Source organism: Helianthus annuus, chromosome 9 (genome assembly GCF_002127325.2).
Source record: "Helianthus annuus cultivar XRQ/B chromosome 9, HanXRQr2.0-SUNRISE, whole genome shotgun sequence".
Classification (NCBI taxonomy): Eukaryota; Viridiplantae; Streptophyta; class Magnoliopsida; order Asterales; family Asteraceae; genus Helianthus; species Helianthus annuus.
The window spans coordinates 112,694,261-112,764,309 of NC_035441.2; the positions used below are offsets into that span (position 1 = coordinate 112,694,261).

Here is a 70,049-nt window from a genome sequence, read left to right on the forward strand (position 1 = left end):
GTGGGTTGTTGAATAATTTGGTGAAGGGTATGTCATTGTGTATGAAGAAGTAGGTGTGTTGATTTCTGAAGAGCCGTTCGAATAGGGTAGAGAGAGATACGTATTGAACAATACCCCAGAGAAGAAAAGAAACAAGAACGAAGAGATCAAAATATTTTGATACAATAAACATTTATGTATTTAAGTATCTGATGAAACAATGGTTAACCGGGCAGGGTTAACACACTGGTCTCGTCAAGAAGGGTTAATCCCTTCCTCTCGAGGATCGCTGGCTGGATCACCGGTGGTTGATCTCCTGCACAAGGAAACAAGCCGTGACTCGTAACAAGGAGGATGGGGTGGGGGGTGCTCCTTGTTACCACTCTCCGGTGTGAGAATCAGTAGTTTGCTTGGTTTGGGGTTGGTATTTATAGCCGAGGAGTGAAGGAGGATGATGACGGATGGACTGACGACGTGCTGCACCTTTGCAGGTGTGTCAGGCTTGTCGGTTGTGGAGGTTACGCCACGTCAGTCCATTGCTTACGTAGCTCTGACAGGTAACTGCCATTGGTGCCACTTGCACTGTGGTGTCAGTCCCACTTGTTGAGTGCATAGGATGCGGTGCGAGCCGCATCGCTACGTGCGGTAACATCTGAAGTTACCGCGTCTCCTACTTGTGATCGAGGAATACGCGAGATGCGGTGCTAGCCGCATCGTCGTCCGCGGAGACTATTTGCCTGCATCCCTTGTCGTGACGAAAATGCCCATATGGTGCGGTGTCAGCCGCACCGTTACGTTCATCTTCTCCTATGCCTAAGGTAAGGCTTTCTTGTATTGATAGAAGTGTTCACTGGATGCGGTGCGATGCCGCATCGCTGTGAATACTTCCGTTTTCATACACCAGATGTGATGCTATGTCGCATCACTCTACCGTTCTCATGTTCCATGTAAGTCCTCCTTCGTTACTAGATAGATTGGATTCAAGTAGGTTGTTAGCTAGTGGTGGTTTTGATAAGGGTAATGGTCACTCGCGGTCGATGCTGACGCGAGATCTGGGACCATACCCCTTCAAGTCCCCCCAGTCTAGTGTTGCTGCCACATACAAGTTGTATGTGGGAGGAGTACTGGACTATGGTGTTTGGAAGGTAGTTTGGAGTCTGGAGAAGATCCTAGACCATGTGTGGTCTTTTCTGTATGTAAATCAAGCTGGAGGTCTGGAAGGGTCATCTGACGCCTCTTCCGTATCGGTGAAGGAATCTCGTCTGATGCGAAATTCTCAGCCGATTTATGTCACCAGATGGCTTGCCACCTGTTGTTGTGCCGAAGGTCTCTTGGAGACTTTGTTAGTAATGCTGCACAAACTTCGAACCAACCTCTGAGATGGTGGTTTGAAGGTATGCAGAGGTTTCCCACCTCTGAAAGGTGGTCTTTTCTTCAAACCAATTGTTGAATTGGTGCATGAAGAAGAAAAGAAATTTTTTGATCAATCTCTGAGATCTGGATCAAAAGTAGTTGATGCTTGTAAGTGCTTTGCTCGAGCTCTATGTTCAGCATCTAGTCGTGAGATGACGATCCCTTTTTTGTTGGGTTTTCGTGTTTGTCGTCATAGCTCTCTAGTAACCGCACGTCCTTTGCGGTTACCTCGTTGCGTCATTGTTGGCCATGTTTGGTCGAACAATGTAGATTTGTACTATGGGTAAATAAACATGGTCATAGGCAAGGGTATGCCCACCATTGTTTATTCTATGCGGCCCATAGGCGGGCAAACAAAGTCATAAGCAGACTTGTTACCGCTGTTCGGACGCTTGCTGTTCGACAAGGGCTCGTTTAAATCGCGTATCTGCGTTCGTTTTGGAGCCACTTACCTTCCCGCTCCAATACCGAGTTTGCCTTGAAGTAGCTTCGCTCGGTGATGTGGAGTTACGTTGGCTCTTCCGTAGCAACCAGTCTGCGGAAGCTATGGTTATGTCCGCAGCTACTCATAAGTGTCTGCGGTGTTGCATTCCCATATTCGCTCGAAGCGGGTGTGTTGCTTGGATGTAGCTCTTGAAGGTTCAGGAGACAGGGTTGCTGATGTGCGTTCGCGTACATTCCCTTCCTTCCTTTTGTTAAAGAAGGTGTTCGTGTACCCTCTGTGGTTGTGAACCGGACAGGAGGGATTTGAAGCTTGAAGAGAATGAAGGCAATGCGGTTTACCTGTGTCTGAGATGCGGTTCAGTCCAACGGACAACGCTGGTTCTGAGCATCTGACACACCTGAACGGGCTCGTGTGTGTCATGTCCGCATATTCCACGTGTGCTCGTGGGTAGTGCGGATAGGTATTATACCCCCTTATAGTGTAGAGATATATATTTTTACCTATTTTCAGGGGTATGTTAAAAAACGACATGCGGTATGGGTTATGGTGCGGTATACCAGAGAAACCGCATGCCGCTTATAATCGGATAATGTAGTCGCTTTTTGTTGCATACGTGGCTGATCTCACGTGTGAGTTGGTAGAAGTTGGTGAGATCTTCCTGGCATGTGCTGAAATGAAAGGACGTTTGCACTGCCCGAGGCATTAAATGCACTGTAGCAAAGAGTGTAAACGTCTCTTTTGTCAGGCGCGTGGGCGGCCACGCGCGCGTGATAACCGTCAGCGAAAACGGCGCTTGACACGTGGTGTCATACGATTCGCTCTTTTTGAACGTGATGATTTGTTTTCTCCCTCCGCATTAATTGCGATGGGTATATAAGGGGAAACCGTTCGTGGTTTCCCCTCACTTGTTCGAAATTTCAAAAATTTGCCGGTGAGAGAAAACTGTTTCTTTGTCTTCTCCGACGATATTTCTTGAAGTTCCGGTGAGGTTTTTGGTTGTTCCACTTACTGTCTTCTGTTTCTTCGATATTTTCTGATGGCTGAACCATCAAATCCACACAATGTGGAGGGTGAAAACCCAGAGCCATCCTCGCCGGTGGCGGCGGAGGAAGAGGAAGGAGGGGCCGCCGGTGGTGGTTTACCGGCGTTAAAATGGACTAGGAAAAGCTTTGATCGTCTAATGCTTGACGTTCAAATGCCCTCTGAATATGGGGCAGTCTACCCATCTGAAGGCGACACCGGTGCCGATGCTCCGGCCGGTTACGTGACCATGTGGTCGGACTTTTTTGGTGACTGCAATCTCCGGTTACCTCTGACCGTTTTTGTTGTCGAGGTTTTGGAGTGGTACAAGGTCCATATCTCTCAAATGAGTCCGTTTGGTATGATTCGGATTCGAAATTTCGAGTTCACCTTTCGTGCTCTTGGCATAGAGCCCACCGTTGGAGATTTCCGACGGTTTTATCAAATGACGGTGTCCTTGGGGTTCTTTTCTTTCCGTCAGCGGGATGGTACTCCCAAGCTGATGACTCCTCCCAAGGGGATGACGATGTGGAAGAAGAAGTTCTTTTACATCAAGGCTGCTGCCATTGTTGCGAGGATGACGTTCCGGAATGTGACCGAGACGATCATCGCAGAGACCATTGCGGTCCCAAGTGTGAAGACGGTGGAGTGGTTTCCGCGGTTGCAGACCATTGAGTCTGTGAAGTTGACCAACACCCAGTTGTGGGTGTTACGCATGATGTTGATGCGGAGGAACAAGAAATCGAAGCCCGTGGTGCGGGAGAAAAGTGGTGGTACGCACTTTTCATTTCTTTAACTTTCTTATCCTTGTATGCGTAACTGACTTTTGCATTTGTTATCAGAGGACGCTCCCGTATGGAGGATGTTTGCCCCGGATTTCCAGGGTCAGGTGGAAAAAGTTGTTTGTGCGGATGGCAAGGAGGAGTTTAATGTTATCATTCGAGATAACTTCCGGGTGCCTACTGAAGCCGCATTAGCAGTTGAGTTGCCGCGGGGCAAAGGTATGTTTAGGAATCCTTTATTTTTGTGATAATAAGGGTTGCACGGACTCACGTCTTGCATGGTTTTCATGCAGGTGATCTTGGGGCCTTAGGGGACCCTGATGCGAAGGGTGTGCCTAAGAGGCAGGCGGTGAAAAGTGTGCGCTTTCGCCAAAGGAAAATATCAGAGGTCCCTGTTGTGCCTCATTTGGTACCGCAGGCGGCAGGTATCTCTCACTCTTCTTTTCTTAGAAACTTGGATTATGTGATAGTATCTGATACCCTTGAGGGTTTGGGTACAGCTGCGGGGAAAAGGCAAGTAGAAGAGACGGTTGCTGGTGCCGGTGGACCGAAACGTCGGAGGCTGCAGTCTAAGAGGACTGTTCCGACATTGAAGAAACCTGCGGTTACTGTTGGTAAGTGTTGCGTAGCTTGTCTGAAATGTTATGTATAACTTGTTTTGACCGCTATTTGACTTTGTTTTTTGCAGAGCCTCAAGATGAAGGTTTTTCTATCTTTGATGCTCCGGAGTCACCCCCGCGTGCCACGGGTGCGGGTGCAACGAAGGTGCCGTCGACACCTCCTGTGAAGGTGGTGCCTGAGTCAACCGTGCGGAAGGAGGGTACCGCAGAGAATGTTGCGACCCAGATTTTTGATACCGTTGACTCGTCCAACAATCTGATCTCTCCCAATGAGGGAAATAATTTGAGTGTGCGGTTTGCTAATACTGGGAAACAACAGTCTGATGCCGAACCGCAAAAAACTGGTGCTGAAGCGCGGCAGCATGATGCTGGGCCGCAGAAGTCTCCTGCTGGTGAGAAGGGTACCGGCTCGTCTGCTGGTGGTGCGGGTTATGATGGGCCTCCAATTCAGCCTGGGGAGTCTGAATTGGAGTATTACTACCGTACTTACACGCAGGGTCGTAGTACTGTGTATCACCGACCCCCCTGGACTGTTATGCAGGGGGATGATATTTCTAATGACCCTTCTGCATGCAAGGAGATTTTGGGTGGTCTGGGCACCCCTTTTGAAGTGGAACGTGCCCGTGCTGCACCCCGGGAGCTGCGCATAAACCAGCTCTCAACAATGTTGATAGGATCTTCCATTGTGGCGAATGCCATTTTGGAAGATTACAAGGTGTTGGGCCGCCGCGAGGAAGAGGCTGCTCGTATGCGGGCTGAAGCGGAGAAGTTGGTCAAGGCTGCCCATGCGGGTGCGGAGCAGCTTGAGAAGGATAGAGCTGCTTTTGAGAAGCAGAAACAGACCGCGGAGTGGGCTGCCGCTGCTCAGCTTAAACAGGTTCGTATTCTTGCCAAACTCCTTTCTGATGAACGCAAGACTTGGACTGAAAAGTTGTTCAATGAGCGTAAGAAGTGGAACGAATCCTGGGCTAAGCAGAATGACACTCTGTTTTATGCTCGGCAGGAGTTGACGAACGCCAAGGCAGCGAACGTTGCCTTGGGTAAAGAAAAAGCTGCAGCAGAGGCCATTGCTGTGAAAGCGCAGCAGGCGAAGGCCGAAGCCCTAAAGGCGCTTGAAGAGGCCAAGGAAGCCGGGGCGCGTGCGGCAAAGGCCCTTGAAGAGGCCGCAGAGAAGGAGAGACGTTCTTCTAAGGCTCTTGAAGAGGCGAATGCGGAGCGCATTCGTTTGGATAAGGTTGTTGCCAGCTTACAGGTATGTGTCGTTACCTCTGTTGTATATTTCCTTCAATGTTTTGAAGATGCCTATTGGGTGAACTATTTGCTGTTTTTTGATAGGCTGAGGTTCAGGCCCGGGAGGTCGCGGTTACAGACCTTACTGCCCGCGTGTCTGTTGCGGAGGAGCGGGCTGATGCCGCTATTGAGGCCAAGGATGCCTTGGTGTCCTCTTTTGACCAGCTGAAGGCTGACCGTGAGTGGTTGCGGACTAACGGTATCGCGCGTGTAAGTATCCGTTGCCTTTATATTTGCTTGGATTATCATCCTAGACTTATGATCTTTTTATTGCAGATTGTTGAGGCTATCATGGATGCCCCTGAGACCGCAGCTGGCTTGGACTTGGTCAAGCAGCGTGCTCGTGACGCTGGTTTTAAAGCTGGTTATAACCGCTGTATTTCCCATCTGAACGTCATGTCTATAGGCGGTGAGATCGAGGAGCGATCCGGTTTTAGGGACACGGATACCGAGTCGCTTCTTAAAGCGGCCGAAGTCTCCTTTTATGATACGTCCCTTGCCTGTGTAGAGGAACTGGACAATTGTTTGGAGGCTGCGGACTATGTTGATCGCTTGCGGATGCTTTATCCAGATGCCGAAGAGGAAGAACCCGCTGGTGGTGCCGGTGGAGATGCGGGAACCAGCGGTACAAAATAGGGTCTAGGTTGGCTAGTGTGCCTCCTTTTTGTGTTCCTCTTGTATAGAATAGGAACTTTATGTAAATTCATTGAGCATCGTGTGGGTGCTTTGAATTTTTTGAATAGAAAGTTTTTTGTTCAGTTTGTACAAGTGTTTTTAATTCTTACATGTCTGAACGTATGTATGCGTAACTTTACCCATTTGTGAATGGGGTCAAGTAGACTCCATACTTTTGTCGTATGAGGACGCGTCAATTCTGTTATTTACCGCGTTAGGGTTTTAGAATTGTGTAAGCTTTGTAAAAGCTTGTATACCCGGAACTCCATACCTTTGTTGTATGAGTACGCGTCAATTCTGTTATTTACCGCGTTAGGGTTTTAGAATTGCTTAAGCTTTGTAAAAACTTATATATCCGGAACTCTACCCATTTGTGAATGGGGTCAAGTGTACTCCATACCTTTGTCGTATGAGTACGCGTCAATTCCATTGTTTGCCTTTTTGGGCTCAGGAATTGTGTTAAGTGTTAAAAAAAACTTGTTTATCCGGCCGGATAAATATGTAAGTCTTTTTACCTTCTGCTGGCCTATTACAATATTTGTGTGTGGTTACCACTTTGTATGGGTATCGCGAATGAAGATTTTGCCAATCAGTTTTTGGGATACCGCAAAGTGGAACACGCATTTGTAATAGTAATAACAAACAATAATGTATAAAATTGCTTATTTATTTATTTGCAAATGGCCTGCGGCCCGATAGGTTACATAGAGAAATGTAAGAACATGGCTTACATATAACAGCGTCGAAGCTGTTGAGCATTCCATGTTCGTGCGATAGGTTCGCCTTCTAGCGTTTGTAATTTGTACGCGCCTTTCCCTAAGACCTCTTTGATGAGGTAGGGTCCTTCCCACTTGGGGGCGAGTTTGCCTGGGCGCTCGGCATTAGATGCCTCATTGTCGCGTAGGACGTAGTCTCCTGGGTTGAAAGTACAAATGCGGACGCGCGTGTTGTAGTACTTTTCAAGTTTGGATTTATATTTGGCCTCATTGATGGCAGCGTTTTCGCGCCTTTCTTCCAAGAGGTTCAAAACGATCCTGCGTTCCATGTTGTTGTCTAGTTTTTCAATAGCCAACATTCTAGGAGAGGGGAGACCTACTTCTGCGGGGATCACCGCTTCTGAACCGTAGACTAGGCTGAAGGGTGTTTCCCCATTGCTTGTTTTTGGGCTTGTACGGTGAGCCCATAAGATACTTGGGAGTTCATCGACCCAGCCACGCCTGGCCGTTCCCAACCGCGCCTTGATCCCTTCGACTAGGCTTTATTGACACTCTCAACTTGGCCGTTCCCTTGTGGGTGTGCGACTGATAAGAATATGTGCTCAATATGTAGTTCTTTTAGCCATTTTTGAAATTCCTCGGCAGCGAAGTTGGTGCCGTTATCGGTGACAATGCACATTGGTAATCCGAAACGACAGATGATGTGTTCCCAAATGAACTTTCTTGTTATCATAGCAGTGGTTGAGGCGAGCGGTTTTGCTTCTACCCATTTTGTGAAGTAATCGACCGCTACTATGATAAATTTGACCGCACCCGGAGCGTCAGGGAATGGTCCCACAACGTCAATTGCCCATTTCTGAAAGGGCCATGCGGTTGTGACGGGGACTAAGTTGTTCTTTGGCCGCAAGGTTTTTGGGGCATGACGTTGACAGTCAATGCACTTGCGCAACTCTTTGACGGCGTCCAGGTGCATGTCGGGCCAGTAATACCCGGCATTCATGATTTTGGCCACTACCATGCGTGGTCCAGCATGTATGCCACATATGCCCTCGTGTATCTCTCGGATGAGGTATGTGGCATCCTGGGGGTTGACGCATCGTAGTAGTGGCCCGAGGTATGATTTGCGGTACAAGATACCGTCTCCCATTTGATAATGGCACGCTTTGTATTGTAGCTTGCGTGCTTCTGATTTGCTTTCGGGAGTCACACCTGATTGTAGATATGCGATAATAGGTGTCATCCATGATGTTGAACCGTATTGAATGACGTTGACTTGGCGCAGGGGTACCGAAGGATTTTGCAGGATTTCGATGCGTATCTCCTTTGCCAAGTGTTGGAAGCTGGTAGATGCAAGTTTTGATAGTGCATCTGCGGACTTGTTTTCGCTTCGGTTAATATGGCGAATATTGAACGAAGCGAATTTGGATATTAGTTGCAGGGCTTGCTCGAGGTAGAGGATCATGATATCCCCTTTTGCGGCATAGTCGCCGCGTATTTGTCCTGCAACTAACAGGGAATCGACGTGTGCTTCCAGATGTTGCACGCCGATTTTGACTGCTAAACGTAGTCCCGCTAACAGGGCTTCATATTCTGCCTCGTTGTTTGTGCTTTTGAATTCGGGGCGGATTGCATATGTAAGCTCTTGGCCGTCAGGGCTGACGAGTCGCAGACCTGCACCCGCACCTTCCTCGTTGGAGGCACCATCTGTGAATAGTGCCCATGTCTCTGAGGAGGATGGCGTTGGTGCAGGAGTTTGTGCTTCTTCGCATTCTTGGATGCGATTCACCGGTACTTCGGCGGCGAAATCAGCTAAGATCTGGCCTTTAATCGCGGGGCGCGGTTTATAGTGTATCGTGTGCGCGCCCAGCTCGATTGCCCATTTTGCTAATCTCCCAGAAATGTCAGGTTTGGATAGGATCGGGCCGATCCTGTAATTGGTGAGCACTGTGATGACGTGGTTTACGAAGTAGCGTCGCAACCGTCTTGAAGCGTGCACTAATGCTAGCACCAATTTCTCCATTATGGAGTATCTCGTCTCTGGGTCGTTGAGCATCTTGCTGATGTAATAGATGGGTGTTTGAACCCCCTTTCGCTCCACTATCAATACCGCACCTACCGCGTTATCCGCGGCGGATAGGTATAATATGAGTGGCTCATCCTTGCGTGGTGCGGTTAGAGTTGGGAGTTGTATCAAACACTCCTTCATTTCCCGGAAGGCTTGTTCAGCCTCTGCGATCCACTGGAATTGTTCTTTCTTTGAACAGCTCCGCAGGGTCTTGATGAACGGATAAGACTTAGCTGCGTGGTTGGCTAAGAATCTGTTGAGTGCCGCTAGCCTGCCGGCTAGCCGTTGCATATCCTTCATCGATGAAGGTGATGGCATGCGCTCGATCGCCTGGACTTTCTCCGGGTTTACCTTGAATCCATCTTTAGTCACGATGAACCCAAGGAATTTGCCTTCTTCCATTCTAAACGAGCATTTCCCTGGATTGAGCTTTATGTTAACGCTTCGCAGAGTTTGGAATGTTCTTTCGATGTCTGTGAGCATGGTATCCTCTTCCATGCTCATGACGACCAGGTCGTCCATGTAGATTTCGACACTTTTGCTTATTTGCCCGCGGAAAGTGTCGTTCATCAACTTTTGGTAGGTTGAGCCCACGTTGCGCAACCCAAACGGCATCTTTGTATAACAGTAATTTCCGGTGGGAGTCCGGAATGCCGTTTTGTTTTCATCCTCGATTGCCATTTGTACTTGATGGTACCCTTTGTAGCAATCGAGGAAACACTTCCATCTGAATGGTGCGAGATTATCGACTTTTTCGTCGATTTCTGGAAGTGCGTAACAATCCTTGAGGCAGGCTTTGTTAAGGTCTTTGTAATCGACGCACATGCGCCAGCCCCCGGACGGTTTTTCTACCATGACTGGGTTGGATAACCACGTCTGGTATTTAACTTCCCGCAGGATGCCTGCGGAGAGCAGTTCTTCGATCTGCTCTTGCATCGCCTGATTTTTGGCTGACCCAAGGTGGCGTTGGCCTTGGATCCCTGGCTTAATACCTGGCAAGGTATTCAGGTGATGTTGCGCAATATCACGTGGGACCCCGGTCATGTCTGCGGGTGTCCACGCGAAGATGTCTTGGTTCCTGAAGAGAAGCTGCTTCAGTTGCGCTTTCGTGGTCGGGGATAAGGCGTGACCCAATGTGACCTTTTGTTCTGGGTATCTCGCGTTGAGAACCCATTTTTCTGGGTGGTCGTTGGGAGTGGGCCTTGCGACCTTGGTCGGACGTACTTCGTCCGACATCATGACGTCCCTGCGGGCATAGATTATCGCGACCCCCGATTCGGTTGGGAAACCAACCGCAGAGTGGGGGACGGATGTAATCATATTGAAATATCCTTGGGATTCTCTCCCGAGGAGTACGTCATATCTGGAGGTGTGAGGTAAAACCATGAAGTTTACCTCTTCTGTCCTTGTGCGGTTTCCGCTAGAAAGACGCACAGGGAAGGTGATCTGGCCCAGGGGAAAGACAGTTTCCCCTGCGAACCCGGTTAACGGGTAATCTACTGCTTGCAACCGATCTTTGTCCTCCTGGTCGAACTGGTTGAAGCATTGTTCGTAGATTATATCAGATGTACTGCCCGGGTCTATGAATAGACGCTCGGTGCAGTAATGTGCCAGTTGGCCTGAAATAACGACGGCGCGCCTATCGCGCGGTCCGCCTCGGACTTTTGGAAAGACGACTTGCTCGTCTTTCCAGTCACATTCCGGCCTTCTCGCCGCTTTGCGCGGCCTGCCCTTGCCTCCGTGTATCATGTGGGTGGAAGCCACGTGCATGGTTCTCTTCCCGGAGGAGGTACCTTCGCCATGAGGGGTAATGCGCTTGGTGGGTTTTTGCCCACCTGGCAAAAGGTGTTGCAGTTTTCCCTCCTTCAAGGCCCGCTCAATCTCCAGCCGGAGACTGATGCAGTTGTTGGTGGTGTGGCCCGAGTCCTTGTGGTACTCACAGTAGAGTGTGAGGTCCTGATTTTTCTTGGACTTCATTGGTTGTGCCGGTCGCAAGAATTGTGGGTCCGCAAGGAGGACCTCACTTGGCGACATGGTGATCTCGGTCCAGTTGCGGTCCCGAGAATCTTTCTTTGATGCCCGACTGTCTCGGGCGGGGTTGTAGTTCCTTGGGTTGAACGTGTTGGTTCGCGGGAAGTACGGTTTGGAAATATCACGATTTCCAGCGTCTCGGTTGCGTTTATTGTTACGCTTGGACCCTTGGTGGGACGTTTCAGCTTGGGGCTTTGCCTTTGCCACATGCGGTTCGAGTGACCGCTGTGTCTGGGCGTATGTCTTGACCGCGGTCATGACATCCTCCCATTTTTTGGGCAAGCCCTCCTTGCCAGAGATGGTCATGATCATCTCTCTGTCTTTGACGGCCCGGATGAAGTGGTTTCGTGCCATCTGATCTGCCACGTCACCTATCTCCAGGCATTCTTTATTGTAACGGACGACGAATGCCTCGAGGGATTCGTCGTCCCTTCGCCAGATGTTCATGACGTCCAACGAATCACGTTCGTGGCGTCGCTGCTGGCTAAAATGGGCGAGGAACTTGGTACGCAAGTACTCGAATGAATCCAGTGATCCCACTGGCAAAGAATCGAACCATGCCCTGGCCAGGCCCGTAAGGGTCTGGGGGAAGAAATTACACCAGGTGGGTTCATCCCACTGGCCGTTGATGCCCGCGCCCATGAAGATGTTCATGTGGTCGTCCGGGTCGGTCGAACCACTGTATTTCCCAACGTTGAATGGGAACTTTGTCGTGGTGACATTGGCGTTGGCAATCCGCGTGCCGAACTTGGAATTTTCGGCCGCTGCCTTTCGCCTGTATGGCTCGTTCGCAGGGCGCTTTGCCGCCCAGAGGTATGTGTTGCGGGGGTGACTGGGAGGAACATAGTTGCGTCCTCCCGGTCTGCTGCTGGTGTCATGTGAATCCCCGCGGTAGGTACAGTCGTAAGGGTCGGTATGACCGTACCCTTCGGTGTATGGTTGTGGGCCCAATCGGCTCTGAATGCCTGGGCCACGTCGGGAGGTTGACCGTCTCCTGTCCTCGCCATGGGGGCCAAGGCGCGTATGCACTGGTCCTCTGGTATGGGACCCGTATGAGGAATCGTCCTCGTTGAGGGTGTGGACCGAACAGTAAGACGATCCGCGGTCATCACGTCGGCTTCTTGAAGCCAGGCGTGAATGTATCCTGCCGTCGTATTGTAAAATACGCTCAGCATGGGTGTGCGGTGCTGGGGTAGGCCCAGCTTGTATATTCGCTTCCGTACAAGCGCGGTTGTATGCTGCGGTCAGCAGGGCTGCCTGCTGCTCGTACCAGGTATGAACGGTCATGCCTGGTGGGATCACAGATGCGAACTGTGATAAGTCATGTCCAAACATAAAGGAGGGACTCCTTTGTGTGGACGTGCCGATGTGTCCGGGTTGGGAGGTCGAGGCATTGACCCCTACCGGAGGTGGGAATGGAGGATTTTGGTTATCCGCAGTGTTGTTTTGGTGATCAGTCATGATCGTGAGAGAGGGAAAAGGATGGTTTAGAAAATGCTAAGAGTAGCGGTGGGCGCCAATGATGAAACAATGGTTAACCGGGCAGGGTTAACACACTGGTCTCGTCAAGAAGGGTTAATCCCTTCCTCTCGAGGATCGCTGGCTGGATCACCGGTGGTTGATCTCCTGCACAAGGAAACAAGCCGTGACTCGTAACAAGGAGGATGGGGTGGGGGGTGCTCCTTGTTACCACTCTCCGGCGTGAGAATCAGTAGTTTGCTTGGGAAGCAAAGTAAGATAGTAGTAGTAGTGAGAGAGTTGTGAAGAGATACCTCAAACCTGGTTTGGGGTTGGTATTTATAGCCGAGGAGTGAAGGAGGATGATGATGGATGGACTGACGACGTGCTGCACCTTTGCAGGTGTGTCAGGCTTGTCGGTTGTGGAGGTTACGCCACGTCAGTCCATTGCTTACGTAGCTCTGACAGGTAACTGCCATTGGTGCCACTTGCACTGTGGTGTCAGTCCCACTTGTTGAGTGCATAGGATGCGGTGCGAGCCGCATCGCTACGTGCGGTAACATCTGAAGTTACCGCGTCTCCTACTTGTGATCGAGGAATACGCGAGATGCGGTGCTAGCCGCATCGTCGTCCGCGGAGACTATTTGCCTGCATCCCTTGTCGTGACGAAAATGCCCATATGGTGCGGTGTCAGCCGCACCGTTACGTTCATCTTCTCCTATGCCTAAGGTAAGGCTTTCTTGTATTGATAGAAGTGTTCACTGGATGCGGTGCGATGCCGCATCGCTGTGAATACTTTCGTTTTCATACACCAGATGTGATGCTATGCCGCATCACTCTACCGTTCTCATGTTCCATGTAAGTCCTCCTTCGTTACTAGATAGATTGGATTCAAGTAGGTTGTTAGCTAGTGGGGGTTTTGATAAGGGTAATGGTCACTCGCGGTCGATGCTGACGCGAGATCTGAGACCATACCCCTTCAGTATCTCAAAATAAATAATATACAAAGGTTTATATAGTTCGGGATGACACCCTAATGTATAACTCTAACGGACTTAAACCCAATTACATTACATTACAATATTTATTAAGGTTAGAAGAATGAATAAATAATTTATTTTATAATACCATTTACACTCACAATAATTCTTGTGTGTTATATTATACTACGCAGCAACCAAATACGAGACGCGACAAGTTCCACTACCGATGCACAAAGTACAACTTTTAAAATCACATCCATATACTAATCACCATGACCAGATACGTTGCAACTTGTACGGCTGTAGTAATACGAATAACATCATTATAAAACACCAAAACATTAAATAAAGGACGAACCATTTCAATTCGTTCTTTTGTTCACAAATCAAATCATAATTCCCACTTTCTTCTCCCCTACTCTCTCACATGGCTCAGGTACCAACAATTTCTTCATCCCCACCACTCTTTTTTTCTTCATTTTTATAAATTTATTTAAATCTCCTTTTTATAATTAATTTCCTGCATGTTTATGTATGATCTATGATGAACAGAAGGTGGTCCTCAAAGTTCTCACCATGACAGATGACAAAACAAAGCAAAAAGCCATTGAAGCAGCTGCAGATATATATGGTATGGTTTCAGTTTATCATCTCTGATCTTGTAAACAAATTTAACTAATCATACAAAAAAAACTTGTATATCTAACGTGTCCCTCCTATCATGTCAGGGACACCTTAAATTGTAATAAAAGGTGTCCCTACCGGTCACTAGGGACACCTTTCCTTCCTTAGAAGAAGTAAAAGTTAACCATATCTTTTAGGTGTTATTCCATAGATGCTGATCTGAAAGATATAAGTTGTGACGAAAGGTGTCCCTTTCCATATGGTGTGGGACACCTTTTTGTAAAAGAATATGAAAAGAAGTAGAAGTTAATCATGTATTTCTTTTAGGTGTTGATTCCATAGCAGCTGATCTGAAAGATCAGAAGCTGACGGTGATCGGAGAGATGGACACGGTGGCAGTGGTGAAGAAGCTCAAGAAAGTAGGTAAGGTGGACATCATATCAGTCGGGCCCGCAAAGGAGCCCGAGAAGGAGAAGAAGAAAGAGGAGGAAAAGAAAGAGGAGAAGAAGGAAGAGAAGAAGGAAGAAAAGAAAGAGGAGAAGAAGGAAGAACCGAAGGAAGAGAAGAAATAATCTAACTTTTTTTATAAAACTTATTTTTATAGTATATGTTTTTGTTCTATAGATCAAATAAATTCCTTAAAAAAAACTGATGAAAATGAAACTCAGAATGGAGTTTTGAGCAGATCTGCAATGGCGGTTTAGATCGAAGATTCTTGTGTATGAACATGATCTAGTTAGCTTCATTTGCAAGCATTGAACTGTCTTGGTACCTTTCATATCTTTGAATTATTATTATTTATTTTCTGTTTTTCATTTTCAATTTGTGGGGTCTTGGCGTCTTCAACCTAAAATTTTGATTCTTTTTCTAGATGTTTCAAAAAGGCAACGAGAATTTAATCCTAAATTTTTTTAACAAAATTGTTTAATAAATATGTTTTTCTAGCCTATAAGACCATGCGTAATGGTTAAACACTATAATGCCCCCACCATGGGGCGTTTTGCGCCATGTGGCGTCCTAGTCAGCAAGGGGGCATTATAGCAAAAGTGGTGTAGTGGGTATAACGCCCCCATAATGCCCCATTCAATCCTTAAAAAAAAAAAAAAAAAAAACAAAGTTATTTCTTATTGGTGGGTCAAACATAAGTCAAACCTCCAACCAAGCAAAATGGCGTTTTAATAATCACGCCGGGAGGATTTTTTTTCAAAAAAAACGCCCCAAAACGCCCCATGTAATGGGGGTTTGGGCGTTTTTGGGCGTTATAATGCAATTTTTTTTAAAAAAAACGCCCCACTACGGGCAGTCTAAGTTATTGGATTAACTCTCAGGTGAAAGTAGATATAATTTATGAGGGGTGTTCATAGAATAACGAATTTTCAGTGAAAGGAGACGTAATTTACTAGGGGTGTTGATCGAATAACGAATTTTCGAATTATTCGAATCGAATTTTTCAAATTTTTATTTTTTTACATGAATTCGTATTCGATTCGATTAGTATTTGAAACTCGAATTTGAATCGAATTTGAATAAATTTGATTTAATTCAAATTCACTCTAAATAATAAATTATTTTACTTTCATTTTTTAAAACTACTACAAATAATTATATTCAACATAAAATATAATAATCTACTAAATTAATTAATTATCAATATGTCAAAACACCAAAATTTAGAAGATAGGTTGGTTACTGGTAGCAATTTAAGTTAAGTAAAAATTTGGAAATAAGTAATATGGGCTATTTATCAATAATAAACTATCACTTATGCAGGTAGTTCATACGTTGTCCAAGTTTAGAAGTTATATGTTTGTGTGTGTATACATATATTAAAATATATATATATATATATATATATATATATATATATATATATATATTGAATTCAAATTTCGAATCGAAATGAAAATCATAAATTCGTATTTGATTCTAATTCGATTACCGGACTCGAATACGAATCAACTCAAATTCGAACATATTTATTCGAATTTGAATCGAGTCGAATTTCAAAATTTTCAAATCCGAATCGAATTCTGAACACTCCTCTAATTTACAACCCAACCAACTATGCGTACTATATATCATTATAAAAGTAGGGGAAAGTTTTTGTACAAATAATCTTAACATACTAAACATACAAATTGAAGGAAAACTCAAAAAGAGAAGGTGGCATTTTTGTAATTATCAATAACTATCAAAGTTACTCTACAAATACACCTAAAAAAACCTAACCCCCCTCACCCCCCCCCACCCCAGAAATCTAAAAAAACCTAACCCCCTCCCCCACCCAAAAAAAAAAAACCTAACCCCCCCTCCCACCCAAGCTAAAATGCTAAAAACTAAACCCCCAAAAAACCTAAAAAAATCTAAAAAAATTAAAAAAAAAAACACAAATTATTTTATTTTATTTTTTTAACATTTTTATTAAAAAATCGCTACTTTTAGTAGCAGCAAAAAAAATATTTTTTTTTTTTGCTAACAAAATGTAGCGATTTTTTTATAAAAAAAAAATTAAAAAAAATTGTGTTTTTTAGGTATTTTTGGTTGAGTTCACATTTGTATAGTAACTTTGATAGTTGGTGGTAATTACAAAAATGCCACCTTGTCTTTTTGAGTTTTCCTTCAATTTGTATGTTTAATATGTTAAGATTATTTGTATTTGATCTTTTGACTATAAAGTAATACAAAATTTCAATTTGAAAAAATAAATAAATTGAAAAGCCCAATTAAACCACCAACACCGCAAATTGTTTTGACAACCCAACCGATTTTAATTTTTCATCTTTTAACACAGACCCAAAATTTTGTATAATTCCACCACCAAAAGGCCAAAATAAGGTCAAATATATCCTAAATATGTAATCATAGATAATATAAAATAATATCCATATCCTTTAATCCCGTTACCCGATTTTGTTTTGATGTTGATTTGTCGATGGGTGACGGCATGCTTCATGCATGTAGTCATTAGTCAAATATAATACAATGCTTTCTATTTGTATAATGGCATTGACATAATTAATCAAATGTATAAAGTTGGCTAAGTATGTATTTAAATACCCAAACAGGATATAGCTAATTGTAGTTTTTAGTATATAATAATTTGGGCTACTATGCCTTCCCTATTCATTGCGGGTTGGTTATTTGTCGGCTGGTGTAGCTTACGATGTGTTTGAAAGCCCTCGACCAAACGAGTATTTCACAGAGAACCGACAAGGAATTCCATTAATCACCGGCCGTTTTGATTCTTTGGAACAACTCGATGAATTTAGTAGATCTTTTTAGGAGGCCTCAATGACCATAGATCGAACGTATCCAATTTTTACAGTGCGATGGTTGGCTGTTCATGGCCTAGCTGTACCTACCGTTTCTTTTTTGGGGTCAATATCAGCAATGCGGTTCATACAACGATAAACCTAATCCGAATTATAGAGTTACGACACAATCAAACCCAAACGAACAATTGAATTACTAGACACAATTTGTGTACAATTTATAGGGAGAACCTTATCCATTGATCTTCCAAGATCAATCAAAATTAGGCGTTAGAATTTTGGTAAACATGAGGTTCAACCAATTGAAGAAACAAATACCCCATCTTGATTTTCAAACGACTATAATTTTTTCATATGTTAATATTTTTTTTAAATTACATCGTATTAAGGAGCATTTCATTATTTTTAATTCGAGTAGCCTACTGCTATAATTTTCTTAAAAAATTACAAGATTTTGAATACCTAGTAGCTAGTACATTATTTTGAATACCCAGTAAGTGACTACATGATTTTGAATACCCATTGAGTAATTACGTGATTTCATTATTGTCACACCCCAACCGATGGCGGAAACATCAGGGCGCGACACTGAGCGAAACAGATTGTCAAGAGAAATTCCATAACAACTAAATTACCAGATAGTTAATATTATGTCCCATACCATAGCCCATCAAGCAATCAAATTATTACAGACATAGATATTCTCAAAACAAAAACATGTTTCGACCACTCAGATTTAAATAAATTGTCTTTGTTTGTTCCTAGACCCCATCCTACTTGATTCCACAAAAGCAGGTAAAGCACAGCATCCTAAGCATTCAAACACCTGTCACATACGTTAAAATAAAGTCAATACACATAGTGTAAAGGTGAGCACAAGTTTGATAGTATAATAGAGTTCGAAATCGTTTACGCATAACCAACATGTAACATGTAGCAAAGTGAAAGCTAGTAGGTAAAGCGAGAACGGGAGCATTGCAGAGCATATGCTTGAGAGTTTGAAAGACAGTCTCTTGTTTAGTTCCTCAAACAAAAGGCTTGTCTTTATGCGTGAGAGTAGTAAGCGACACAGCGATTTTAGAGAATCCTTCGATAAATCGGTGGTAATAGCCCGCTAGTCCGAGAAAAGAACGGACTTCAAACGGGTTCTTAGGTGTAACCCAACTCTTAACAGCTTCGATCTTCGCGGGGTCGACGTAAATACCTTTACTATTGACAATATGACTGAGAAATTGAACCTCCTCCAGCAAAAATTCACACTTGGAGAACTTGGCGTAGAGTCGATTCCACTGGAGTAGTTCAAGAACCAAACGTAGATGTTGCGCGTGTTCGGTTTTCGACTTGGAATAGATAAGGATATCATCGATGAACACGATGACGAAGCGGTCAAGAAAAGATTTACACACGCGATTCATCATATCCATGAAAATCGCAGGTGCGTTGGTTAAACCGAAAGACATAACAACGAACTCATAGTGGCCGTAACGAGTGCGAAAAGCGGTTTTGGGTATATCCTCCTCTTGAATGCGTAACTGGTGATAGCCTGAGCGTAGATCGATCTTCGAGAAACACGTAGCACCTTGTAACTAATCAAACAAATCATCGATTCGGAGCAGGGGATAGCGATTCTTGATTGTCAGCTTATTCAACTCCCTATAGTCGATGCACATGCAGAACGACCCATCATTCTTTTTGACGAAAAGGACTGGTGCGCCCCAAGTAGAGGTGCTAGGGCAAATGAAGCCTTTATCAAGTAGTTCCTGGAGCTGACTTGAGAGTTCGCGCATTTCGGACGGAGCAAGTCGATAAGGAGCTCTGGCAACAGGGTTTGCTCCAGGAACGAGGTCGATATCACGACTCGGAGGTAATCCGGGAAGGTCGTCAGGGAAAACAAGGGGAAAATCACGAACAATGGGAACATCACTTATGCCTGTGGCCCTTTTCTTTTCCTTCTCTGCTACTACAATGTGCGCCAAGAAAGCTTGGTATTCCTTGCGGAGATACTTGCTAGCCTGGACACACGAAATGAGTTGGAGTTTCTTCGATGCGACTTCACCATAAACACACAATTGATCACCATTAGCGAGCGAGAAGCGAATCATCTTATCAAAGCAAACAACTTCAGCATGATTCTCACGAAGAAAATCCATGCCTACTATGACGTCAAAACTACCAAGCTGGATCGGAATAAGGTCGATAGGGAAAACGTGAGTGTTGAGTTCAAGAGTACAATCATGAAGAACATAATTGACAGCGATGGTTCTTCTGGTGGCAACTTCAACATCGAACGTCGAGGGGAGATACAAACACGAAGCATAAATACCATTCAAACGATACAAAACAGTTATCGGCTCTTGTATCAAACAAACACGAAGCATAAATACCATTCAAAAGGAATGTACCATTGACCACGTTGTTATCGGCTTAAGCTTAGCGGACATTGATGTTGATAATACGTCTGTGGGCTGCTGCTGCTGTTGTTGTTGCTGTGGCTGCTGCTGTTGTGGCTCTTGCTTCACCACTCGATTTGGGCACATGTTTGCGAAGTGGTTGGGGTCACCACACGCAAAGCAAGCTCTAGCATGGATCGCGGGTGCACGAGCCGCTTGTTCGCCTTGAGGAGCAGGAAGTAGAGCTTGTTGAGCAGGAGCTTGACCTTGGGCTGGAGCTGAGCTTCACGTGGACCTGTACGGCAGTTGGCGGTGAAGTGGTCGTACATGTTAAAATGCACACAGTATCTGCAAGTGATTCCCACTGGATGGTGATAAGTACAAGTAGGGCAAGCCGGGTGAGGATCAGTGTACGCACGCTTAGCTCGCGGTGCGTTGGTGACCGGTGCCGCTACTTGGCGGTGTTGAGGCTGCGGCTGAGCAGGGACAGCTTGAAGAGGAGCGGCGACTGTGACAGCGTAATTTTTGCTACTGTTTTTGTTGTTCTCGCTCTTGCGACGAGAGGACTTTGAAGACTGCGGAGCGGCGGCGGTTTCAGCGGTTGGAACGGCGGTGACTTGATGCAGATTTCTGGAGGCTTTATCCCAGTAACCAGACTTGACTCGCTTATTGTTAATCTCAGTAGCGAATAGGTAGGTTTCCTCAATTGTTGTCGTCTTTGCAGCTTGAACGAAATCAGCCACAATCCGGAAGAGCACGGATATACTTCTTGATGGTGATTTCGGGCATAGTAACTTGACTAGGACATATTATGCTTAGCTGCTTGAAGGGAGCAGTCAAACTCGCATTGTCACCATCCTTCTGTTTGATATGCCAGAATTCGTCCTCCAGCTTTTGGCGCTCGTGGGGAGAGCAGAACTCTTGCATCATAACGTCCTTCAACTCATCCCACGTCAGTCCGTAAGCTGCATCATTTCCGCGTTTGTTTATCTCGCCCGTCCACCAATCTAGAGCTAGAGATTGGAAGACGCCAGTGGCGTTAAGAGTATGGAGATTATCAGGATAGCCACTTTGGCGCAGGGTGACTTCGATCGAATCAAACCATTGGAACATGGCCGTAGGCCCATCTTCGCCGGTAAACTCTTTCGGGCCGCATGCTTTGAACTGCTTGAAGCTAAAAGTATCTTTAGGCGAATCTGTCCTGGACTCTTCAGAAGACTTGCTGGCATTCTCATTCAGCTCGCTAACAATTTGCGGGATAACCTTCGCCATCTTCTTAGCGACGAGAGCAGCAATGCTTTTGTCTTCATGGTTTTGGCGAGCAGATCGGGAATGAAAGGATCCAAATAACGACATTGTCTGCAACAGACATCGCCACAGGACTCGGACACTATATAATCGAATCTCACCTCGCACACACCTAACACTACTAAAGCTCAGGAACACAATCACGTAGCACATAAACACATAGGCACGTTATCACAGAAACACATAAGCACGTAAGACACAGAGGCACACAAACACGTAGGGCACGTAGAACACAGAAACCACACTATATTTTGCACGTATTCATCTATCCTAGTCACACATAATCCCCTATCATTCAAAGTCCGCGAATTCGAGATTAGTGAGCGCGATTAGCGAGTACACAGTGATGCGTGTCAGTGTGTATATAATTTAGATGTATATTTAAGCCCCTTTTTACACTTTTAGCCAAGTTTTAAATTTATAAAACACGATATTCACTAACACTAAACACACATATGGGCAAGTGCACCCATCGTGGACGTAGTATAGTGTTGGTAAGATACCGAGGTCGTCCAAGGACACAAGAGCTTTTAATACCGGTTTATCCTCAACGTCTAATCAAATCAAAAAGTGAGAAAAATGTTTTAAACTAAGAAAAATAAAAACTAACTAAATGCTGAAAAATAAAATAAAATAAAAACAGATAGACAAGATGAATCACTTGGATCCGACACGTGTATTAGTATAACCTTTGATTATTTTTGCACTTTTGCACTTGTTTAAGAGATTATCTTAGTTATTGTAGTAGGCCCCTCTTTTGAAGGCGACGTTACCCTCAACCCAGTAGTTTGAGTCAGCAAGGATACAATCCTAAAGGGTCGGATTATTGAAAGATAATGAATTAAGTTATTAATGCAAATTGTGGTAGGCCCCGCTTTCGGCGGTGACGTTACCCTCGGCTAAGTAGTCTGAGTCAGCAGGGATACAGTCCTAAATAGCCGGGTTATAGTATTAATAGTAGTTAACTTATGAGGGGGTCAAAGAGTTTGGATCCCCGCCATCCAATACCTATGGGCATTGAAGGAGATCCTACTAAATTTGACCCAGGTCCCAAGCAGGACCTCTAAACGCTGAACAAGGGCAAGACCCTTACCAAACCGTTCTCTTAACCCCCGACCAGGTAGCCAACATACCTCCATATAGACCGTGGAGATATGAATGGTGAAAATCTTTTATTTTATATAGACAGTAAAATAACGCCAAGACACCACGGACAAACGATAAGGAAAGATCACCTTCAACATAAGTAACTAGTTATTAAAGTCATTAATACAAAACCAAATAAAAAGTGCAAAAGATTAAAAATAAAAAGTATTATACTAAACACTTGTCTTCACCAAGTGATGTAAGAGACTTAGGCAAACATGGCCTTGATTGTCAAGAACTCTTACTATCAATCTTGGATCCCGAGACGACTCACACACTCTACGATGGACAATGGATGATGGTGGTGGATGATGGTGTTATGGTGGTGGTGGGTGGTGGATGAAGTGTGAGAGAGGTGGTGTGCCAAGGGATGAAATGGAATGAAACCAAGCACCCCTATTTATAGGCTGAACAGAAGGCGGGGCACGGCCCCGTGTCCGCTGGACACGCCCCCGTGCCCGTCTGACATTCTCTCTCTTCATTAATTGTAATTCGCAATTACAATTAATGCGCCTGCTGTACTCTCACCACGCCCCCGTGCCCGCTGGACACGGCCCCGTGGTGGGCAATGGAAGCTTCTACTGGTTTGTCTTTTCTGCTGCTTCCTGGGCACGGCCCCGTGTTCGCTGGACACGGGGCGTGTTCAGTCTTTTGTTTTCTCTTCTTTGCCTTGGGAGGTGCCGTTGAGGGTCCGGGCAGACTACTTTTGTTCCTTTTCTTGTATTTATGCTAGAATTAGTTGTCTTTTTGCTTCTTTTGTGATTTTGAGCTCATTTCATCCTAAAAATACAAAAGGAAGACAAAAACACTCTTTTTCCAACATTAGTACTTAAAAAGGGTTAGTTTTATGCTTTAATTGATGTGATTTATATGTTGCATTTTACACACATCACACAGCAAGTAGCATCGCATAAGCGAGTAGCATAGCATGCGATTATCCACAAGTAGCAGCGATTTGTTAGCGTATTGAGATAGATGTGCGGTGCGAGTCGTGTGTGTCGATCAAAGCGGAAAGCGTATAAGTCACCAAAAATCAAAACACATAAACAGGCAATACCACATAAAACATGTAAAATCCACATAAAAGCGACAATTATCAGAGTCAGCAGTTGCGGGCTTAGAATCAAAACACATAAAATCAGCAATTGCGAGTTTGAAATCGAGGATAGATTGTCTAAAGCTTGATAGACGTCGACTACCTAAAGTGATTCGACTATTCACAAGGACTTTTGGTACATACTTTGGCTTTCGGAACTGTGCTCTCGCCTTGGTTTTGGGCGAACGGCACGCATCCTTCCAGTTACGGTGTGACTTCAAGTCATTGGAGTCCATCGAGACTTTGGTGAGAATTTTGTAAAACCAAAATAGAGGGCGGAACAGGTCGTTAAGGTTCGGGTTTCACCCCTGGCTTAACGACTTCGTTCCTATTTTGATGAGACAGGGAGGAATTATGAGTTAAAGTATGGATTTCACTCCTGATTCAACGCAAATTCCCCTATTTGTAGATAAAAATGCGGGTCGAACAAGCAATTTAGTCGAGAGTTTGCGGTTTTCACACCTAATCTCGACCTAATCACTCGTTCATTCGAAAGTAGAGTGTGGTGATAGTGTAGTGTTCAGCGAGTGCGAGCGAGAAATGGTAAGTAAGCTCGTACAAAACCTCTACAGGGTATGCACAAGTCGGTCTGTTGGTACTTAGACTATAGACTAGGTCGTTTCTAAGACATCGGCATGGACTAGGTCGAGTCTTGCCTATTTCCCTATAGTTATGGCTCTGATACCAACCTGTCACACCCCAACCGATGGCGAAAACATCGGGGCGCGACACTGAGCGAAACAGATTGTCAAGAGAAATTCCATAACAACTAAATTACCAGATAGTTAATATTATGTCCCATACCATGACCCATCAAGCAATCAAATTATTACAGACATATATATTCTCAAAACAAAAACATGTTTCAACCACTCAGATTTAAATAAATTGTTTTTGTTTGTTTCTAGACCCCATCCTACTTGATTCCACAAACGCAGGTAAAGCACATCATCCTAAGCATTCAAACACATGTCACATACGTTAAAATAAAGTCAATACACATAGTGTAAAGGTGAGCATACAAGTTTGGTAGTATAATAGAGTTCGAAATCGTTTACGCATAACCAACATGTAACATGTAGCAAAGTGAAAGCTAGTAGGTTATCGACAGAGAAATATGCACAGACGTGACTGCAAGTTGTAGAATGCGCAACACATATCCCCACTGGGACACGTGAAGTAAAGCCCTTAACAACCCCTGTCCACGAAAGGTGCTGAGTCCAAACTATAGTACTATCGTTGCTAAGGTGTCAGGCAACAATCACTGTGTTAACATAACATACAAGCATTCATCGAATAACACGTAACATGCAATAATGGTCAGTGTACAAATAGTGTTTGCATTGTGTGATTGGTGTGATTTGAGTGTAGGTAACGTATGTAACACCCAAAAGTGCGTAAAGCAAAAAGGGATCGAGTATACTCACAGATCGTGCTTAACAAGTAAACACTCTCTTGGATTGAAGGGAGCGCTGAGATAGATTAGCCTGAACAATTAACGAGAGCATAAGCGAAGAACGGCGCGTAAAACGGTGCAAAGGAACCAAGTTTCGAACGGTAATCCGATCAGATGGCAATCCGGTCAGATGGTCATTCGATCGGATGTCAATCCGTTCGGATGGTCATCCGATCGGATGGCCATTCGATTGGATTGACATTCGTTTGGTAAAGATGTGTTTGTGTATGATGGCTTTGAAGTTTTCGTTGTAGCATTTTGATAACAGAGAAGTATCTCTACCTTTCAGGTCGTTCGATCGAATGGTAGTTCAATCGGATGGCGATCCATTCGGCGAGGTATTTCTCAGAGAACAAGTTCACAGTAGGATTATCATCCAATCGGATGGTCTACCGATCGGGTGGCAATCCGTTAGAACTGATTATGTATTGAACATGTTGAAAATTGTTTAAGTATTGAATCCTCAAGTGCAATCCGATCGGATTGCGGTTCGATCGGATGGCAATCCGATCGGACGGCAATCCATCCCGCAATCTGATCGTGTTGCTAGCTTGAAAATTCGTTAAGTTTTATGGTTTGCTCGAGACAATATGACCACGTGCTAAACAACTGAAACCCCATCCAGGCCCAAGTGGTCCGATCGAACAGGAATCACCCTAGTCCGATCAGTCAACTGTTCGAGACGGTGGTTCATGTTTAACCCGAAATCAGTTGTCTCTTGGATAGAATTCAGATCTTGGACCAACACATCACTAAGAGAGAGTAGAATATCAGAACAAGCTCTGATTCTATCGGTTTGGGTGCATTGAGTGTAAAAGAGTTGAAAGAAAGTTGGAAAACCATCTTTCAATCCTTTTAACCTTGAAAATGTTTAGATCTATGCGAAAACATTGTTTATTCATGTGGAAATCCTTCAGATTTGAGTTGTTCTTGGTGGTATGAGGCCAAAACTTGAAGTTCATAAGAACTCCATGATGACATCACCCTAGAACACCTCAAATCCACTCATTTCACGGTTAAAAGTTAAGATTCAAAGGTGAAAAAGATGAAGGAGTGCGTGTAGATCGTAGAAGTACAAGATTTAGGTTGAAAACTTACAAGAATCGCGAGAAATCGAGAGAAAGAAGGCTCGAGTGCGGCTGGTCGAGTGGAGGAGCTGTCACATCACAAATGATGTGACAAGTGGGTATTTATAGGGTTTCCAAAAGAGGAAAGTGCACAAGGGTCGGATTGGCCACTGATCGGATGGCGCCTCGATCGGATGGCAATCTGATCGGATGGCCACTCGATCGGTTGGCCATTCGATCCAAGTGTCCGGCGTGTTGAGTTTTGTCGTTTCGATTCGCGTGTTGAGCGTTGCGATGCGTTTCGAGTGAGCGATGCGATAGGATTACCCATTAGTTACACAAATAAACTAACTACTATATCTAACATACAATCACTATAATTAACTTGCGTTTAGCGTTTGCAATTCGATTGCGATAGAGTTGTGATTGTGTTTCGATTAATCACCATAAACATATAAATAAACATGCACAAGTAACACATGAATGGCACACACACATAAAACAATATCCAGAACGCATAATTCGGGTTGCGAATGCGATTGCGATGCGATAAAGCGACAAAACATGCGATAATCATCGATTAATCCTCGATTATTCACAGATAATCCACATAATACAACTAAAGCGAATAAAATAAAAGATTCGATTACAAGTCAAAGAAGTCAACACAGTAGTGAACAAGGAGTGACAGATCGCGTTTAGCAATCTTTTCTTCCTTTGACTTCAATCTTGACTTTGACTTTGACTTTCGAAACACGGGGTGTTACAATTATAGTATTTTATATGAAACTCCACTAAGTTCTTACGTAATTACGTAACACTAGTTGACTATGTATTAATATGTGACTACGTGATTTTGAATACCCATTTCGTGGTTACGTGATTTCATTATAGTATTTCTGTGAAACCCCACTAGGTGATTACGTAATTACGTAAAAATAAAACATGTAATACATAATATTTCATATAGAATACCTAATATTTCAAGGATAATAACGTATTAAGGATAAATCTATACTATATAATAAAAGAAACCAATAAAGGGATACTTGTCATTATTCTAGACCATCCTTAATTGTAGGTAATTATTATTTAATTTAATTTATTAAATATTAATTGAATTAAATATTAAATAATAGTTTGGATGCTTTTTATACGCGCATAATTTTAGTTATGTTGTTTTACCCTGGATTTAAACATATATATTTTTTTAAAATGTATTGGCCCCTACATCTTGCTAATTATTAGAAATAACATTATAAAATCATATATATTTAGATACTAGGTTATAACCTCGTGTATTACATGGGTTAAATAAATAAATTTTATATACTAAATAATAAAACAATATATCTTTATAAACCTGTTTTATTGCACGGGTTATATAAAGTTAATTTTATATATTAAATAATAAAAAAGTTATATATGTAGGAACCATATTGTACGGGTTGAATAAATTTAATTTTATATACCAAATAATAAAAAGTTATATCTTTAAAAACCCTCGTGTATTACACGACTTGAATAAATATGATTTTATATACCAAATAATAGGAAAATTATATTTAAAAAAACTAATAGATATACTCGGTACGCGATAGATATGGTGATTGCGGAGATGAATTATTGAAAAGAAGATACAGTGGTCAAACATGTTATTCAAGAAGCAAATAAGCAACCATTTGAGTGATAAAATATAAATTATATTTAAAAAAAATCCATAATAAATATAATTTAAAAAAAAATAAGACTTTGCTATTATTGGTAAAATCGGTGATAAACTAATGAAGGGATACTTATCATTATTCTAGACCATCCTTAATTGTAGATAATTATTATTTAATTTAAATTGTTAAATATTAATTGAATTAATATAAATCTTATCAACTCTAAATCATATTTTTAAATATAACTTTTTTATTGTTTGGTATATAAAATTACATTTATTCAACCCGCACAATACACGATGTTCTTAAAGATATAATTTTTTTATTATTTAATATATAAATTATATTTACTCAACACACGTGTACTAAATGAGGTTAATAAAAATATATTGTTTTTTATTTAGTATATAAAATTACATTTATTAGGGTATAAGGAGTGGTTAAACACTTTAAAGTGGCAAACCAAAAAACCGATCAATCAGAGCGTGCCATGTCAATTAGGCAAAAGTGTTTAAACTTTGCTAAAAATTGTTGGCATTGGTTTAAACACTTGCTGAGTGGCAAACTTTATTTTTATTTTATGTTTTTTTTATATTTAAGACAAAATGGAAAAAAACATAAACTTTTTAAAAATAAAAATAAACCATTACATTTTAATTAAAAATAAAGCATTACATCTTAAATAAAAATAAAACATTACATTTTTAATAAAATCTAACTTAAAAAAAAAAACTAAAAATCACAAGGCCATCCATGTTTTTTTGCGATCTCCCGTTTTCTAACGAGCGCGACTTCCAACATCTTCGGGTGAAGGTCGTCGGTAGGCCGATTATACGTCTCAAAGTCCTTGTCGAACATTGTTTGTCGCAACGCCTCTCGTTGCTCATCCGCCAAGGTCAAATATTTTTCTTCTCGTATACGTTTAATTTCCATTATCTCTTTTTTCATGGCCTTGTACTCTTCGAATTTGCTTGTTATATCTCTTGGATCTTCGTTTTTTGAAGACGGCCCTTTGTCATTATTCTCCTTTCTCGTTTGTCGTCTTGGTGGTGGTGGTGAAGGATCCTCGTTTATGTCGGGAATAGTGAATCCGCTTGAGATTTCGACATTCGGTGATCCTCAGGCATAATTTCCCGAATCCGAAGACTTTCTTTTTAGACCCGAACCGGAGCTTTCTTCATTCAACAAAGGTACCGGCGACCACTTTTGATTTGTTCTAACAACCTCCCAAGCCGCAACATGAGCGAACTCAATATTTTCTTTGCTTTTGTAATCCTTTAACGCTTGTTTCATTACATATGCGTCGTCACTCCCGCTAGGACGTAAACGATCCTATATTTCGTATAAAAAAATTACCGCTTGATAAAAAAAATAAACCGTATAAAAAAAATAAACCATATAAAAAAATAAACCGTATATTTCGTATAAAAAAAATAAACCGTATAAAAAAATTACCGCTTGATGATGTAGACCGTTGAATGTGTTAATTTTTGTTTGCATCGTCACCCATTTTGATCGAACTTGGTGGTGGGTTCGATTACTTCCGCCGACCGTTTCGTTAAAGTGGTTTAGAACTTTCTTCCAAAAGCTATCCTTCTTTTGTTGATTGCCTTTCCTTTTATTCAAAGTGCAATGAACAAAAGCCTTTGCCAACGCCTCTTCTTGTCTAGGCGACCAATTTTCCCGTTTGGCTTTTGCTTTTTTTTTTCCGGTTCATCCGCAACATCTTCATCAATATCATCTAACTCATGTTCTTGTGTTTCCGGCACGAACTCCTCATCGGCGTCATCTTGTTCGTCTTGGGTTGGTGATTGTGACATTGGGTTTTGAAAAGCAAACGGGTCAAAAGCATTTTGCGCTTCTTGGGAGTAATCATAATAACCGGCTTGAGTCATCCTCGGACCGTATTGCATCCAATTTTGGGTGGGTTGGGTATCATAACCGAAAGGTTGATGCATGGGTTGGTTAAAATAAAATGGAGGTTGGGTGTGACTCGCAAACCCAAGTTGCGGATTAAACGGGACACTACTACCACCCGAACCACGTTTATCTTGAGGCCTCGACTTTGAACCGGACCCTACCATTTTCTTCTTGCCTTCACCCTTCTTTGAGCCTTCCATATTTTTCAAAGTGTAGAATAGATTGAGAGAGTATGTAGAGTATGGTGTATTTTTTTAAAATGTGTGAGTGGTATTTATATAGGGTGAAAAAAAATTTAAAAAACAATTTTTTTTTTTTACATTAAACGGTAATATTACCGTTGGAGGGGTGAATTTATGGCAACATTCATGTTTCTTGAATCGGTAATCCATCACCGATTTAAATGTTTTGCCGCGACCCATGTTTGTCGGCGGCGGTGTTTGCCGCTCGGCAAACATGTTTGCCGATGGATTGCCGCACCCACACCGTATCCCCTTAAACCCGTGTAATACACGGGGTTCTAACCTAATTATATATAAAACATTAGACAAATCAACCTATAATAACCACCTAATATCGTATATTAAAGATTTAACCACGTAATAAAACATAAGTAATCAAGTCCTTTCTTTAATAATTTGATAAAAAAAAAAAAAAGATTCACAAGTAAATTATGCTTGCATTATATTTCTCATGCACCTTAGACTACCCGGTATGGTGACGGGCGTCGTGGGAGGACGGGATGAAGACGGGGGCGGCGGCGTGGGAGGACGGGCGTCGCAGAGGGGGGGCCCACCTGTTTGCTCCGTCGCAAACGGCGAACAGAGGACGAAGAGGACGGGACAGAGGGGGGACGGAGGGGGGCGGCGTGGAGGGACGGTGACACGGTGGCGGCGCCGGGTGGAGGACGGGACGATACCGTCCAACCTTAGTTCGTTATTATTGTGGTAGCACGTTTCCGAAGAAAGTTTTTAGCTAGGTTCTCATTGGGATCTGCTTCTTTTAGCATTGAGCTTGTTTAGGAACACATAACCGAACAAAAATTCGTGTTCGTGCTAGTTCACTAAAAAAAATTGAACTTGTTCACAAATGGTTACACAAATACAATCCTGAACATTAGAGATAATCACTTTGTTAAGCACTTGACATAATAATAAACATAATTATCTCAAAACAAAGTCACAAGTTCGACATAATAAGCATAAACATAATTATCCTAAAATAAATTTTCAAAGATCTAAATGTCAAATGAGTTAAGTTTTTAATGACAAACAAGCTTCAAATTACTCGGGCTTCTGGTTTAAAAATTAAAGTAATAAACTAAACATTAAATTAAAAATTAGTAATATAAAAAAATCTTTGATGACTAAGCATAAAATTTCAACAAACGACCATAAATGGATGTAAATGAACATATTACCAAACGTTCACGAACAATTCGCTGAACATTCTGTTCGTTTACAACCAGACGCAAGTTTTGTCCTCATATCACCTTTCCCAAGACCACCTTATGAGAGGGATGGGAGTATTACCGCCTACCTTTGTTTACGTTTGACAGAAAAGTTAAAATTAAATTAAAATTAAATTAAAAATATATATAATTATGAACATTAAAAAACATTTAGGTTTTGAAAAACTTGACATGTTTAGCTGGTTATACCGGCCAGTTCAACTTGCCTGCAATGGGTCACCAAGGGTTGAACCGGCAAACCGTTTATTTAGTTAGGAAGTTTTGTTTTTTTGGAACGAGTTAAAAATAAAACTATCTATAGAGGATGGAAAACTTGTAACTACCGGGTATTTGACTAAACTAAAGTGTCCGCTCCTAAGACCGGTCAGACTAGTTGAACCGTCAAATCAGTAAGTCAACCGGTTTGGTGTCTGGTGCGGTTTTCAAAACACCAATGTACATACCTACTTTCTTACCACAAAGAAGTCGAATGAAACACTTGCAGTTGAGGTAGTAGTGGGATCCACCAGCAATGTCACTAAACTGTGAATTGTTAAAAGAAAATAGTGTTTGTGAGTATATAAAAATAAGTCAAATACAAACATACGCCCATAAGATATGAGAAAAGGGTATACACACAAATAATCATTTAAAGATGTGAAGAGGCAGGTGTACTTGTTATTTCAAGCAAGTAAAGTGTCATCAACAACCACAATAAGTATAACCATATATAATATGTTAAGTTGGATTAGAGACATCAAATCATGTTAATTCTAGAGATTTTTACATATCCCCCCCCCCCCCCCTCCTAAGAAGCTTTATTACATGTTTCCCCAATCCATAAATTTAATTATATATTTTCCCTTCCTAAAGAAGCCTTATTACATATTTCCCCAATCTCTAAATTTTTATTACATATTTCCCCAATCTCTAGATTTAATTACATATTTCACCTTCCTAAACCCTATCTATTACATATTTATCCATTTCATTAAAAATACTCTTATAGAATTACTATTTTACCCTTAATGAGTTTATTAAATGAATAACTACAATATATTTTCTAGCTTCCTGCGTAAATTTAAAAGTAACAACTTGAATAATATTTTTAAATCTTTGTATGTGTTCAAAGATAAATAGTATAATTAATATTTTTAAACAACTAAATATAAAGTGTTTAGAGATAAATAGTATAATTTCAAAGATTTTCAGATCATGGTCTTAGGAGGGGGAAATATGTAAAAATCCCTTTTATATATTAGTTTCATGTATTTAAACCTCCATTTCATTTATTTATACATTAGGTTATATACCCGTGAGTTTCACGGGTTATGGTTATGTTAAAAAAATTATATTTATAAAAGAATTTTTTTATATGATTTCTTGTAAGTGGATAACCATTCATGTTTGGCAAATATTACCAAAAAAATGTACCATAGATTGAATGCATTTCACTATTGGGATCCGAGTGAATATGGATCGGGTTTTTTTTGTTCGGATCACTGATGGATATCTTCCTATAAAATAAACACACCAACTCCATTATTGGTCTTCTTCATCACTGACTTTCCTTTTACCTTTCAAACCTTACCTCAAATCATCTGGATCTCAGCTTCTCTGTTAACATTCACACGACACTTCTCCATATCACCCTTGGTACCTACGGGTTCGGATATTTAAATTTTATTAAAGACAACTTTATATATATTTTAAAATATGAATAATGCGTAATGAATAAGGTGTATTAATTAAACGTTAACAATGTTTTCAAACTTATAAGTACTTATCAAATATAAGACAAAGAAAACAAACTTGATCATATTTGTTTATATGATTATTAAAATAAATTTAAATTACTGGAACCCAACTTCTTGCTTAACATATGCAACACGTTCTTGAGGACGAATCAAAACTTATTGTGAAGTGAGAACTCTCATATCAAACTTTGACTAAGAAATCATATCAAATACAATAAAGTGATCATCTTTGATTGACATGTCTTATTTTGATACGATCCCATTCAATAGTAGTGATGTAAATAAAACTCACTCTCGCTTCACTCTTATGGAAATAAAACTCACTTCACTCCTATAGAAATAAACAGATGCAAAACACCCATTTATGTAAACAAATAAAATGCATGAGAAAATAATTAATATTTGTTGAGATTATAACATAAGACGAAATAGAGCTCTCTATTCCATAACATACAAATAATGGGAAAGTTAAATATATATTAAATTTTACGAAATAAACATACTACAGGTAGTAATGAAAGATGAATAATGTTATATTTACAATTTACAAATCTATAAATACAAATGCCCATAAACTCGGACACATCTCACATAATTTGTTTATCTAAAAGGGTTTGTAAACAAATTCGCATGTATAATTCTAAAAACTGATTCTTTAAATGGAGTCCAAAAGTTGTCATTTACCACTGTATATCTCCACTTTGAGTTAGCCCGTTAGTAAGGGTCAATATCACCTACACAAGTCACAAACACCACTAAACCAACATAAATGAAAATTAAACTGTCCCATATAATAACCATAAACAAAAAAATATCATCTTTATATAATACCATCTATCATGAGACTCATCCACACAAAATTTCATTTTGAATCTTATGCACATAGATATCATATTACTGACTAATTTATGTACTTTGCATAAGAACAACAAACTCCACTTTAATATTCATTTAGAAATAGATTAACTGTCATTATTACTGTTCGTTTAGGACTTTCAAACCAACAGAGTTTCCACAACACGCGTTATTACTGTTATAAGCGGTTCTCAGATCACGAATATAATGCACAAGTAGAGGAGACATAAACCCGAGCACCGTTATCTTAGTCTAGTCGGCAGTCCAGCTCTGCTCAACAACTTCTCTCACTTTTCTGTTATACTCGCGCTTATTCTCACTAAATAACCGTGCTGCTTCTGAGTACGTTGGCGAGTTTGGGTTTGGATCACAGAGCAATGACTGAAACCAAATCATTAGAAGTTCAGAAAATAATCAACGCCAAACACTGTTGACAGAGCCGGCTATTGGGCTGGCCAAGCCGGGTGACGGCCCGAGGCCCAAACTTACAAAGGGCCCGAAAAGTTTTTATTAAGTGTTATATAATATACATGAGAGCTCGGGCTCAAGCTCGGCTCGATTCGAGCTTTGTTTTCAAAGCTCGAGCTCGGCTTGTTGGTATTTTCTCAAGCTCGAACTCAGCTCGTTTATTATCTATAAATTAATATATTAAATAAAAATAATATAAATAATAGACTTTTTAGGCTCGCGAGCTTGATAAGTGAAGCTTGAGCTCGTTTACTAAATAAGCTTATTTTTAGGTTTGAGGTCAGTTTGTAAACAAGTTTAAATAAGCTTGGCTCGACTCGGCTTGTTTACACTAAGGCTCGACAAGCCTAACGAGCTTCACAATTGAGGCTCGAGCTCGGGCTCGATAAACAAACGAGCTTTATTTTAGGCTCAAGCTCGGCTTGAGCTCGATAAGGCTCGGCTCGTTTCGAGCTTTTTCTCGAGCCGATCTCGAGTAGCTCGCGAGCCGCTCCGCTCGTTTGCACCCCTAGTTGTGCTTATAAAAACCTGTTGGGCATAATGTTTATTATTTATATCGAGTACTCGTATTGTATCACACTAAACAAAACCAAGATTCGATCAATACCAATTATAGGGAGGGGGCCCAAATTTTTTTATTTCGCACGAGGCCCAAAAGTTTTTTAACATTCTCGGAGACGGCTCTGACTGTTGATCAAGTTTTAATTATTTAAAGAAAACAAATTAACAGCTAATATCACACCTGAATTGAGGTCAGAATAGCAGCAACATCATAAATTGGACTCCATTGATTTTGAAGGATGTCCAAGCATATGCTTCCATCTGCATAAACTGGCATACAGCAAAAATTGCATGAAAAATTAAACCTTAAAAACAATAGAATCATGATATATCAAAATCTCAGAGACAAACACAATCCTCTGAGTTGTCACAGTCTCCATCTCGAATAAAAGAGTACCGAAGAATTTACTTAAGCTGATGATGATGATCACTTACTGTTTGGATGGAACATTCAAGAAATGAAACGCACTGTTGGTGGCTTATTTTGATAATCTTCTGAAAACTGAAGAGTCAGCTTGAATGTACCTAAGATTGACAGGTATTCATTGTCAAAAATACAATAATGCAGCATATCAATGTAATAAAATTACACAGAAATTCTTAAAGCCTAAACTGCCAGCTAAATAACAGAAAAAAGGCCAACGAACTCCAGAAAACATCTCACAAGTAATCAAAAGCACTGTTAACAGTTAACACTAAGAGTAAGTCAATCACATCCAGGAAAGAAATGCATGTTAAATAATAATAAGTTAGTATGTATGGAGAGCTCCCTAACGTAAAAAATGAAAAATAGTAACAATAAAGTACTAAACTATAAATTGTTTTTCACTTGAAGCCTACATGTCGAATGCTTGATGAAAGGATGGTGGTTAATTTTATACCAATTCCAATCACAACCCCTCCATTTACGAGAAAACTATTACAAAGAGCTTTTCGGTCTGCGTATTATTAAAAGTATAACCATGTATTCGCTTCTTTTCTCCACTCATCCCGTTCACACTCTATAACTGATATGACTCCACCTTATCAGTGGGTCAACCCATCTGGGTTCAACAGATCTCAGTTCAGTTACCTTAAACCAGTCAATAAAGAGCAAAAGTTTAGGGCTGCGTTAGTGGGGGGGCTGAATGTTAGGGGAGTCAAAGTCAAGAGGAAAGTCAAAGGTTGAAATTAGGGGCTGAAGTTTAGGAACTAACTCTGTTATCAGCAATACATATTAGGAGGTGCAGACTACATACTTTTTCAATTACATTATGATTTCAAGTACTTAGGAGCATTGACTACGGTAGCAAACATGAACATCAGTAGCAACTAAAGCATTAGTAGCGAAAGAGAAGCAATAATAACTAATTAACTACTGATGTGTTATCTATTACTGAGGTATCTGCCACCAATCAACTGACTCTTTTTTGAACACTTTGTTCAGAATTCAGTACACAATTTCATATTAGATTTTATACTCGTTCTCGATCTCTCTAACAATTATGCGAATTAATATTCTGATTCAATTTGTTGCTAATCCCCTCATCTTGGCTGCAGCAACAAAACAACCCACTCTGCTCACTGCACATTTCCACCACCGTTCCCCACCGCATCTAAGCCCTCCGCCACCACTTCCAGCCGTCGTAGCTCGTGCCTTCAACACCTCACTTACAACGTCATCTATCTAGGTTATAATAAACGGTTAATCTTAATTGCACTTGCCTATTTACTTTTTTAAATATTTGTTATGCTTAAAAAACATATGCTAAATGCAAAACCCTACATTTTTCAATTGGATGAATTAGCAACATTTGTAGATCCACTTTAATATTCTCTCACATTTTAGCAGACGAGCAATTGCAGAAGCTATGGAGCTAATGGTGGTCACTTTGATTATTGGGTTATTGTTGAGTTTGTTGGTTTTAGTCCCAAGATTTATTAAATCTGGTAAACCAACCTCTTCATTGGTTTTAACGTTTTCTTCTTATATAGATAGTTTTTGCAGTTATATTCTCTGGTATGGTTTCTTTTTAACTTTTGATCTGCAATGCAGATCAAACCAAGAAGGTGCATTCAGATGCTAACAGTAAGGTACTTGATTCCGGTTGATAACTATTTGTGTGGTTTGTTTGATTCTTTGTTCCAAATCTAAATCATAACCATCACAAAACCAAAATAAATCAAACAACCACACCGATACATCACACTAACTTAATTCCACTACAATCAACCTGATCACATAACACATATAACATTAAAGTGTTAAACCTAACCTTAGTCTGCTTAATCTTAACCAGAAGCTCCTTCTGAACAGAAAACGCCTCATTAAGCAGATCAGTAACTTCCTTAACTTGTCCTCCATTCTTCTCCGCAGCAGTCAACACCTTGCAGACGAATTCTGTCAAAAGATCTTCAAATGCGATGATGATGGATCCGTGGAAGCGGCAACCGCATCAACGTCGATAGATCGGGATTGTGAAGGAAGAGAGAGTGATTCCAGCCGTGCTACGGCGGATTCCAGCCACTGTATCAACTTCTCGTCCATCGGTTTCTCTCTCTTGAAGTTTCTCGCTCTAGAAGTTGAGCACATAAAGCAGATCTGGAATGACTGGTTTTGAGAATTTGAGTCGTGGTGAGTTGCGACCAGAAACCCTTTGAGAGGGAGAATGAAGAAATAGAAAAATGAGTTTGAAATTTGAAATGAGATTTGGGGTTTGGTTTGCCAGCCCATGAAGATGAATCTTCCTGTATAATAAAAAAAAAAAAGAAAAAAAAAACCGGAAATGACACCTAGGATCAGGATTAGGGAGAGATTGACACATAAGAGAGAGATAAGGGAGGGGGCATGTGGTGTTGACACATAGGATGATAAGGTTTTGCTTTATTATATTAGAGATTTCATGTATTTTATACCTACATTCCATGTATTTCTAAGCAAAAATTTTAGCCCTTTAATTTGGTTATTAACCAAGAAAACCAAACCGAACAAAAAACCGACAAATTAACCAAACTGATTAACTGATGACTTCAATTACATTTACAGATAATGCCAATAACTGAACACCCCACTCACTAGTTTATAACAAAAACACAACTGAAAACAATTACATAAGAATATAATGTAGGTAAATTCGTAAAGGAACAAAAAGTTCCAAAACTCCAAACTAATACAGAAGATTAAATAACGATCCGAGCAACAAGTTCGATACCGTCACTATATGCTCCTGTCTGAACCGAACAGAGATCAATAACTCATTCAGTTATTCGAGAGCAAATAATAAAAAAAAACAACATGTCCGATACTGCTTGAGAGAAAAACTGACGGAACAACAGTTGATCTCAAAATGCATCGGTAGTTTTAATCCAGATTAGAACACAGACCGATGAAGATCCGGTTTCTAATAGTATAATTTCAAAGATTTTCAAAGATTAGTTATACTGTTTAATTATAAACTCATTTAATTGTAGTTATTCATTTAATAAACTCATTAAGGGTAAAATAGTAATTCTATAAGAGTATTTTTAATGAAATGGATAAACATGTAATGAAGCTTCTTAGGAGGGGGAAATATGTAAAAATCCCTTAATTCTATAACATTATATGCAAAATTTGGCATCACCAAGATCCGATCAAACAGTAATAGGTTATATAACAAAACACTAGCTTTATCTGATTATCTATCACCCTTGGTTTTAAAAAGCGCGCCTGAGGCTCAACTTCTGGGGCTTTTTCGCTCAGCGCCTTGTGTAATTACAAGAAGCGCCCAAAAGGCGCAGATTTTAGGGTTTTTTGGGGGGCTTTTTGGCCTGAGACGCGCGCCTCATGTATCTGAGGCGTTTTACTGCAGAAAAATGTTGTACGTTGGGTTTTTTGACTTGTACATGCAAGTAAAATGGTATAAAAGCCTTATTCATAGCTATATTTTGGTTAAAGGAAGCTAGAAACCTATGAGATATATAAAAAAATTATATAAACACCTTGCGCCTCGGGTACAAAAAGCCCACCGCTTTTGCGCTTTGCGTTTCGCGCCTCAATTTTAGACCTCGTCGCTTTTGTGCACCTCTCACTTTTTAAAACCAAGCTATCACCTTGGTTTTAAGAGGCACTCAGGAAAACGCATAACTTCTATTAGAAACATAATTATGAAAATAAAAGTAAAACAACTTTCAGCAAAAATAATAGCAGTAGTTGCATACCTTCATGAACTTCTAGTGTTGCCATGGGCTTGATTTATGCCACCAATTTCCGACAGAAATTATACGATTAAACCTGCACAAAACAATAACAAGCGAGAAAAGGACGAGAAGATAACAATCGCAAGCTAAGCCAGCAAAACCATGACCCAAAAGAAGATGAAAAAAGAATGGCGGCTTTCATTTTGTTAAATATGTCATGTAAGAACCATAACTAACTATGAACCCGAAACAAAAATACTATTACAACATTAGCATCTTCGATATCTCCTAATTTTATTAAGAAGATGCGTATACCGACCCTTTTCCACCATTTGTTTTATGACCTCATGAGCATCGGAAAATTTTCCCGCTTTCCTCAAATAGCCTACAAGCGTACTATACACAAGAAAATTAGGATTACACCCTCTAGATTCCATTTCTTTAAGCATCAAACACGCGTACTCAAACTTCCCAGCCATACAAAGCCCACGAATCATCGAATTGTAAGTGTAAACATTCGGAATTTTCCCGTTATTAAACATTTCGGAAAACATTTCCTCGGCTTTTTCTAACTGTCCGACCATAATGTATCCGGTGATCATAACAGTGTAAGCTACCACATCGGGATCACATCCGTAATTGACCATTTCGTCGAAAAAGTATTTGCAGGCTTCCATGTTTCCAGCGCGGCTTAACCCGTCTATTAACGTGGTGAAATGAAGAACGTTGGGCTCGATTCCAACTTCCTTCATGTGGGTCAAAAGGTCAACCGCCGCTGCGGGTTTGTCTCCTTTACCGAGAATGTGAAGAAGAATATTAAACGTATGAACGTCTGGAGGATATCCGCTTCGGCTCATTTCATCGAACAAATTATGAAACTGACCCAATTTCCCAAGTCGAAATTTCGTATACATAATAATATTATACGTCAACGAATCCGGTTCATAACCGTCGGTCAACATCTGCTGATACACCCATTCGATCAGCTTATACTGCTTTACAGCAAGAAGCGAATGCAATATCGCATTAAAGCAATGACTAAACGGCCGAAAGTTGAAAGACTTCGACTTTATAAACCGTTCCACAACTTTCTTCGCCACACCCGCCTCACCACACGTACATATCAATATATTAAACGTTCTCGACGTAACAGGATACCCTTTCTCCGTCATTTCATCAACTAACCTCCACATCGCTTTATACTCCTCTGCTTCCGCAAAGATTTGCATTATCAAATGGTACGTGTTCACCGTATGATTATAATTCTCCTTTCGACCTGACCACACAAAGAACTTGTACCCGAGCTTAGCACATCGCTCTCGGTTAACATGATTCATGTTCTTTAAAATTCCTATAAGAACCTCGCGCACGAGTAAACCCGATACCTCGAATTCTAACCGATCTAAAGCTAGTTTCGTATCGAAACCGGGCCCGTCTTGTTGTAATACTTTCAAGGCTAAAGTAGCATTATATTTCGATTTTTTTATAAAAGTTGATCTATTGAATTCTTCATATCTGCCACTGGTACTAACAGAATCAACTGAATCTTCTTCTGGGGTTTCATCATATGCAAAACTACTATTTAAGTATTGCTCAATTCGGTTAATTCCGTCACTAAAACTATTGGTGTGGCTACATAAAGAGCGTGAAATGTGGCAGAAACGAACAAATTTGTGACCTAATTGAGCAATAGAGAACATGAAAAGTGACAGAGGTTAATCTGGTCAAACTTTGACCATAACTAACTTCGATAATAAGTATTAATGTTTGAAGAATTCAGGTGTTGAAAAATGGAACAGTAGAGAGACTGTTTAGGTACCTTGTAGTAGAACAAATGGGCGGAGGGCGGCGGCAGATGGTGGTGGATAGCGGTGGCGGTGATTGTGAGTTACGGTGGCGGAGAGGTAGAAGGGAAAGGGGCGGCCGGACGGTTTCCTTTGAGAGATCTAAGTTGTGGAAACCCGGCCGCAAGCAGGGGGTATGTGAATTTTGTTCAAAAAATAGGGTTTAGTTTGTAAAACATTGTTATTATTAGTATTAGAGTAAACTGTCATTTTGGTCCCTGAGATTTGGTCACTTTCGACACTTTATTCTAAAACTCAAACCTTTTGCATCTGGGTTCCTGTGGTTTTAGTTTTATTGTCATTTTGGTCCAAAAGTGAAATCAAGTCAGATTTGTCTTATTAAATCCTGCTATTTTGTCTTTTTCCTTAGGGGCAAAATAGTCATTTTAATTAAAATAATAAATTAAATTATCCCAAAAATCAGAAGCCTCTTCTTCCTCTTCATTTGGTTTGTTCCCAATCTCCACCACCATAATTATCCTCTTTTTTACATGTATACATACAAACACTCATCCATCCAAATGCTCCAAATTTCTTCCATTCATCCCTAATTTTCTCAGGTAAACCAATTATTCACTTCAATCATGTGTATAGATACAGATTTCAACCTCACTATACACTACTCGTGTCATCAAATTTCATCTGTATATACAGAAATGGCATCCGTATCGTGAATTCAGAGTGATATTATCTAATAAAAACTCTTAATCTCATCGAGTTGCGATGAGATTAGTTCAATTATGAATATGTTGTATGTACTGTTTGCGGTTAATATGTTTGGTATCTGATTGATGAAGTTAGGATTTGTGTTTCAAGTTTGTTGATCTGAATTGGACATCTGTGAGTGTGTTTAGGATTTAAGATTGTAGGTTTTGAAATTAGGTAGGGTTTTAACTGTAGGTTTAGCACAGTGATGGTGACTATGAACGGTAATGATCTGTGGAGCCGTTTTTTAACTCGGTTGAGCTTGCAATCAAATCCGACCCCCAAATTGTAATAACCCACATGCTGCTCAACCTCAGGGAGAAGCAGGGGATGGTATATGAACATCTATACCTCCAATTTCAGAGAATAGGGTTGTGGTGAACCTCAACTTGGAGGATTTTGCTCATGACACGAACAAGGAGGCCCCCCAATCTTCCTCAATCGGCTCATCAAGCAGCAAGTAGTAATTTCGTCGAAGCCCTAGGGTCCTGGTGTAACGGATCTCTGATAATCATGTAAAGAGGGATGATTGTGGTGGTAGAGATTGGGAAGAAACCAGAAGAAGAGGTTTCTGATTTTTTGGATTCTTTAAATTTATTATTTTAATTAAGAAAAAATAAAATGACTATTTTGCCCCTGAGGAAAAAGACAAAATAGCAAGATTTTACAGGACAAATGTGACCTGATTTCACTTTTGGACCAAAATGACAATAAAACTGAAACCACAGGGACCCAGATGTAAAAGGTTTGAGTTTGGACTAAAGTGGCAAGTGACCAAACCTCAGGGACCAAAATGGCAGTTTACTCTTAGTATTATTATTATTATTATTGTTATTGTTATTGTTATTGTTATTGTTATTATTATTATTATTATTATTATTATTATTATTATTATTAGGGTAAATTACACTTTTCGTCCTTTATGTTTGTAGCGGGTTACAATGGATAACCTTTAACTTTAATAATTACAGTTATAATCCTTTATTTGCAAAACCTGTTACACCTAAGGTCCTTTGACCCTAACCTGGTTAAAACTTTCAGTTAAGTAAGGTCATGTGCAACCCATGTAAGGGTAAAACAGTCATTTAATACAAAAAAGGAATGTCACATTTTAAAAACTTATATAAAAATTATAAACCTAAACCATCATCATCTCCCTTGTACTCTTTCTCTCCTATGTATTCTCCCTCTCTCTCTCAACATACCACTTCTACAACCATCATCATCAGGCCACCACCATCTACATCACCGCCCACCGACATCATCACCATCACCATTGACCTCCATAGTCCCGCCAACATCAAGTTCCAGCCCCCCACGTTTTTGGTATTCCAATGATTGCAGCACACTTCGATCGACTCAGTCAAACAAAGGGGATTTATTTGAGAAATTGGGCTTTGGGGATTTTAGAACAGTCAATGAAGCGATTTGGGCTTTTTTTGGCTCTGGTTGTTGTGGTTTTTTGGCGGAATTGTTATCGGAACTAGAATCTTTTGAATTGGAATTGGATGACAAGTGTGATTGGGTTTCATTCCTGATTGAATTAAAAAGATGCATAGCAATTTTTTATAATTTGGACTTTAGAAGATTTGATGATCTCTTTGTATCTTGAAAGTAATCAATTATATATAGATTTTGATATGCAGGAAGGGTTCATTTATTCACTACAGTTTGCTACCGTTAAGCCGAAGAGATATCTGGGCTCCCCAGTGTAACACCCCAACCCGGAAGGGCTGACGTGTCACAATAACGGTAACATAAACAAAAGTCATAATTCCATTTATTTATTTGATAAGGATACAACCACACGACTATTAAAATTAAGATTAATATACAAGCGGAGACATTCATCTTAATTAACTAACATCTTCAGATTTATTCCTAGGCTTTATTCTTCTCTCTTTTCCCCTCCTAAAGTAACCTGTGGACCTGTATATACAAAAAGTTTACGGAATGAGCCGAATGCTCAGTACGGAATTTTAGGCTCAAATAACAAATAACGCTTTATATGAAATCTTATCCGGATAGAACTTTATGCGAAAATGATACGATGCAAGAACAAAATTTCATCATCATATCTTACGGATGTACCCATGAGCAAACTTAAAACGTGACAATACACAGGTAGCTACTCCTGCATAATTATCACATGAGATGGCGAATTGGCATACCCGTTATCCACCTCCTTATACTTAAATCCTAGGATCGATCCATACGCCTCCTAATAGTCTTATGTACCACACTTGTACTTAAGAGACGCCGTGAACTGATCTCTCCGTCACGGATGGAGCACATGATGTTGATGCCACAACAACATGCTCGTGGGACACTCCACGAGAAGCGATACTCAGGGTATCAGAGTACAAATGGTCTTATTCACATAACTTATAAAACTTATTTTCATAACAAAACGGAACATATATTGGAACATGCGATAATGAGTATAACAACATAATACTATCGCATGACATGAAAGTTAAATCAAATGATTAGGATAGGAATCGAACGGACTGTCAAATGAATCGATAATCAAAGACGTGAGGAGTTTTTAAAAGATATAGTAACTTAGTGGTTTATAACAATTTGAATATGAAGCAATAAAGAGTGGGGTAAGGATCCGTACCTTAATAACTCCAAAGTGAAGCTACCTTGTGCTAATATTTTAGATTTATATGGGCAGAGTTTAGACTACTGATTAATCTTTTAACCTAATTTAAATAACATGCACACAAACTAGGTTAGTAACTTAATACAACATTTACGTCAATTCACGAGATCAAACCCTCACAACTATTATCAAGTGCAATACTTAATAATTCAATCGGATTCACAACGAATAACAGAGCATAGTCCGAATTTGAACAGCACTCAAATATTCAAGTTGAAATCACGACGAATAATCAAAGTAGAAGCTCAATTTGAGCAGCACTCAGACAATCGTTGGATAGTTATAATCGATCGGACGTTGAATCGTATTAGCGATTGAGTTATTACCCTGATTGCGGCAGCGTTTCGAGGTGTGTGTGTGTTTGGGTAGTGGAAGAAGTATAACTCGACGTCAATTGAGAATTTGAGCGTCGTTTTTGTGCACAGAAGCAAGTCCCAAAGCCTGCTATTTATACACAAATTTGGCACCGCTTACGGACCGTAAGCCTGGTCCCTTACGGTCCGTAAGGGACACCGAAAATTCTTTTGCTTGCTCCTCACGGGACAAGCCTTGATTGGTCAGAAATTTGGTCCAATTATATTTAGACAACGTTTTAAGTAGATAATCGTCAACTAAGGTTTACCCCCCCTTGAGTTTTAGGGGTCCTGATCCTGATTCTGATTGCTCTGAAATTTTCAGGGGTTGTGCAGAATTACTTGGGTGTCTTAATTAGGGTTTTCTAGTGGTCTATTATTCTTTTTTACTTCTAGAATAATGATATTAAATTTATGGGCATTACACCCAGCCTGCCGAAGAGATATCTGGGTGATGGTTGTTGTTAGTTGTGGCGTCCGGTGATAATGAGTGGTGGCATCCGACAATAATAAGTGGTTGGACTGTGGGAGTGGTGGTGGTAGAGGTTGGATGGAGAGAGATGAAGATGAGAGATTCTAGGGTTAGGGTTGGGAAATTGGGGAAGATGGTGTTTATTTATTAATGAACATTTTAAATAATAGCATGAGATGACCCGAATACCCTTAATTGGATAGACATAACTGAAAATTTTAACTTTATTAGTTCTAAAGGACGAAAGGTGTAATGCGTTTTCCAAATAAAGTATTGTGACTGTAATTATTGAAGTTAAAGGCTATCCAATGCAACCCGCTACAAACATAAAGGACGAAAAGTGTAATTTACCCTTATTATTATTATTATGGTTAAATCCCTAACAATGTATTTGGTGAGTGATTAAAGTTCTAATTTTTACAATTAAGGGTGATGATCAAATAGGAAGTTTATTTTGGCTAGGAAGTATAGGAAGCAATAGTATTATGACATGGCAAAATTTAAAATAAAGAGAAAGGCTATTTTAGTCAATCATATCATTTCTTCTTCCTTCTCCCCAGTAACTTTAAAACCCACCATTTTCAAAACTCAAAATCTTCAACCCTTTCTTCATTTACTATCTCAATAATCACTACATTATAGTGCGATTTTCGTCATCAATCAATGATTCAAACACCCGATCAACGTGTTCTTCAGCTTTTTTTTTTTGAATAAAACCCAGTTTAATTTCATTCAAAATCTCGTTTTTTCCCGTGATTTTAAAGATAATCACTCGATCCGTTCGATTCGATCGCTGATAAGTGTTTCTGTCATTCAAATTTTGTCAATCGTTGAAGAAATCGGCTTCGATCCACGTAAGAAATTCTTTAATTTCATTTTTACGATCTAGGTTTTTGATTTAGTCATTGCGTTTTACGATCTTGGCGGGGGTCGGGGGCAGCGCCCCTGGTAGCAGGGTCCAAGGGGCGGCAGCCACTGGCGGGGTCCAAGGGGCAGAGCCCCTTGCTGGGGTCGAGCTGCATTCGTAGACAGTTTTTGACAATTTAATTTCCTGGTTCAGACAATTCACAGACAAAACTATGCGTTTTAGAGAGAACACTTTCTTTGGTGTTTTTATGCCATTGCGTTTTAGAACTAAGACATTTTTATGTGTTTTCTGGCCATTGCGTTTTAGAAAAACACATTTTTAAGTGTTTTTAGTCATTGCGTGTCACACCCCAACCGATGGCGGAATCATTGGGGGCGCGGCACTGAGCGAAACAGATTGTCCAGAAGTTTCCATAACAATTATCATTACCAATCAATTTAAAATAACATGTCCCATACCATGCCTCAAAAGGTAAACAAATTATTACAGACAAATTCTAGGCAAATAGTTCTATTCCGACAACTCAGATTTTCAAATAGAGCAATTGTTTATCTGCTTCTAGAGACTCCTTGTTACATTAGTACATGCAACTATTTGTTGGCCTCTAGAAACTTATTATAGCCTCGCTTTCCTAGCAGCTAAGCATCCTAAATACCTGTCACATACGTTAAAAAGTCAATACACATAATGTAAAGGCGAGTATACAAGTTTAATAGTAGCATATAGAGTTCGAAATAGTTTACGCATAACCAGCACGTACACAGAGGAAAAAGAAGCATGTTAATTATCGACATGGATCTATCGATACCAATGACTGCGGGTTGACTGCCCAAGGCAGTTCATAATACATGATCACCACCGTAATCCATGCAAATAATTGTCCTTAACAACCCCCGTGTGAACGGGTGCTGAGTCCAAACTATAGTACTATCGTCGTTAAGGCAGGTAGACAGCATTCCACGTGTAAACATAACAACAAGCATTCATTTAGTCACGTAATACATGCGGTAATGGTTAGCGTTTAAAGTATTGCGTAGTGTGTTTGATTGTGATTTTGTATAAGTAACACCCAAAAGTGCATAAAGCAAAAAGGGATCGAGTATACTCACAGCGGTTGGATGGATTGAAGGGAGCGCTTGAGAGTAAGATTAGCCTGAATAGTTCGATAGAATAACGATAAGTGACGCGTACAACGACACGAGTGTTGAAGGGTCGAATAGTAGTTCGGTCAGATGGTAATCCGATCGGACAGGCAATTCGTGCGGGTGATAATCCATTCGGATGGTTATCCGGTAGGACAGTAGTCCGGTCGGATGACTATTCGAGTGGATTGTTTCTTCCTATGAGAGGGATGTGTTTGTGTATGATGGTTTTGACTTTTGAAGTTTTTGTTGTAGCATTTAAAAACATTGAAGTATCTCTACCTTTCAGGTCGGTCGACCGGACGGTAATCCGATAGGTTGACACTTCAGTGAGAACAAGTTCACAGCAGGTTGTCACTCGATCGGACAGCAGTCCGGTCGGGTGGCATCACTAGTGCATTGAACATGTTGAAAAATCGATTAAGTGTTAAAGTCAAGTATCTATGATCCGAAGAGTAATCCGGTCGGATGGTAGTCCGATCGGATAGCAATTCGTCAATACTCCACTTTAAATGAGGTTGATTAGGGGTGGGACCCAAAGTGGCAGCCGTTCAGACCACCAGCCGCTCGGATGGCTGTCCGGTCAGACAGTAGTCCGGTCGGATAGCACTCCGTGCTGGTCATTCCGTTCGTCCTTCACTTGGTCATTTTGCTTGTTTGTAGTTTTATCGAGACACTTTGACAACGTTTTAACCCAACAGAACCCCATTTCGAACCTGGTAACCTGACCGAACAGGAATCACCCAACGTTCAATCAGTTAACCGGTTTAAGTCGGTCGTTCTTGATTAACCCGAAGTCGGTGGCCTCGTGGATAGGACCCGGATCTTGAGCCAACACATCACTAAGAACGAGTAGGGGTTAGAACTAGATCCGATTCTATCAGTTTTGAGTGCATTGAGTGTAAAAGAGCTGAAGGAAGGTTGGAAACCATTATTCAATCCTTTCTTTTGTGAAAATGTTTAGATCTACTAGAGATCTTTGTTTGTTTATGTGGAAATCGGTTAGATCTAAGTTGTTCTTGGTGGATTGAGGCCAAAACATGAAGTTCATCAAGAACACATGATGACGTCATCCTAGAACACCTTGAATCTTGGTGATATCACGGTTAAAAGTTAAGATTCGAAAGATAGATGGTGTAGGAGTGTGTGTAGATCAAGAAAGTGCAAGATTTATTGAGAGATCTTACCTGGTTTGAGAGAAATCGAAGAAAAAGTGAAGAACACGAGCTGCTCGGACAGAGGATTTCCAAAAGTAGAAAGTGTGAAAGTGACATGGGTATTTATAGGATTCCAAAAGTGGACAGGGTGGATCGGTCGGATGACATCACACTTGGATGACAGGTCAGTCGGATGGCGATCCGGCCGGCTGGCATCTGGTTCGAGTGCGCGGCGCGATGATTCTTGATTTTTCGATTTCGATTGCGAGCGATGCGATAGAGTTTCCTATTCAAATTACTTTTAATCCCAACCACTCATATCTCGCACTATCTCTTCTCCACCAACTATTATACAATCATCCTTAATTCGTATTCGTTTTGCGATTGCGATTCGATTGCGATGAGTTCGATTGCGATTCGATTGATTACCACATAATGTAAATGAACATGCACAAGTAACACATAAGGTACACACACACACGTATAATAATCGCCAAAATGCGTAATTCGAGTTTGCGAGCGTGATGTTGATTAGATTAGATTAGATTGATTAGCGTTTTATTGACTTTATCGCATTGTTACTTCCTATTATTCACAGTTGTAAAGCGATTCGTATTGATAAATATACTTCGATTACTGCGATTATAGTTACTTACTCCACATAATACAACTAACGTAAGCATAAAATAGACTATCTACAGTCAAAGAAGTCAAAACAGGAATTAAGCAGGGAGAGAGTCAGATTGCAATTAGCAATCTTTTCTTCCTTTGACTTCAATATTGACTTTGACTTTGACTTTCGAAACACTGGGGTGTTACAGCCTCCCCTTGTTTAGGGAATTTCGTCCCGAAATTAGGTTGAAGCCGTAAACAACTGCGGGTACTTCGCCTTTATGTCGCTTTCGAGTTCCCAAGTGAACTCTCCGCCTCGTTTGCCTTCCCATCGGACTTTCACAATAGGAATGCGCGAGCGTCTGAGCTGCTTGGTTTGGCGATCCATGATTTCGACAGGCTTCTCCACGAAGTCTAGTGTTTCGTTTATTTGAAGGTCATCGAGAGGTACAATTAAATCATGCTCAGCCAGGCACTTTCGCAGGTTTGACACGTGGAAAGTCGGGTGGACATTACTGAGTTCCTCCAGTAGTTCGAGTCTGTAGGCGACTTTTCCGATCCTTTCCAGAATCTTTAATGGTCCAACATATCGAGGCGCTAGTTTCCCTTTCTTGCCGAATCTGACCACACCCTTCCAAGGTGATACCTTTAGGAGTACGTAGTCGCCAACGTCAAATTCAAGGGGCTTGCGTTGTCTATCGGCGTAACTTTTCTGTCTACTTCGAGCTTTCAACAAGTTGTCTCGAATTTGGAGGACATTGTCAGTCGTTTCTTGTAGTAGCTCAGGACCGGTTAATTGCGAGTGACCGATCTCGTGCCATACAATAGGCGATCGACATCTTCTTCCATATAAAGCCTCGAATGGTGCCATTTGGATGCTGGTATGATAACTGTTGTTATACGAGAATTCGACTAACGGCATGTATTTGTCCCAATTACCACCGAAGTATATGACACACGAACGGAGCATGTCTTCAAGAGTACGGATCGTTCTTTCAGTCTGTCCGTCGGTTTGAGGATGGAATGCGGTACTCAGATTAAGCGTAGTACCAAGAGCAGCTTGAAACGTTTCCCACAATCGCGAGGTAAACCGAGCGTCACGGTCAGAGATGATGTCACGAGGCGTCCCCTGATTACAAATGATCTCGTCGGTGTAGATTCGGGCTAATCGTTCTACCTTGTAGTCTTCCCGTATTGGCAAGAAGTGGGCTGATTTGGTTAAACGATCAACAACAACCCAAATGCTGTCGTGACCTGATGACGTGTGTGGAAGCTTTGTTATGAAGTCCATAGCTATACTCTCCCACTTCCACATGGGGATTGGGGGTTGTTCGAGTAAGCCAGAGGGCCTTTGATGTTCAGCCTTGACCCTTGCACAAGTCAGGCACTTCCCAACATAGAGAGCGATATCCCTTTTCATGCCCGGCCACCAGTACTTGTAGCGAAGATCCTGGTACATTTTATCGGCACCGGGATGAATAGAATACCAGGATTTATGGGCTTCGTCCATCAAAATCTTTCGCAATTCGGTCCGCTTAGGGATCCAAATTCGGTCCAGAAAATAGAAAATCCCATTCGATTTACTCACTAACTGAGCTCCATCGTGATAGATTTGTTCCTTCTTCAGAGTGCGTTCATTGAAGCAGGCATGCTGGGCTTCGCGAATGAGGTTTTCAAGATCGTATTGGGCTTGGGTATTGCGGATGCTGAGCAAATAGCTCCGTCGGCTGAGAGCGTCGGCAACGACATTTTCTTTGCCTGGGTGATAACGAATCTCACAGTCATAATGGTTGAGAAGTTCTACCCATCGGCGTTGACGCATATTAAGTTACTTCTGATCAAAGATATGTTGTAGGCTCCTATGATCGGTGAAGATCGTACACTTGGTACCATAAAGGTAGTATCGCCAAATCTTTAATGCAAAAACAACTACGCCTAGCTCGAGGTCATGGGTTGTATAGTTCTTCTTGTGGATTTTGAGCTGACGAGATGCGTAAGCTATAACCTTGTCCCGTTGCATAAGGACACAACCAAGACCAAGGTTGGAAGCATCACAATAGACATCGAAACCATCATTTCCGTCGGGCAATGTGAGAACATGAGCATTGCAGAGCATGTGCTTGAGGGTTTGGAAAGCAGACTCTTGTTCGGCTCCCCAAACAAAAGGCTTGTCTTTATGCGTAAGAACGGTAAGCAGCACAACGATCTTTGAGAATCCTTCGATAAATCGTCGATAGTAGCCCGCTAGTTCGAGAAAAGAACGAACTTCGAACGGGTTCTTTGGCGTAATCCAACTCTTAACTGCTTCAATCTTCGCGGGATCGACGTGGATACCTTAACTATTGACAATGTGACCTAGAAACTGAACCTCTTCTAGCCAGAATTCGCACTTGGAGAACTTGGCATAAAGTTGATTCCCCTAGAGTAGCTCGAGAACCAAACGTAGATGTTGCGTGTGTTCGGCTTTCAATTTGGAATAGATCAAGACATCGTCGATAAATACGATGACGAAACGGTCGAGATATGGCTTACACATACGTTTCATCAGATCCATAAAAACCGCGGGTGCGTTGGTTAAACCAAAAGGCATAACAACGAACTCATAGTGGCCGTAACGAGTGCGAAAGGCAGTTTTGGGTATATCTTCCTCTTGAATACGTAGCTGATGGTAGCCTGAGCGTAGATCGATCTTCGAGAAGCACGTAGCACCCTGTAGCTGATCAAACAAATCGTTGATGCGAGGCAGCGAATAGCAGTTCTTGATGGTTAGCTTATTCAGTTCCCGATAGTCGATGCACATCCTGAACGACCCATCCTTCTTTTTGACGAAGAGGACTGACGCGCCCCAAGGAGAGGTGCTCGGGCGAATGAAGCCTTTCTCGAGTAATTCCTGGAGTTGGTTTGAGAGTTCACGCATTTCGTACGGCGTGAGTCGGTAAGGGGCTTTGGCAACAGGGTTGGCTCAAGGAATGAGGTCGATACGAAAGTCGATATCACGACTTGGCGGTAGTCCAGGAAGATCATCAGGGAACACCTGAGGAAATTCACGGACCACAGGAACGTCTTTTACTTCAATCTTCCTTTTCTTTTCCTTCTCCGCTACTACAATGTTAGCCAAGAAAGCTCTGTATTCCTTGCGGAGACACTTGCTAGCTTGTACGCATGACATGAGTTTGAGACCCTTCGCAGCAGTTTCGCCATAGACACATAATAAATCACCATTCGCGAGCGAGAATCGAATCATGTTGTCGAAGCACACAACTTCAGCATGGTTTTCACGAAGAAAGTCCATGCCTACTATAACGTCGAAACTTCCGAGTTGCATCGGGATAAGGTCGATCGGGAAGATGTGATTGTTGAGCTCAAGAGTACAATCATGAAGAACGGAATTAATGGCGACGGTTCTTCTGGTGGCGACTTCAACTTCGAATGTCGAAGGCAGATAGGAGCGCTTACGACTAAGGAGCTTTTCAAATTCGAATGACACAAAGCAATTATCGGCTCCAGTATCAAACAAACACGATGCATAAATACTATTCACAAGGAACATACCATTGACCATGTTATTATCGGTCTGGGCTTGGCGCACGTTGATGTTGAAAGTTCTGGTGCGTGCGGCTTGTTGCTGCTGCTGAGGCTGCTGCTGCTGGGGCTCCTGCTTCACGACCCTGTTCGGGCGCATGTTCGCAAAGTGGTTAAGATCACCACATGCGAAGCAGACTCAGGCGTTGATCGCGGGCGCCTGAGCCGCTTGATGGCCTTGCGGGGCTGGGAGCAGAGCTTGATGAGCAGTGGCTTGAGCTGGGGTGTTGCGGGGACCAGTACGACAGTTGGCAATAAAGTGGTCGGATAGCACTCCGTGCTGGTCATTCCGTTCGTTCTTCACTTGGTCATTTTGATTGTTTGTAGTTTTATCGAGACACTTTGACAACGTTTTAACCCAACAGAACCCCGTTTCGAACCTGGTAACCTGACCAAACAGGAGTCACCCAACGTTCAATCAGTTAACCAGTTCAAGTAGGTCGTTCTTGATTAACCCGAAGTCGGTGGCCTCGTGGATAGGATCCGGATCATGAGCCAACACATCACTAAGAACGAGTAGGGGTTAGAACTAGATCTGATTCTATCGATTTTGAGTGCATTGAGTGTAAAAGAGTTGAAGGAAGGTTGGAAACCATCATTCAATCCTTTCTTTTGTGAAAATGTTTAGATCTACTAGAGATCTTTGTTTGTTTATGTGGAAATCGATTAGATCTAAGTTGTTCTTGGTGGATTGAGGCCAAAACATGAAGTTCATCAAGAACACATGATGACGTCATCCTAGAACACCTTGAATCTTGGTGATTTCACGGTTAAAAGTTAAGATTCAAAAGATAGAAAGGTGTAGGAGTGTGTGTAGATCAAGAAAGTACAAGATTTATTGAGAGATCTTACCTGGTTTGAGAGAAATCAAAGAAAAAGTGAAGAACACGAGCTGCTCGGACAGAGGATTTCCAAAAGTAGAAAGTGTGAAAGTGACATGGGTATTTATAGGATTCCAAAAGTGGAGAGGGTGGATCGGTCAGATGACATCACACTTGGATGACAGGTCGGTGGATGGCACACCGACCGGATGGCAGCCCGGTCGGATGGCGATCCGGCCAGCTGGCATCTGGTTCGAGTGCGCGGCGCGACGATTCTTGATATTTCGTTTTCGATTGCGAGCGATACGAATGCGATAGAATTTCCTATTCAAATTACTTTTAATCCCAACCACTCATATCTCGCACTATCTCTTCTCCACCAATTATTATACAATCATCCTTAATTCGTATTCGTTTTGCAATCGCGATTCGATTGATTACCACATAATGTAAATGAACATGCACAAGTAACACATAAGGCACACACACACGTATAATAATCGCCAAAATGCGTAATTCGAGTTTGCGAGCGCGATGCTGATTAGATTAGATTGATTAGCGTTTTATTGACTTTATCGCATTGTTACTTCCTATTATTCACAGTCGTAAAGCGATTCGTATTGATAAATATACTTTGATTACTGCGATTATAATTACTTACTCCACATAATAAAACTAACGTAAGCATAATAGACTATCTACAGTCAAAGAAGTCAAAACAGGAATTGAGCAGGGAGAGAGTCAGATTGCAATTAGCAATCTTTTCTTCCTTTGACTTCAATTTTGACTTTGACTTTGACTTTCGAAACACTGGGGGTGTTACATTGCGTTTTAGAAAAACACATTTTTTAAGTGTTTTTAGTCATTGCGTTTTAGCCTTTTAGGTAAAACACATTTTTAGGTGTTTTCAGTCCGTTGCGTTTTAGAGAGAACACTTTCTTTTGTTTTCTAATCCATTGCGTTTTAGAAATGAGACATTTTTAAGTGTTTTCTGGCCATTGTGTTTTATAAATAACACATTTATTTGTGTTTTTTGGTGCATTGCGTTTTAGGTAAAACACATTTTTATGTGTTTTCAGTCCATTGCGTTTTAGAAAACAGAAATTTTAAGTGTTTTCTGGCCATTGCGTTTTAGAAATAAGACATTTTTTGTATTTTTTGTGCATTGCGTTTTAGGTAAAACACATTTTTAAGTGTTTCAATCCATTGCGTTTTAGAAAGTACAATTTCTTTTGTGTTTTTAGGCTATTGCGTTTTAGAAATAAGGCATTTCTTTGTGTTTTCTGGCCATTGTGTTTTACAAATAAGACATTTCTTTGTGTTTTTGGTGCATTGCGTTATAGAAAAATGTCATTTTTTAGGGTTTTTTTTCCATTTCGTTTTACGCAACTGGGTTTTCGATTTTTTTTGAAAATATAGCAATAGTATACTCGTTTTAAAGATAAAAAAACGCTCGTTTTTTGGTGCAATTTTTATAAAAAATAATGTCGTATGAAAGAGTTATTAACGTTTAAAAAATGGGGTGTGGGGGAATTGGAGGAGAGAGAAACTATTGCCTTGGATTGACTAGATTGCCCCTAAACAAACCCACGCACCTACTTTTTTTTTCCTTCAATTTCACTAATTTAATCTTAGCCCATGATTAAATAAATGGATGGTGAAGATTACTTCCTATCCTTTCTACCCAAATAAACTTCCTATTATATCCTAACCCTTATATACTATACTAAAACTAATTAAAAAAGGTGTATAATAATAAAAAAGATATCACAACTCTCTCGTTCTCTCTGGTATTCCAAAATTCGCCAGAGAATTTGCACCTGCCGGAGGCTCGACGAAGCTTGTGGCTACACTGTTATTGTGTGAGGTCGCCTGTTAAGCAGGCTTGACCTTCCTCCCTAACTCTGTACTCCATAACTTCCATTCGCCGAAGGAGGTTCACCGGCAATCGCCTTTCTCGTCAGAGTTGTGCACCTGCCGAAGGCTCGACGAAGTTTGTGTCGACACCGTTAGCGGGCGAGGTCGCTGAGCAACCTGGTTTGACCTTCCCCCTAACTCTGCTTGCTACATCTTCCATTCGCTGACGGAGGACCACCGATTCCGATTGAAATGGCACCGGAGAGACAGGGAGAAAAGGGGAGCAAAGTGTGGAAAGTGAAAAGAAAAGAAAAGGAGAGAGGCGAAGGCGACGGGCCGTGGATAGATGTACTAGACAAAAGCCAAAGTGAGAAAGCAACAACTTTTTATGTCACGAACCTGCCGGAGTGGACTACCGGAAGGGACCTGTGGATTGAATGCCAACCATGTGGTAATATTTGCGATGCGATAATACCAAAAAGGAAAGACTATGCTGGAAGAGTTTTTGGTTTTGTCCGATTCAAGAAGATCATAGATCTATCAAAGTTGTTGCAAGCTTTAAACAATGTATGGATTGGAGACAAAAAAAATAAAGGTTAACGTATCAAAGTTTGCGAAGGAAAAGAATATGGAACAAGGAGGAGGACGAAAAACTACAATGGAAAACCCGGGAGCATATAGAAACTGGAGACAATAGGCTAATAAAGATCAGAAACAACCTACTACTGAAAGGAACATGAACAAGTTTGAGGTTTTCAGTAATACGAACAAGCACGTGTCATTCAGAGACATTGTAGCGGGAAAGAAAAAGAACGAAGAGGGTGGAAAAGTTATTCAGTTGAGTAGAGAGGAATCGGAGACCACCAAAGCTTGGAAGAATATATCGGTAATAGCAGAAGTGAAGGACATGGAAAGCTTAAAAATGGTGGAGAAGACTCTTAAAGTAATATTCCCTAACACAATGGAACTTAGGTACCTGGGTAGGTTTAAATTCTTGATAACGTTTGGATCACAAATGGAAGCAGAAGATTTTAGAATCAACTTCAGTGAAAGCTGGAAGGAAATCTTTGCCAATGTTAGGGAATGGAAAGGTGGGGCAGAAAGATTCGAAAGGCTGGCATGGATAAAACTGGTAGGGATACCTATCATGTTATGGAGTAAGGAACTATGTGAGAAGATCGGGAAGATATTCGGAAAAATAGTGTCCATATAGCATAAGCATCAACGGCGGTAATTTGAACAAAGTTAGGCTGGGTATAATGGTGGACACCGGAAAAGAAATAAAAGAAGAAGTCAAATTAAATATAGGGAGCAAGAATTCACGGTATGGATTTCGGAATTATCAGGGATATGGGCTCCGGAATTCATACCGGGAAGGTATTTGCTGTTAAACCCAGTGGAGGATAAGCCGGAACCAAAGAAACAAGAGTCTCCGATGAGTGAACAGACTCCGGTGAGTTCTCCGATGAGAGAACAGGTAGACGAGGAGGCGGGAAACCAAAACGACAATGAAGAAACGGTAGACGAGGGGTCGGGAAACCAAAACGACAATGAAGAAAACGAGGTAGAGGAAAATAATGCGGAGCATAATTACGTTTTCTGTGGGAACTGGGAGGAGCTATTCGGGTCTCAAGAGAATACACAGGTGGACAAAAGTATAAATGAAGAAAGAGAAAAACAGTGTCAGAATAAGTCAAAAATGAGAAATGTTGAGAGTTGGAAGCATGACCCAAAGGCTAAAAAATGTTTTGAGGCCCAAAAAGCAGGAAGTAATAAGAGAATTGGGCCGAGGAGAATTGACATGACCGACAAAAGGAAACAAGACAGTTTGGGCCTGTTAGGATCTGAGTTTGGATTGATTGTGATTTGTGTTTGAATTAAGATGGAATTATGAGTGAGTTGTGCAGCGGAAATTAAATGGAACAAACTTTTCACAATCAAACAGAAGAAATGCTTTCAATCATACATTTTCAACACAGAATCAAATGATTAAATTTATTTCAAACTTTGATTACAATGCATGTATGATTCGCAAACTCCCCTTCAGCCCGAGCTCAGTGTTTGTTCGTGCAGGAAGAAGATGGTGAATGAGCTGGACAGAACAGTACAGAGTACTGTTCTATTTATAGGCACTTGCAAACCACTGAGCATCTAAGCTGACGTCACCATGAAAGTGACATCTAACCTCCTAACAAACTCTAACCTCTGATCTATACAAACACTGCTATGCTAACTACTGATATTACATTTTAATACATAAAACAAACATAAACTGCTGCTGCATCCTTCCACTATTGTGAACCCAACAGTACTTGTCATGATCAGCAGTGCTTGAACCATGGCAGTAGATTGAGCAGCAGAGCTTTAGTTCTTCAATTAGACTTTGACTTGATCAGCAGTTGCAGGTCAGCAGTTTGGATGATCAGCAAATAGGAGGTCAGCAGATGTTGAAACCACTTCCAAGGGGAGAGACTTGCAACCAAACATCTGCTTATTCTGGATCCACTGCTCTGATCCAGTTTTGGCTTTTATTATCTGTTCCTTTGGCAGGGTTCAATCCCAACAATCTCCCCTAGAACAGATAATGCCAAAACTCTTCATTATTATAGATCTTTATTGCCTCATCAGCAGCTCCCTTATTTGCCCTTTGAGTTGCAATCAAAGGTTAAGGCATCTGTATCATCATCATCCCTGCTAAGTGGAAGATCAAGGAGATCCTGCAAATCTTCAAGACTCTGGCCAAGAGCTTGTTCCCTTGTTAATTTCTTCACTTCTCCACTAGACTTGAACACTGTCAGTACGTGGGTCTGTTTATCAGTTTTCCACTTTAGTACTTTTGAGTCTGGTGGGTTTCTTGGGAGATTTTTATTCGAAGAGGTGTTTGGTGATGCTGGCCTATTCATGACTGGCTGAGCAGTACTTGCAGATTGTTCCAGTTCAGATTCTTCTTTCATCATTAACATAATGCCCTTTTTCACAATGTCATTTCCAGCAATTAGATCTTGAACTGTTTCAGCACCCAACTGGTTTTGACTCCTTCTTTTGTAGATGGCAGCACCAGTAGGAGCAGTGGTTCTTTTGGCTTGCAGCGTTGGTGGTCGTTTTGAGACCTCTGCTTTGGAGTAGTCAGGTTTTTGTGGAGCTGTTGGATCTTTCTTCCTAAGTTCCTCCAACCTTTTATAGGTGTCCCTGACCCTAGCTTCTCCCCACTTTGACACAGAATTCCTTGACCCATATTCAGCAACTATCAGCTCCTCTTTCATTCTCTTCAACTCTAAGGCTTTGTCAGCTTCAAACTGTTTGAATTTTTCAGGGGGAGTCTGCTTGACCTTATTTTTGATCATTTCTTGAATCCTGGCTGCTTCACTTTCAAGCTCAGGAATGGTCCAGTTTTTGTACATGTGTTTCTCCCCCTTGTATTTCTTGGTTTCCATGATGCTTTCAATGTAGTCTTTTCTAAGAGTTTCATCTGCTCTTTCTGAAATTTGTTGACATACATTCTTTGCAAATTGTTCTAAGGATCTGACTTGTGTAAGCAAGAATTGGTAATTCTGCTGAATTTCTCTATCAGATTTTCCTTGAGCATTTCTTTTTGAGAAATCCTCTGCTTATTTAGCTTTAACTTTCAAATATTCTTCAATATTGTTTGGTCTTGGATATCCTGCAACTGATGGCAAACTCCTTTTAGCAGGGTCATCCTCATAGTAAAAGGACTTAATTTCTTCTCTGACTGTTATGAGTTCAAGAGGAAATTGGACACCTGCAGGAGGTAAGGGCTTGTAAATTTGAGCTGAAGAGAGAGGAATAGGTTTTGGAATTGTGACAAGTGTTTGGGATTTTGAAGCTGTTGATGGTGGTGATGGAGAATCATCATCTGGTATGATAACCCTTCTCCTTTTTATTTTAGGAGAGGCAGATGATGTTTTGGATGGAACAGTAGCAGTGGTTTGTGACTGACAAACAGCTGTTGAAACAACTGGTGTTTCAACTACTGTTGTCATTACAACAGATGTTTTAACATCTGCTGTCTTCTGCTTTATGGCAGGAAGTGATGGTGGAGATGTTGTTTTTGGTGGTGATAAGGCAGTGGAAGTGGTGTGTGTTGAAGTGAGAGCAGATGTTGAAACAACTGAAGTACCAGCAGATGTTGATATAACAGAAGTTGCAACATCTGTTTGGGTGAAGGTTTGATGTTGGTGGCTTTTGGACAGTGGTTTTGAAGTATGCTTTGGAAGACTGGATGGTGTGGACTTGGGTTTCCTTACTTTTCTAGTAAGATTTCTTTTTCGAACAGGATTTTGATCATCCTTTTCACCAGAACAACCCTGCGCATTCAGCTTCATGAAAGCTCTTTTCTCCTCATTCCACCTTGATAAATCCTTTGCCGCTCTATCCCTTTTTACACTTATGACACCTTCATCAAGTGCATTCTGGGTAACATCAACCTTTTTGCTACCATCTGGCAAGGGTATGTTTCTGAGCATTGCATCCTTTTCTGGATCAAGATACAACCCATTATCAATCCCTTTCCTTGTCCACTCCTTAATTTTCTCCCCCCTTTTTGGCATTTTCTGTGGGGATTTCATCAATAAACAGAACTGTTGGAGGAGCAGTGCCAGTGGATGCCAACAGATGGGCCTTGATAGCCTTGATGTCATCTTTTGTATCCTTGAACCTACTCTCCATTGTATGTTTCAGATCTTGAACATGTTTTTCATGTTGCTGCTCAGCCAGTTGATGTTGTTGTTGGAGAAAAGGTTGAAAAAGGTTCCAGAGCTCATTTGTAACATCTGCTGGAGGAGGAGCAAGTGCTTGAGGCGGAACAGCAGTGGATTGTACCATTTGAACTGTCAACATGTCTTTGATTTCTGCAACAGTGGTATCCAGTTTTTCAACTCTGTCCATCAAATCCTGGTACTTTAAACCATCACCCAACTGAATGGGATCATCTGATTTCCCACGAGCAGTGGTTTTATCAGATGTTGTGGTAGGGAGTGTACTCCAAACATCAACAACTGATGCCCCATTTTCTTGGTATTGGGGTCTTCTTCCTTCAACACTTGATAATCTTTTAATGGCACCAGTGGTTAATACAAACTCACTAGCAGATAACAGAGGTGTTATTGAAGGAATTGCCTCCAAGGAAGTCTTATTGATGTAACCACTGTCCAAGTGTAAACCTGTAGGTTCAACACTTGTAGTGGCTGCTTCACTTGGATTACCACCAAGAGTTACTTGTAACTCAAGGGGTGTAACCTCCTCAGGTTATGTTGGTGGGTTAGCAAAGATTGATACATCAAGCCCAGTCTCTTGTTGAGGTATATTCTCATGAACAGGTGAGTGAGAAGGACTGGTTTGTGCTAGGTTCAAATCAATTGCATCCAACAGTAGTTTGGTGTTTGGAGGGATTGGGGATGTGAAGGTAGGTTTAGAAAGCGAAATTGCCCCGGGTATTGGGATGTGGATGATGGAAACGAGTGCTTCTAGAGCATCATGATGTGGTGACCCATGTTGTACAACCTGTTCTTTTTGTGAAGAGACAGGAGGAGTTTCGGCTAGGGTTTGAGATATTTTTACCAACTACTGTGAGGAAGTAGCAGCAGTGGTTTGTTGTGACTTTTGTGCTGTCACAGGCAGTTGCTCTGGTATCTTATCCTCCAGAGTTGCCTTTTGATGGGTTTGGGGGGGTTTTGATTTTTCTTTTTCTGTGGCTTTTTGGTGATTTTAGGTGTGGGTTTCAAGGTAGTTGTTTGGCTACCTTGATCACCTTGAGCAGTGGGCTCAGCAGCAGATACCTGAGGAGCAGTGTTTGCTGCTAAAATCTGCTCAGGCACCTCTGCTTGTGTTTTGCAAGGTGTTGACATTCTTGTAAATGTTTCAGCAGTTAAGCTGTTTATTTGAAAAGAGTCACCTTGGTTTATTACCGCAATATCATCTTTACTGAATTTTTTCTCAAAATAATAACTCAAAAATCTTGGAAACAGTAAAAATGATTTTGTTTCAACATGTTTAACCAAATCATTGAAGATTACCTGGGAATAATTAAAGTTTTCCTCTTGAAGAATAGCATATCCCAGGTTTTGAATCTTCATTGGTATTTCATTAAAAGAAGTGGTTTTATTTGAAACACACATGAGGAGGGTATGGAATAAAAATCGTGTTGCAGAAGGGAAGAAACCTTTTTGTAAGGTATCCCTCTTCATCATTGTGTCTGCATACCCTCGCTCAATGAAGTCAATTTTTAACTCATTTTTAGGGAAAGAAATTGTACCTTCCTGATCATCGAGCTGAAAGACCTCTGATATGGATTGCGGTGTGATTCGGACTACTTTCTTCTGCAGAGTAGAGTTAATGGCTATGACATCTTCTCCTTGTGTTTCAAGGGTACAATTTTTCCAAAACTCTCTCTGAGTTTGCAGGTAAATGGGTGCATCAACGGTTAACAAAGTTTTGTACTTTGATGCGTTGAGCATATCGAGGATGGAATCAAATGTATCGATGGTGCCAGGTTTTGTGAGAAGACCCAGAAGATTATGAGATGGTTTGTGTGGGATTTCTGTAGAGGTAGCCTTTTGAGAGGCCCCTTTAGAAGATTTTGCGGATGATTTCGATTTTGTCATTTTGACGATGAGAATCGAAAATGAGATTGTGAAGAAACTTGATGAAATGTGATGGAAACTGTTTTGAGAAGAGAACTTTTAAGAATTCAATTCGACAGTGAAACCCTGTTTGGGGTTTGAAAAGGGGGTTTTATGGAGGAAAAGTGAATGCTGACGTGGCAGCGGTTACAAAAGGTCTGACCACTAAGTACTGTCCGCATGCCATCCCCTGGTGAAGTGAAGGACAGTACTTTTGAACAGTACTTTTTGTGAAAACAATTGATGAAGGCAGTAGTTATAACAGACATGGAGACCAGTGGTTGCTTTTAACTATCAGTGGATAGCACAGGGTTATGGCAGACTTTTAGGATTTTGAATATCATTGCTTATCAGAGGAAAATGAGAACAGGGGATGACTTTCAGCAGAGGATAAACTTTTGGAGTAGAGCAGACTTTTGAACCCATCAGTGGTTATGGCAGACTTTTAGGATTTTTAATGAAAGATTCATTTTTAGCTATTTTTAAGGATGGATTTTTGATTTTCTGAAAACATTTTAATGCTTTTATTCATAGAAAAACAGGATTTTGCCTGCTATTCCATGTTTAGCATGCCAATCCTAGAGATCAAGCTTTCAAAGGTGGATGCGTCTAATGCTTTGGTTAGCACATCTACCAGCTGATCTTTAGTTGGAACATGATGCAGAGAAATCAAACCTTTTTAATATCAATCCCTCACAAAGTGATGTCTGATATCGATGTGTTTGGTGGTTGAGTGGGAAACTGGATTTTTGATGATATTTTCTGCTGCCTGGCTGTCCAACATAAGCGGTGTCTTCAAGGCAGTGATACCAAAATCCAGTAACTGATTCTGAAGCCAGAGCAGTTGGGCTGTACAGCTTGCAGCAGCTATATATTCTGCCTCAGCAGTGGATGTGGAAACAACTGCTTGCTTTTTGCTTTGCCAAGACACTAAGCAGTTGCCCAGGAATTGGCACCCTCCTGAAGTGGACTTCCTTGTTTTATCACATCCAGCAAAGTCACTATCTGAGAAACCTGAAAGCTCAATTTTACCATCAGCTGGATACCAGATACCAAGTGTGGGAGCACCTTTTAGGTATCTGAATATCCTTTTTACAGCAATAAGGTTTGACTTTCTAGGGGCTGATTGGGATCTTGCACAGACACATGTTGCAAACATGATATCTGGTCTAGATGCAGTTAGGTACAATAAAGACCCAATCATGCTTCTATATAAGGTTTGATCAACCAAATCATCCTTTTCTTCAGACATGACCAATTTATTGGTTGCAATGGGTGTACTACATGGCTTACAATCATCCATATCAAATTTCTTTAAAAGTTCTTTGGCATATTTGCCTTGATGGATGAAAGTACCATTTTGCAGCTGCCTTACTTGGAGACCAAGAAAGCACTGGAGTTCACCCATTGCACTCATTTCAAACTCAGCTGTCATGAGTTGCCTGAACTCTTCACACATTTTATTACATGTGCTTCCAAAAATGATGTCATCCACATAAATTTGGACAATCATCAAATCCTTCCCTCTCCATTTTAAAAACAGTGTTTTATCAATCCTGCCTCTGGTGAAACCAATGGAAAGTAAAAAGGTGGACAGAGTTTCATACCAGGCTCTTGGTGCTTGTTTCAAGCCATACAAAGCTTTATTTAGCTTGTAGACATGATCTGGATAAAATGGATCCTCAAAACCTGGAGGTTGACAGACATATACCTCTTCTTGAATCTTGCCATAGAGGAATGCACATTTAATATCCATTTGGTACACCTTGATATTGTGGTTGACAACAAAGGCCAGAAAGAGTCTGATAGCTTCAAGTCTTGCTACAGGAGCAAATGTTTCATCATAATCAATACCCTCTTCTTGTCTGTAACCTTGAACCACAAGCCTGGATTTATTCTTTACAACAATACCCCTTTCATCAGTTTTGTTTTTGAAGACCCACTTTGTGCCAATAGGACTTACATTCTCTGGCAGTGGTACAAGCTCCCATACTTGTTGTCTTCTGAACTGTTGGAGTTCTTCTTGCATGGCTTCTACCCAGCTGTTGTCTTTCAGTGCCTCTTGGTACTTGACTGGCTGATGGAGTGATAGAAATCCAGCAAAAAGACAAATGTTTTGGGATTGCTTTCTTGTAAGCACCCCTTCATTGATGTTGCCAATGATTTGATCTGGTGGATGAGATTTCAAGAAGATGAGCTCTCCTTGGTATGGAATAATGGCATTGAGTGGTGAGGGCTGCAGATGTGTATCATCTGAGCTAACCACTGCTGGTGACTTTGATGACCCAGCAGTGGCTTCAAAAGGTGGTGGCATTGGAGGTAAAGGTGTGGACACCTGCTGACTTTGATCCACTGTTTGAGGACTTTTGTCAGCAGTGTTTGATGAGGTAGAAGCAGGGGTTAAGGGGCTACTTTGGTCAATAACTGTTGAGGTAGCAGTGGGTGAGCTTTGACAGCTGTTTTGAACACCTGATGCTCTTCCCATTGAAGCAGAATTTTGAGGAATGATGATCTCATATCCATAGTCTGGTGATGAATCCTCTGATAACCCTGCACTGTTAGTCTTGACAGCAGTATTTTCAAAAGTGAATTTATCAAGATCAAACAAATCAGCAGGATTTGCTGGGATTTTCATTGAGGAAAGTTCATTAAACTTTACATTCAAAGTCTCCTCCACTGCCTTGGTCCGTGTATTAAACACTTTGTAGGCCTTAGCAGTGGTTGAGTATCCCAGGTGATAACCACAATCTACTTTGGCTGCAAATTTTGAGATGGAATCTTTTAAATTCAAGATAAAACATGGGCACCCAAATACTTTAAAGTATGAGATCAGTGGTTTGATTTTATACAGAATTTCATAAGCAGTCTTTTTGTGCCTGGGGTTGATTAAAACTCTGTTTTGGACATAGCAAGCAGTATTTACTGCTTCTGCCCAAAAAAATAATGGCAAACCTGAATCTGCAAGCATGGTTCTGGCAGCCTCAATCAATGTTCTGTTCTTCCTTTCAACAACCTAATTTTGCTCTGGTGTTCTAGGGATGTTGTACTGCCTTACAATCCCTTTCTTCACACAAAAAGCATCCAGCTCCTTATTTTTGAATTATGTGCCATTGTCACTCCTGAAGACTTTTACTGGAAGGTCAAATTGCTTTTCAACCTGTGTTACAAAGTCTTGCAAAATGCCTGCAGTTTCATCTTTTGAGTGCAAAAAGAAAGTCCATGTAAACCTAGAAAAGTCATCAATAATAACCAGACAATATCTCTTCTTTTTGAGACTCATGACTTGAACTGGTCCAAACAAATCCATGTGCAGCATTTGCAAACACTGGGTTGTTTTGGACTCTTCAATGGACTTGAAAGAGCTTTTGTGCTGTTTTCATTTTAAACAGGAAATGCAGTGCTCAGGACATGAAAACATTTTTTGTGGTAGACCTCTTACAAGGTCATTTTTTGAGATTTCAGTGATGGTCTTAAGATTTGTGTGCCCCAGTCTTCTATGCCAAAGTTCTGTCTCTTTGTTAGAGGCAGCTGAGAACAGACAGGCATCAGCTCTGGGACACTCTCTTGACATGTCAACAACATAAACATTACCACTTCTTTGAGCAACAAGTTTTATTGTGCCTTTCTTGATTATTGCTTCAATCTTACTAACCATTTCTGGTCCAACAATCCTACAACAATCCTTTGTGAAGAATGAGCCAAACCCTTTATCACTTATTTGAGACACACTCAGGAGGTTGAATTTTAGATTGTCAATAAGATTGACATTTTCAAATTTTACATTTCCAGACTTTACTGTACCAGACCCCAGAACCTTTCCTTTACTATTATTACCAAAGGATATATCACCCCCTCCATGAATTTTGAAATCTTGAAGAAGGGCTTTACATCCTGTCATGTGCCTGGAGCCTCCACTATCTACATACCAAAGACTATCTAAGCATGTAGAAGCTCCCTGCACATGAAGTAAAAGGATTAGTTCATAAAGGTCTCCAAAGCCAACAGGGCTTTGGATGGGGTCTCAACAGTGTCTGGGATGGATGCAGATGTATGGACAGTGGTTAGCACAGGGGTTTGAACATTTTTGAGAATGTTTTTCTCTAACCACTGTTGGGGGTCTTGACCCATCATCTGTTGATAACCAATAGGATGCCTGTTCACTCTTGGTTTAGAGGGCTTTTTGTAAGCCTCATAAACGTGTGGAATCCTTTGGTATGATGCTTTATCCTTGCCTTTTCTGAAATGATTGGCTGGAGGTGCATCAGTCACCTGTACATCCCTTTGAACAGATGTTTGGTTCAACTGTTTTGTGACAGCAATTTGGACAGGGACGAACAGTGGTTGTTTCTTGGTGAACTTAATAGATGAGGCTGATGAACTTAATGATGTTTTTGCAGTGTACTCTTTCTTCTTTTCATCAAAGTTTTTTGAGATACACACATTCCTTAGTTTTGTGGTTATTTTTACCACAGATGGTGCAGCTTTCAGCAGGAACAATGACATTTGTTTTATTTAGATCATGTGCTTTTAGATGAAAACAATCTTTTGTTAGATGATTCCTCTTTTCACAAAAATCACAAAACAAGTTTTTAATCTTTTCTTCCTTTTCTCAGATTCCTTTGCAACAGAGTTTTGAACCTCTGTTGGGATATCTTTGATAGGAATGACCCTTGCTTTTGGAGCTTTTACACCATCAGTGGTTGTGAAATCCATGGATTTGAAATTTTCCAGGATGTCACACTCATCAGACCATGTGGGTTTAAATTGGTATTTCTAAATCTCTTCAAAAGTTGAAGATCCCACAGATCTTTCCAGAGTAATTTTGTTACCAAGTTTGTCAGTTATTTTAACTTCTTGGCCACTTTTGTTGGTTGGTATAATTTCAGAAGAAACAGCTTGTATTGCAGCAGTGTTTACAAGATCATCATATTTTCTATGTCCTATACCAAACTTGACATTGTTTTTAAGCTGTTTCTCAAGCATAACCTCATACCCTTTACAAGATTCTACCCATCTTTCACAGGTGATCTGGGTAGACTCCAACTCCTTTTTGCAAACTTGGTATTTTTCTACCATAGTTTGGAGTTGAGTTTTGGTTATGCTTTGTTCTTCTTTTAAACTGCTGATCTCTTTATCCTTTTCAGCCAATTTGTTTCTAAGTTCTTTTAATGACTTTTCAAATTTGACTTCATCAGATAAGATTTTATTCCTAAGGTTTTCATTTACCTCTTTGATGTTAGCAAATGCAATAATACATTTGTCTGAACACAGTTTTTCAAGAACTTGAGGTGATACCTTAGCAGCAGCCATCATGGCACAGTCACATTGATGCTCATTATCTTCATCAGCTCTCCCTTCTTCCTCACCAGCTTTCTTCAATTCTTCTTTCTCTTTGTCATCTTTGGACCAAGGGTCGGTCAGTGGTTCAATCAGGGTTTCTGAATTTTCTCCCAGCAGTAGTTCACTAGCAACTGCAGTAACCACTGCTTCAGCAACTTCATCCACTGTTTCAGCACTTAGCTCTTCACTTTCAGTTTCAACCCCTTCTGGTATTGACTCTAATGCCATCAAACAAAATTCATCATTAAAAGTATCATTAGTAGCATAGAGAGCAAAATTCTCATCACCAAGTTCATCAGGCATGCTGCTCCAATCAACAAAGCCTTGTGTGAAAAAGCTTTGCTAATCTGGTTATGTCACTGTTGAAGCAGCTTGTTGAGGTGCAACAGGTTGCACTTGTGCCTGAGGAACAGGGGCTTGAACATACTGAATTTGTGGAACAGTGGTTTGAACATAATGCACAGGCACAGGGGTTGCAGCATAATGAGCAGTGTTAACATGTACTGCAGGGGCATATTGGGTATAGTGCACAGTGTTTTGTTGTTGTGGTCTAGGATTTGAACCAGGGTGAGTGATTATGGGACCAGTGGTTTGACTCCTACATTCCCTAGCAAAATGACCTAGCCTATTACACTTGTAACACTTGATTTTTGATTTATCCAACCCAATCCTCAAATTCCCATGAAGCCCTGGAAATTTTCTCCCTGTTCTTTTGTAGAATTTGCTTGTTCTAACACTAACCAAAGCCAATTGATGCAAAATGTCCATCTCTTCTAAGTCAGTGGGATCAAAATGTTGCAAATCATTTAGTTCAAAGCATAAGTTATCTGACATCTGGTTTTCAGAATTTGCAGTGAAAGCATAATTTGCAGAGTGAGAATCAGAGTTGTTAAAATTACCACCAGCAGTTATATCAATAAAATGATCATAACTCTGATCCTTACTGCTGCTACCAGATTCTTCCTGACCAAATAGAGCTGTGCTGCCAAATGAATAGTCATCAGCAACTTTTCCAGACTCTTGCAACTTCCTTTTTCTGGTTTAACTCCCTTTCATAAGTCAGGAGTCTACCATGGAGTTGGGTCAGGGTCAGATCTTTGAACTCAGCTGAATTCCTGGTGACAAAAGCAATTGTGTCCCACTTTTCAGGCAATGATCTAAGGAACCTGCTATTTTGAGTTGCATTTGGAAATGTAACTTTAACAAGCCTTAGTTCACTAATGAGACAACTGAAATGTTCAAATTGTTGGGTTAGTGACTCCCCTTTGATGTGCCAAAATGTTTCATACTGCTGATTCAGAATTTCCCTGTTGTTTTCAATAACCTCTTCCGTTCCCCCGAATTGTTCCTTTAATGCATCCCACAATTCTTTGGCACTGTTACAATGTAACAGCCCAGCATAGATTTCGTTGGCTAGTGTAGAGGCTATGATGCTAAATGCTTTGGCATCAAGTTCGAACTTCTGAAAATCAGATTCAGTGTAATTTTCAGTTGGTTTAGGAACGAACTTCTTGGTGTCCTCAGCACTTGGCACCATAGGAACATGAGGACCGAAAACGACAGACCTCCAACATCCAGTATTTTGTTGAGCAAGGATGTGACACATCCTTCGCTCCCAGATGTTGTATTCATTTCTTTTAAGCATAGGAGGTTTAAAAAGCGAGACAATGTTATTTTTATCATCTTGAGACTGTGACGACATCCTGGTTGTTTTACAGGCACTGATTAATCAACTTTATCGGTGATTAAACCTTGCTCTGTTTTTCAACAAGACGAACAAACGATCAGTATCAACTATTTTGAGTTGAACTATTTATGTCAAAATGATTGTTAAATCAAATTTGACTGTCCAAGCTCTAATACCAATTGTTAGGATCTGAGTTTGGATTGATTGTGATTTGTGTTTGAATTAAGATGGAATTATGAGTGAGTTGTGCAACGGAAATTAAATGGAACAAACTTTTCACAATCAAACAGAAGAAATGCTTTCAATCATACATTTTCAACACAGAATCAAATGATTAAATTTATTTCAAACTTTGATTACAATGCATGTATGATTCGCAAACTCCCCCTCAGCTCGAGCTCAGTGTTTGTTCGTGCAGGAAGAAGATGGTGAATGAGCTGGACAGAACAGTACAGAGTACTGTTCTATTTATAGGCACGTGCAAACCACTGAGCATCTAAGCCGGCGTCACCATGAAAGTGACATCTAACCTCCTAACAAACTCTAACCTCTGATCTATACAAACACTGCTATGCTAACTACTGATATTACATTTTAATACATAAAACAAACATAAATTGTTGCTGCATCCTTCCACTGCTGTGAACCCAGCAGTACTTGTCATGATCAGCAGTGCTTGAACCATGGCAGTAGATTGAGCAGCAGAGCTTTAGTTCTTCAATTAGACTTTGACTTGATCAGCAGTTGTAGGTCAGCAGTTTGTATGATCAGCAGATAGGAGGTCAGTAGATGTTGAAACCACTTCCAAGGGGAGAGACTTGCAACTAAACATCTGCTTATTCTGGATCCACTGCTCTGATCCAGTTTTGGCTTTTATTATTTGTTCCTTTGGCAGGGTTCAATCCCAACAGGGCCAGAAACTTTGGACCGAGAAAGTAGTACTGCCAGACCTAAATGAAGATGTACCGGATCCGTTGGACACTTTTGGCCTTGATGACATAATATGGAAAATTAATCCCAAGTCCAAAGCAACAAAAAGAGAAAAATTGGGGAAAGTGGGAACAAGCACTAAGAAGCAGCGCACAGGTAATTACAACTTTCCAGAAAAATTAAAAGAACAGGAGGAAGTCAGTGGTAAAAGCGAACAGGAAGGAATTGCAAGCAACTGTATAAGCAGCAAAGACCCTCAAAATAGCCAAGATTATAGCGTCCAGAGTAAGATCGAAAATGAAGAAAAGGATGCAGCGGATTTAGAGTGGAACAAGGAAATCGACAAGGAAATCTCAGAAACAATTGGAGTAGGGGAGGCTCTAAAGATAAAGGAAATCGACAAGGAAATCTCGGACCATAACCCTTTATTACTAACCTGCGTAACAAAGGATTATGGGCCGGCCCCTTTTAGGTTTTATAATTCGTGGCTGTCAAAAGAAGGGATAGATGAGGTAGTGATTGATACCATAAAAACACAAGTAAACGGGGAAGACTGGATAAAGAATGTGGGTGCGATAATGAAGAGTGTTAAGATAAAAATAAAAGAATGGAGGAAGAAGGAATTGAAAAAGGAAGAAAAGGAGATCACGGAAGCAAAAAGTATGATAGAAAAGATAGAAAAAATAGCTGAACAAAGGAGC

At 40.9% G+C, this 70,049-nt stretch overlaps 3 protein-coding genes and 1 non-coding gene across 5 annotated transcripts; 1 reads left to right on the forward strand and 3 right to left on the reverse strand.

Moving 5' to 3' along the window:
* Window positions 1-13,757: 13,757 nt before the first annotated feature.
* LOC110878211 (heavy metal-associated isoprenylated plant protein 39) lies at window positions 13,758-14,916 on the forward strand. The gene is made up of 3 exons (XM_022126481.2): window positions 13,758-13,913; window positions 14,030-14,108; window positions 14,429-14,916. The coding sequence occupies exons 1-3, from the start codon at window positions 13,905-13,907 to the stop codon at window positions 14,671-14,673; spliced, it is 333 nt and encodes a 110-aa protein (XP_021982173.1). The 5' UTR covers window positions 13,758-13,904; the 3' UTR covers window positions 14,674-14,916.
* Window positions 14,917-33,553: 18,637 nt separating this feature from the next.
* Window positions 33,554-40,654, reverse strand: LOC110878210 (ubiquitin-conjugating enzyme E2 2). Of its 2 annotated transcripts, XR_004866977.1 has the most exons (6): window positions 40,492-40,654; window positions 38,694-38,766; window positions 36,770-37,241; window positions 34,950-35,039; window positions 34,696-34,784; window positions 33,554-33,866 (listed from the first exon to the last, which is right to left on the reverse strand). XR_004866977.1 is itself a non-coding variant. In XM_022126480.2 (3 exons), the coding sequence occupies exons 1-3, from the start codon at window positions 34,963-34,965 to the stop codon at window positions 33,738-33,740; spliced, it is 234 nt and encodes a 77-aa protein (XP_021982172.1). In that variant the 5' UTR covers window positions 34,966-35,039; the 3' UTR covers window positions 33,581-33,737. The 2 variants fall into 2 exon arrangements, 1 of the variants encoding a protein (XP_021982172.1); XM_022126480.2 differs by lacking the exons at window positions 36,770-37,241; window positions 38,694-38,766; window positions 40,492-40,654 and having other exon boundaries at window positions 33,581-33,866.
* On the reverse strand, window positions 37,650-37,771 carry LOC118482546. The gene has a single exon (XR_004868580.1). It is a non-coding gene; the product is annotated as a small nucleolar RNA snoR138 (small nucleolar RNA).
* On the reverse strand, window positions 38,851-40,642 carry LOC110876126 (pentatricopeptide repeat-containing protein At3g60050). The gene has a single exon (XM_035977506.1). It carries the CDS (start codon window positions 40,370-40,372, stop codon window positions 38,942-38,944), a length of 1,431 nt encoding a protein of 476 aa, XP_035833399.1. The 5' UTR covers window positions 40,373-40,642; the 3' UTR covers window positions 38,851-38,941.
* Window positions 40,655-70,049: the final 29,395 nt, after the last annotated feature.

Coding starts and splice junctions, on each gene's coding strand:
- LOC110878211 (XM_022126481.2), top strand. Junction 14,109..14,428: donor AGCAGCTGCAGATATATATG/GTATGGTTTCAG, acceptor TATTTCTTTTAG/GTGTTGATTCCATAGCAGCT.
- LOC110878210 (XM_022126480.2), bottom strand. Junction 33,867..34,695: donor CTATTCTGACCTCAATTCAG/GTGTGATATTAG, acceptor ATTTGGTTTCAG/TCATTGCTCTGTGATCCAAA.
- LOC110876126 (XM_035977506.1), bottom strand. CDS start 40,372: ATGTTCTCTATTGCTCAATTAGGTCACAAATTTGTTCGTTTCTGCCAC.